The sequence below is a fragment of the Brienomyrus brachyistius genome, chromosome 11 (genome assembly GCF_023856365.1).
Source record: "Brienomyrus brachyistius isolate T26 chromosome 11, BBRACH_0.4, whole genome shotgun sequence".
Taxonomy (NCBI): Eukaryota; Metazoa; Chordata; class Actinopteri; order Osteoglossiformes; family Mormyridae; genus Brienomyrus; species Brienomyrus brachyistius.
Genome location: NC_064543.1, coordinates 417,965 through 485,233, shown reverse-complemented (window position 1 = coordinate 485,233; position 67,269 = coordinate 417,965). Strand labels below are relative to the sequence as shown.

Sequence of the window (67,269 nt, the reverse complement as noted above, 5' to 3'; positions counted from 1 at the left end):
ATCACCATATTTTGGGGAACTTCAAGTAAATTTTATTTTCTTTATTCTGTGAGTTATAGCAAATTGAAACCTCAAGGGAATAAATTGTTCACAGTAGGAAAATATCATTAAATTATAGCCCTCATAACAAACTGTTCATAAATGTAGCACAAAACAATGAACACAGATTGACTGTTCTTTTACTTATAACAACTTTGCCCTCACTTATTCAGGATAAATCCTGAATACATTAAAGATAACTTTGAAATAACATAATTTATACAGGACATTTAAAATAATTGAGGTCGGCCTGGGTCGTTAGCCATTCGGCACTAATGATGAAGGGCTAGGATAGGAGTGACATGGTCGCGCATGTGTGTGCTGATCAGGAGCCAAGCCACAGCCCTCCGGACAAGATGAAGATGCGAGAGAGAATGCTGACTAACACCAATGCAAAGCGAGTCACAATTGTCCAGATAAGAGGCGATAAAAGCATGAATCACCTTCTCAAAATCAGTACATGTAAGAAGAGGCTGTGTCTGACTGAATGAATCTGTTGTTCAAATGTAAAAATACAATCAAATAACACACCTAGGGTCTTAGCCAAGGGCTTGTTGTAAGGTGCAATAGGCTTGGCACGGGACTGTATAATATGTTATTATAAGGTGTCCCTAAAGGGGCCAGTGAGTGCATGATATATTCTTAATCATTCTCAGGTATCTCTGGTTAAGATTTTACTTACGCAGTTACTTTTAGTGAGTATGATAAATATATCCAACAGGACACAGAATGGAGCTTGTCTTTGACAACTATACTGACCAAATAGACAAACATCTCAAAATCTTTCTGCTAGCGTTTCAAGCAGATCAAACGATTTCTTAACTTTGTCTTGAAGACAAAAGGGCATGTCAGTTCAATCAAGGTCCAGGAGGTTCGAAAAAAAGAGTTACGCTCTAGTCATATAGACACTGAGTGGTTATGTTCATGCATCCCAGGGGCTACACAATGCCTGCTGTATCTTTTATACTACAGATCTCCTCACTGAGGGATAACAGGCATCTTGTGTGAAATGCTTGTGATACTTTCTTTCACTGATTGTGTTTTCATTTGGATTTGTGGCTGCGTTCACTAGACTGGGGTGGGAGTGGGCAAGAGGTGGGGGTTGACAAGGGGTAGGGGGGCACCAGTGTAACAAGAGTGGAGATGGAATCCCACTACATCCCAGTGTGTCTTCTACCCAAAGACAATTCACATAGATTATATATATGATAATATATTAATATAGATTATTTATACTAGAGCTATATAGCAGAACATAGGTAAGGACAGTGGTCATGGATAGCACCTCAGAGCCCATGTGTTTGGCAGCCATGTAAACTGCTAGCGTGCAGCTCCATGCTGTGATTATTGCGTTTCTATGTTCTGAAGCCATTTCACAGTGCTCGGTATATACACGTATGTATGCATGTTTGTGAAACAGTTTGTTTCAGATTTTGTGTGTTATTGTTTGTGTTTTCTCTTCAGTTTTTTTTAAGATGTAGAAGTTTACAGTCAATTTATAAGGTTGCTCAGCGAAATGTTACAGTTGATCAGTGAGATAAGGCAATGCTTAGTATCTCTAAGTTCAGCTCCAGTTTTCCCAGGGCACCATTAAAGGCTCTTTCCTGTCAGCAGAGCTAAATGATGCTGTTCCTTATTTGTCTCTCCAAGTGCTTTTGGGCATAGAGCCATGATGACTTAAGGCTGTCTGAAACCCCGCGGAAGATGTCTTGGAGATTACGAGCAAATCAACGTAAGGCTGAAGTCTAGGTGCCGCTGATGGCTACAGTGACACTTTAAGCGGCCAACGCATGTCATGGAGTCTGGATCCATTCTTGGGAAGTTAGCTGGAGAGGATCACAACCTTCTCCATGCAAAATAAATTATTTCATCATGTAGCGTAACCTAATAGACGTGCTGTGTGCTGCTGTCTTGTCACATTCTGTAGGCTAATATTAGGTATAAGACACGTAGTCCTGACTAATGACCTTTCATAATCTGCCTATATTTTAATAGCATGTTTCCTCTTTCGGGAAGACACAGACTTTTCAATAAAATATTATTTTATATGTAATAATAAATCAAACTTGCTGTGACCTTTTACTATTGCTTATTTATTTTTCAAGATGATCTCTGCCCTTCTGGTCACAGACACATTTTTCTCCACCTCTCTGTGTTATTGATTTTTAACATTAGGGCTGGAAATGATAAAGCACCTTGTCAACGGCAGACAGATGATGAGTCATGGGCTCCTAATGTATGCCTATCGATCTGTCCTGACTTCTCTACATTCTCCAACATGTGTACCTGTATGTTGAAAATGTCATGAAAGGCAGATCGAGAGGTGAAGGTCTGGCATCCGGGTGGAACAGAGGAGAACACAACTGTCAAAGAGTAGAAGGTGATTGGTTACGAGCTAAATATAAAAGCGGCGAGGCCCATTTGAACCGAAAACGCAAGAAGTAGACAAATATCTAAATATGACAGCAAATGAAAGCCTCCCAGCTCACGGCATACTGGGGTAGAGCTAAAGAAAACTAGCTTACAGGTCCCTGTGATTGACTGATTTATCCATAACAATGTAATAAATCCAATCAGTAGCATGTTCATCATAATTATCCAATACAAAAGTACAAAACTGTATGTGCAATACTGACATGACTGGCAGCACAGTAGGTTTCTTTATACCTGCATCATCACAAACATGTGATGAGTTGCCCTGTAATGTTACAAGTTATGACATCACTAGGCGATAAGAGTTTTTCACATCAAGTCAAGTAGGTTTATTTGTCAGTTCAGCCACATACACAGTATGCAGTGAAATGAAACATTTGTTCTCCAGGACCAAGATGCAGAAACAGACGACAGAAACAACGCAGGATAACACAAGTGTTACTGGACAAGACAACACAGTGCAGTCGACAGTAGTAACCGTGCTGCTCTGAAATGGATATTTGAATAAATATTGTTATTGTAGTGTTCATAACTTTTACTGTATTTTAGCACCAAGGCGACAATAAATAGTAAATAAAAGTGCAAACAATAGTAGCAGCAGGGCAGAGAGTGTGCAGTATATAATAAATTAAAATGTATATGAAATAGTTCGTAATTCAGTTGTGATTGAAGAGTCTGACAGTGATGGCCCACATGCTACTGAACCTCTTACCAAACAGAAGGAGGGAGAAGAGGATGTGGGAGGGGTGTGTGGTGGCGGCTTTGTGGGTGCAACGTGATGCATAAATGTCTGAGACAGGAGAGAGGCCCCGATGACGCGACAGAGAGGAGAGAGGCCCCGATGATGCGACAGAGGGGAGAGAGGCCCCGATGATACGACAGAGGGGAGAGAGGCCCCGATGATGCGACAGAGGGGAGAGAGGCCCCGATGATGCGACAGAGGGGAGAGAGGCCCCGATGACGCGACAGAGGGGAGAGAGGCCCCGATGATGCGACAGAGGGGAGAGAGGCCCAGATGATGCGACAGAGAGGAGAGAGGCCCCGATGATGCGACAGAGGGGAGAGAGGCCCCGATGATGCGACAGAGGGGAGAGAGGCCCCGATGATGCGACAGAGGGGAGAGAGGCCCCGATGATGCGACAGAGGGGAGAGAGGCCCCGATGATACGACAGAGGGGAGAGAGGCCCCGATGATACGACAGAGGGGAGAGAGGCCCCGATGATGCGACAGAGAGGAGAGAGGCCCCGATGATGCGACAGAGGGGAGAGAGGCCCAGATGATGCGACAGAGGGGAGAGAGGCCCAGATGATGCGACAGAGGGGACAGAGGCCCAGATGATGCGACAGAGGGGAGAGAGGCCCCGATGATGCGACAGAGGGGAGAGAGGCCCCGATGATGCGACAGAGAGGAGAGAGGCCCCGATGATGCGGCAGAGGGGAGAGAGGCCCAGATGATGCGACAGAGGGGAGAGAGGCCCCGATGATGCGACAGAGGGGAGAGAGGCCCCGATGATGCGACAGAGAGGAGAGAGGCCCTAATGATGCAACAGAGGGGAGAGAGGCCCCGATGATGCGACAGAGAGAGGCCCCGATGATGCGACAGAGAGAGGCCCCGATGATGCGACAGAGGGGAGAGAGGCCCCGATGATGCGACAGAGAGAGGCCCCGATGATGCGACAGAAGGGAGAGAGGCCCCGATGATGCGACAGAGAGAGGCCCCGATGATGCGACAGAGGGGAGAGAGGCCCTGATGATGCGACAGAGAGGAGAGAGGCCCTGATGATGTGACAGAGAGAGGCCCCGATGATGCGACAGAGGGGAGAGACCCCAATGATCTTTTTCGCCGTCCTCACTATCCTCTGTAGGGTCTTGCGATTCAAAGCAAAGTGATTCCTGTACCAAGCCGTGATGCAGCTACACAGGCTGCTCTCTATAGTCCCGTACTGCTGGCGATGGAACTGGTGTTGAGGGGCCATGTGAGGTTCTCCGTGATGTGAACACCAAGGAAATAGGTGCTCTGGATGATCTCCACTGGGATCTGTTGATGTTTAGCAGAGACTGGTCATGGTGCCCTCCTGAAGTCAACAACCACCTCTTTTGTCTTGTTCACATTCAGCAACAAGTCCTTGGTTTCGCACCAGTCCGCTAGTCGTTGGTTTCGCACCAGTCCGCTAGTCGTTGGTTTCGCACCAGTCCGCTAGTCGTTGGTTTCGCACCAGTCCGCTAGTCGTTGGTTTCGCACCAGTCCGCTAGTCGTTGCCCCTCCTCTCTACTCTCAGCAGCATTACAATCTTATAGGACCATATGTGGTCCATTTTTTACCAAAACATCGTTATGTGACATATGACTGTGTATCAATATAATTGGCTTGCGAATAAACATACTCTAAACGCTAAAATTTCTCCATTTTTTGCAAAAGCAAAAATCTTCTTAGGATTTATTTTGGTTGGTATAAAAAGAAGGGGGTTACATGTTTTCTGATTTCTTTTACTTGACTGATTCAAAGCACCATACAGAATTAAACATCAGTCAGTCAAATAATGCTCACTCAGTCTATATTAAATTAGAATTTGATGTATAATTTTGAATAACATTTTTAATAATACAGACCATTATCTAGTATTGGGTCACATTATGTAGAGGACATATACTGAAAGGTCTTCAGGGTCCTTTGGCGAGGTTTGGTAAGAATGGAACATTTTCCAGGTAAAATACTGAAAATTCCAGTAACACTTTCTATGAATGCTATGTCAATAGGAATCTATGAACATATTCATAACATATTATAATGCATTCATAAGAATTATTAACATGGCTATAAATATTTATAAAATGACATAATACATTATATCCATGTTTATTATGCATTATGAACACTTTATAAATTCTCATCTATAATGCACTCTAGATACCTTCATAGTACAGTGAAAAGCATCCTAATTTCTATATTATAGACGAGAACTTCATTGGAGCTCATGAAGTAACACTATAATGCCTTATGACTGTCAATTGAAGATGCTGTAATGCTTTATTAATTTTTATACCGACCGTTATAATGCATTATTTAACGTGTTTACAGTACATTATAAATGCCAGATTTAACTAACGTGTTACAGAAAATCCTGACCTCAGTTGACCAGTTGAGTTCTAAAGAAAATTGAAGAATCCTGACTCCCTTCACATTAAGGCAATTAAGTCAATCTGAAATACTTTTAGCTCTGAACTTGCAAGAGGCAAACAGGTGTCAGTCTATTTTCTCTCACTTTGATAATTTCCCCAGAAACTGCAAAATGATGTTTCTGAAGGTGTATGAAATAATGAGCACTCTAAGGAACGCTGGCAGAAAGGATGGAGGTGCTCTCACATCTAAGAAAGAGCTTGACTCATGAATCCCAGAGAGAGGTTAGGGTTTAGGAGCGAGTCTCAGAGTCTCAGAACAGCCTCCCCTCAGATGCACGTTCCATCTCTTGTTGGCATTACAGTGCACTGGCTTCACTTTGCAGCTTTACATCTTTAATGGAATCATTGAACATAATGATGTTTTAAAGGGATTTAATTGCCCTAATGCTGTTACAAATGAAACATTTTCTGCGAGGACCCAGTTTATTTCAAGATAATTATGAATGTGAGTGTTATTATTAATAGGGATATTAATATGGATATGATGGTGTTAAAGGACAAAGTCACATGTGTCTGGGTGATAATTTCCATTTTATTGCTGGTAAAATTTGCAGCTCTTATACAAAATACCACCTTCATTATGAAAAGGTTCAATATCGTATAAAATACTTAAAGACATTCTGTTTAAATGTAGTTCAGAATGACTGCCGCTTTCCTTTTCTCCCTGCTTCTCCCTGCTTGCTGTGTCACCATATGTAAATTCTATAATATTGTATATTTCACTTTGCAGTGTTCTTCGTTATAAAAAAAATCAGTGTTGAATAAAATAATCACTCGAGAAGCTGTTGACTTATTGGGTATGTTTTAGCACATTGCTGTGACAATTTCAGTCCAGCTGATGCCCAGCCGACTCTGTAATCAGACTCAGGGACTCTGTGATGAAACAGCTTTGCCCTGGGGCTGGAAAAACAAAATGAAGGCAGCACCTCTCCCCACTGAAGGCGATGTGGTGAGCTGTCATCCAGCACTGCAAAGTGTAATGTGCAAAATTCCAGGATCATTCTGTGAGCCAAAAATCAAGGGTCAGTTTTTCATTTTTTTCACAAAGCCTTGAGCTACTTAACCTTAGAATCACAAAATATAAAGTTATCCTGATTTCAGACCACAACAGATCCGGCTATGCTATCCGATCCTATTAAGGATTCTGAAGAGAAGGATGACTTCCACTTGCAATTGAATCTGCACTACTACTCTCTCCATTCTCATTTAGCTCCTCCCTATACATTTTGTCTATACATTATGTCATCACAGCTTGCATAAGTTGCATAATTGTCATATTTAGCAGTCTGGAACATTCCAGGACCTACACTGTTTTTAGTGTTTTCTCTATGTTTTCTTGCTGTTATATGCCATATAGCGGAGTTCGGCAGCACCCTGGGAGTCCATATTACTGTACTGTAAATTGAAGAACTGTAGGTATAATCATCCAGATTCCCAAGGTGAGACGTATTCACAGGGGCCCCATCGCAGAAATGTTAAAGGCCCATGAATTGCTCATTGGTTGAAAATCCTTACAGAATTAAATCTCTTCAAGTTATTTTGCTTTTGCGCACCAAAGAAAAAAAGTTTGATTTGTGATTTGTTCTTTTAATAATTTTTCAGTTTGTAAATCATATTCTGTGTAACTTCATCTAAAGTACATTAACTCACAAATCGTTACGTAATTTTCAGTCTTCATCATATAGAGAGCAGCTCTTTAAGTTTATTAATGTCCTGACATCCTAATGGCATTATCGCTCTAATTATATCAGAAATAGTCTACAACTGAGTGAATTTGTGCTATAGTGTTAGCTATGCTGCCTGCGCCCCTTGTTCCCGGGATGGGCTCCGGTCCCCCCCCCCCCCCCAACCCCAGTTGGGATTAAGTGGTTAACGTGATGGATGAATGGATGGATGGATGGATGAATAGATGGATGGATAGAGTGTTAGCTATGCTGCCTGAGCCCCTTGTTCCTGGGATGGGCTCCGGTCCCCCCCTCCCAACTCCAGTTGGGATTAAGTGGTTAATGTGATGGATGGATGGATGGATGGATGGATAGAGTGTTAGCTAAGCTGCCAAGCATGTCGTCTCAGATTCACTTTATCCTTGTTACTGATTTTAATATCAAATCATGAGGTCTAAGGATAAAAAGATAAAAGAGATAAAAAGTGATTTTCCCAATGCAAAGATCTATTTTTATTTATTTATTTTTTATTCCAAAGATTTTTTTTAATTCTGAAGATTTTTTTTTAATTCTGAAGATTTTTTTTTAATTCTGAAGATTTTTTTTTATTCATCATTATGTGAATGAGGTGGGCAGTCTGTGAATGAGGTGGGCAGTCTGTGAATGAGGTGGGCAGTCTGTGCATGAGGTGGGCAGTCCTAACCCTTTTTCTGAAGCACTATTGGCCAGGGGGACTTTGCTGATCTGTGCTCCATTACCTTGGCCTATGTTGGTAATGCTAAGTTTACGCTACACTACTCAGATCACTATTCCGTTTGTATGTAAAGGCTATAGGGCGCATTGCTTATAGTTATCTGTGGCAAACTTTGCATTATTGGGTGAATCTGTCGATCACTCTAAGATGTACTTGCATTGCAGTCGTGCTCTTGCTCTATTTAAGTTCCGCTTACAGAACTTTACAGTAGCGACAGATGACTGTATTTTCATCCACTTTCAAGGTGAAGTGTCCCCCCACCACTGAGGCTTTTGCTCTTTTGCGTCATCTTCCTCCCACCCTACCTCAGAGTAATCAAGAAGGCAAGTTTTAAACATTGCTTTATTAAAATCGAGTAACTGAGTTTCATAGTGTAATTGTGACAACAACAGGCAGAAGTGTTTACCAAATGAAAATAGAAGTGCAACGCAAACAAATACAGTAGAGGAGAGTGAGCTGTAAGAAAGAGTCAGAAGACCACAGACCACCTGGCAAAATTATTGCTTATCTTCTCTGTTCTCACAATATATTGATCCAAGCCTGTTGACAGTTTAATGGAACCGTAGCGAAAGGAAGCAAACAGGAATTACCCCTGTCAGCCTCTGCCCTGCTATTTGACCGATGCTGTCGCATATACCTAGAACCAGCTGCCCGTCACAGGAGCTGTTTTTGAAAAAGGACATGATTGAGGATAATTCAATGACAGAGCTGATAATGAATTGTGGAGAAAATAATGGCTTTATAGTTCCTGAAAGGCATCGTCGTCAAGCCACAGATTGTTTCTGTGGTGCCTCTTGACTTTCATGAACAAACAAACTGCCCCAGTGCCTTAAGTGTAATAAGCATATTTGGCCCAGAAAAGCATCTTTAGAGTGTCTCATTGGCCGCCTCGTATCCCACAGCCCCCATGACAGCGGTCACCCCCCCTCCCCCCCCCACTGTGCACCTCATTAATTCCCTCACACGTCCACTGCAGTGGCCCTGAGACTTGCTCTTCTTCAATGAGCGCTGTGTTTCATAAGACAGGAGTAGCTCTGGGGGCCTTTAATAGCCAAAGGGGGGTCAGGAGTCAGATGCATAAAGATCATTGCGGTGCCTCACTGTAAATATAGATAAGCAGCCACTGCCTCTCTTCCACACTGCAGCCGTCCTGAAGAAATCTGGAAGCTACTTTTCATTTTTATAAGCCTAACCTAAGTTATTCTGGGCAGTACAGACTGTACCGCGTCTCAGTTTCTCCCAAGCCTTCCTGTGCTCTGCACCTTCCTTCTCCCTCCCCTCCCATCTCTCTCTCTCCGTCTCTCTCCTCCTCTCCTCCACACGCCTCTCTCAGCCAGGTGTGGTGCATATACCAGAGCTGCTGGAGTCAGCGCCCAGCACACAGCCCCACATCACGAGGACTCCAGGTGCTCATGGCGTATGCCTGAGACTGCCCCACTGTCCACTCTCTTAGCTTTTCTGTGGTTATTCTCTGCTTTGCGATATCCACTTCCACCCAAACCTCTCTTCAACGGCATGGCCTGCCGTTCTCCAGCACTCAAGGGCATTGGGGATTTAATGTTTGGCCTGCTGGAATGGATCAGTCACTTTCAGGTTCCTCTGTCAGCTCTGGTGAGGATTACTTCTGTTCCATGTTTCCTTCAAGACGTGGTGGCTGGGAGCATTTGAAATAGGGAGGTGGGTGTTTAAAGGTGGGGCATGTTTTGTATTTTTATGATCACGCCATGCTTGCTGTCAACAGTTTAACTGGTTATGCTGTGTTCGTTTGATTGGCCAGCTGCTGTAACTTAATGCCCCTCTGACAAGGGAACTTGTGGGTTAAGTACCCTAAAATGTTAAATAATAACAATCAAAAACCTGCTAACTTCACAGAATAAAAGCAACACATTTCAATGCATGGTGCAGAAATGAAAATGTTACCCGAACAGGAGGAAATCATTATTATGAGAATTACCTGTGTTTTAGCATTACGGACTGTCAAATGAAAACTAATTACCTGACCAGCATATTGTCTTAATGTTAATTTTTCACTTGAAGGCAGAGCTTGGTTTTTTTGCCGAAATATTTTTTGAGCATTCAGATCCCTAAACTACTGCTGGAAAACTACAGTAAATGAGGTGGCAGAAACTCAGGTGTTTATAATTCTGTGGATTTGTGGGATTTTTGCTTCTAGTAATATTTCAATTGAAAAGTTTGAATATTTGTCATTTTTCTGCTGTAAAGGACATAATTTTACTTGATGGCACCATCTGGAAAACAATTTAGTTAAAATGTTGAATTTAAACATTGAACTAAAACAGACAGTAGTCCCTTGATTTAATATGTTAGAACAGTGATTCAAAGGGCTAAAGAGTCAATATTAATACAATGGCTCATATTGTAATGCTGTGTAGATTTAGGATCACATAATACCCCTGGCATGTCCTCTGTTGTGCTGTATTATTCCAGTTACACTTATAAATACCAAATGTATTTTTATTTATTATCTATTGTCTGTTTTGGAAGGTGTAAAATGGGAGACATTGCAGTGTAAAGTAGCCTTTCACATGCAATGTAAAAAATAATGAGTTATAAGTACAGCAAAAGCTCAAGGCAGCTGGCAAAGGGCGGGGGATGATCTAGAAGAAAACACCACCAGGACAGGATGCCCCCCAGCTGTCAGATACAGCGGTGCACGGCTTGCATTTTCCTCTCAGTAATTGTTATTTGTTAGATCAAAGTCCTGACTTAAGCTTTTGTTTTCCATAAGCCTGAGTTTAACTTTGTGGAGAATAGAATTCTGCTTCTGGGAAGCTGGCTGAAGCAGCAGCGCTTTGGCTGAAGCCAGTTCCAGGATTGTCAAAGGTTTAACTTTGAATGTAATCTTTCAGTGTCTGAATGTTTGTTGGCTGGCGTTCCCATGCCTTGCTTCTCATTTGGCAGTGACGGGACGTGGCAGGGTGCGATAGAATGGAGGAGGTTTACCTTGCCGCTAGATTCAGTTCATTCCCATCGCTTGTCAGGTGAAACCCAAGCAGGCGCTAATTAATTTTTACTTGGCTGATTACAAAATCGGTCCTGTTTTGCTATCCATCATTTGGTTATGAAACTGAGCAAAGGATACAGATAGATATGCAGGTGCAGAGATCGGACTCTGGTAATCATTCAGGACAACACTTGGTGGATAAAGGTTAATGAGCTGCTCCATTCAACACACCAAAATAAATATTGTTTTTACAAGTAGTAAAACAATGGCTACTAATTAGTAAGGCAGATATGCTTCTGTTACAGGCAAAAACATTCAGCACTGAAAGCTGTAGTAAAAGTAGTAAAAGTAACTGGGGCTTTTGGTCAAACATTAATACATTAATAGCTACTTTAGTACGTGTTTCTTTATTTTTATTAGTAGTATTATTTTGTACACAAAGGCCAACTCGGATGGATGACAATGGGGGTGGGGCTGTGTTTATAAAGCACAGGGTGGTGGAGTGGAGCAAGTTACTCAGAATTGGCTCTCACCTGTGGTGCAGATCGACATAAAATAACTGAACCAGGTCGTACAAAGCTTTGTTTACCAAAAAAAAAAAAAATGCTAAATTTAGTAAACATAAGGAAATAGAAGCGTCTTCTTTAGAGCTCTAAGCATTAACATTATTGCAATGTTACTGTGTGACTCTGGCATCACAGGTGTGTAGGACTTGCTTAGCAAACCTATGGTAGATGAGTATTACAGTACAGTATTTACATCATTTTAAGTAATGGGCTGATTTTGGCGAGTTCTGCTTGTCACTGAGACTGGTCTCTAAAAGTAGGTCTTGGATTGCAGTACGATGCCAGCAGGTAGTGAAGCAGTTAATTATGGTAATTGTGAGTTGCTTTGGGAGAGAGTGTCAGTTAAGAAACTGAAAGTAAATCTGGGTTATGGGGGAGGGCTGTCTAACAGAGAGGCTTTCTCTGCGAGTCTGTGTTTTTCTGACTGTGTGTGTTTAGAGATTACGGATGCTTTTAGCTCTGCTCAGAATATCACTGCATCAAAGTCAGGAAGTCGCTTCCTCGCCCAGCATCTGACCGTCTCCCTTCTTCGTAACAACAAGCCCGCCTTTCACGCTGCTTTGGGGGCCTCTTGGCAAGGGCAAAAGGCAGAGTGAAAACTCATCTTGAAAATCGTTCTTTTTAGTTCACTTAATGAATCTCATGAATAATTGAACTGGGCAAGACCATGTTGCTGCAGTCTTCAAATGATTCATTGTATGGCTGAGCTATCAAGTATTTGAAATGTCCTACAGAGGAATCCCATTTGTGCAGATTTTTCCATCATTTAAAGCTGTCTTTGCTTGTTAGTATTTAATGTAGCCTCACATATTCCTATACTTCTTTGCATGTCCTTGCAGGATTACTGTAGATTTCTTCCCACAGTCAGAAGATACATTCTCTGAGTGGACTTTCAAAAGTGTGTGATCATCTGTGTGAGTGTGTGCCCTGTGCACTGTGATGGACTGGCATCCCATCCAGGGGGTCCCTGCCCTCTGCACTGTGATGGACTGGCATCCCATCCAGGGGGTCCCTGCCCTGTGCACTGTGATGGACTGGCATCCCATCCAGGGGGTCCCTGCCCTGTGCACTGTGATGGACTGGCATCCCATCCAGGGGGTCCCTGCCCTGTTCCCTGTGATGGACTGGCATCCCATCCAGGGGGTCCCTGCCCTGTGCACTGTGATGGACTGGCATCCCATCCAGGGGGTCCCTGCCCTGTGCCCTCTGCTGCCTGCTCCAGGCTCACCAAGACCCTGTACTGGATAAGTGTTCATAGAAAAAATATTTTTATTTAAAGCTGAATGAGCAAAGATACTTTGCTCTCTGCTTCTAATACACTAGCAGGAAGTGGATCTAAAAAGTTCACAGAATATTGCTCTTGTTTTGAATATCTTCAGTTTTTGACCTAGTGTCCTTGAAGAAGTAATATCAAAGTAGTCTACAGGGTTCAGCAGATCCATGTGCCATGGGGAGATGAATCTGCACAGATATTATTCCCTGAGATGCATTTCTGTGACCAGCATGGTGATCCGTGTCAGCAAGTCAAGAATTTTAAACTAAATGCATAATAATAATTTAATTTGCTACCTGTCCAGTTGAGTGTATCAAAATTCCTGTATTTGTCACATACTGTACATAGTTATACAAGTACAAGATTTAGTGAAATGTACAGTTGGTCACTCAAAAGTGCATAAATATAGAAACTATAGAAGATATAGAAGGTATGCAGTGTGTATATGTTTAAGCAATAATATACCTTACTATCAAGTGAGCATATATTTAAAGCACAGTCATTCTTGTATATTGAAGTGCAGTGTGCTGTTGTGTTATGTGCTGAAGCCCAGTCTAAGGCCTGCTGAGAACCAGCAGATGCTCTATGTTGTGACACAGTGTCAAAGGCTAAATACTGATTAAAGAATGATCAGAGGTATTTCAATGAGAAATCAGGTAACAGGAATTGTCCTGCATGTGCCTTTGCTATTTCCTGCTTTCCTGTCTCTTTGACCTTCCATTGCTGTCCCTCCTGTGCTCAGACCAGGCTAAAACTTTCTAAGGGCTTGGTTTGTTTCCCAAGATTTCCATTGACTCTTCTTTTATCAATAAATCATCATCTCACAACTGTCAAAGGTTCATACATGCTTGGACATATATTTAATTTTACCCCTTTTTGAAGGTTTCTGCCCTATATGTTTGATATTGTTTTAATGCTCCACCTTGGCCTTTCAGTAACAAGCCAACTGATGACAAGCCAGTGGTCATGACATGCAAATTGTGAATGAAACATGGGGGGAATAGAGTAAAAGGCACCTCAAAATGAAATGTCAGTCAAAATGTCAACATTAATTAATTTACAAAGAAGCGATTTGCTTCCTCAGAGCTTCTTCCTTATTATTGAAGTAACTCGGCAGCCACTCAAAAGCCAAGAGGAGTCTCCCCATTGTTTACAGTTAGAGCTATACTGCATGTTGGTCTGAACTTTCCACATACATTCAGGCATCGTAATCCTTAACTACTCATATAGTTAGAATCTTCAGCAGTTTAGCTTTATGTGAAGCTGGTGAAAATGACGTCAATGGTGAGGCAGGGGTTCGGGGGGGTTCTGTTGTTGAATTTCACACTAAGCCAGGGAGATATTGTCCTTCATTTATAAGTGACATATGGGGCTCAGGAGATACATTTTAAGTTACCTAATGCTGCTTCAGGGTGGACTTTAATCACCTGCTACCTGACTCACTGTGTACGATATTCCTTATTAATATATTCTCCAAATATGTTGTTTGTGGAAAATTTGTAAAATCTGCCTGAACTCTCCTAGAGCTCTGATAACCCCAACCAGTGTTTGAAAGTGCTGGTGTAGATGCATTTACTCATATGATGCCATGTTATAATTAAATGACACTTTAATTATAAATGATAATTCTGACACTAACACTGCATTGTTTCTTGGAGTCCACAGCCTTCTGGGGATGCATTTTATATCCATGGCTTCGCTACGGAGGAGATCCAGGCTCAATTTTCACCATGGGCTTGTGCCCAACAGAGCCTCTGTTCCAGTGTCGAAATTGTGTGAAAGGAAACCACAGGTGGCAAGCAACACCAATCAGTCAAGTGAGGAGTCGGCTTCTTTGGGGCTCTTCCTGGCACAGACCTGGAATCAGTCAGCAGGCCTCTTGTATCTCCGGGGGAGACGGGGGCCCCGTGGGGTCCCAAAGAGGCTCGGCTCGCTGCACGTGCTGCACGACGATCCCTCATTTGGGAAGACATGGTTTAAGTCTCACTGAGATGAGGAGCTTCCACATGGTAAGATCACTCAGGGACTACTGGAGGAGCCTTTCGATAAGGTGCTCTGGTAATTCACACCAGGAAACATGTCTGTGTTACTCAAATGCTTTCTTATCAAAAAAAAAGATAAGCACCTAATTAAACTCTGACAAAGATATATTTCAGTCCTCAGTCAACAATCCAGGAAGTAGCTAGATTAGCTGGCAAAAAAATGAAAAAGAGTACAGCTAACCAGGATTAATGTGACGTTGATACTGATGGAACAAAGCAGCCAGCTGCCTTTCGGGCATAACCTTACAATAAAGAAGGCTGTGACAGGTACACCTACAGAATGCTGCAAGTTTGTTAGAGAAAACATGGGGGGGGCAATTAATCAAGACCTATAAGGTTGCGTCACTATGACGATTGCAAAGGCAGAGTGCGGGATTACTGATCAGTCAGAGCAGCTGTTAGCTTCTCTTTCTTTTAAAATAGTTCAATGTATTTCTTCTCTTCTGATGGAAATAAAGAGGAATCCCCCTTTGTTAATGTGAGAGTCATTCTGCCAGAGTGCCTGCTGCTCAGGGTTGGTGTTTGGGGCTCAATAGGCATCGGTGAGGGACAGGAAGCCACCAGAGCTCTATCTGCAGAAGGGAGCTAATCGTGAATCTTGGGGGTCGCGGACACCAGCTGTCAAGCAAGATCCCATGGCAGATCGCAGAACTTATACACACCAGAGGGGCACCCCCCCACCTGCAGTGCTCCCCTCCCTCCTGGACGCGGAGACCTGCTGCGTCATAATCAAAACACACGTTGGTATCTTTGATAACACAGAGAGCCTGTGCAGTGGGTCTGTGCTATCGCTACTGCAGATCACTGCACCGCAACAAGTTCAGGAAGGCTGTGAGCCAAACCCATCCCCCATTGGCACTCCCTCCATTCCTGACCGTGCCAGGAAGTGGGTGAGATGGTGCGCAAGCAAGAACTGCAGTAATCCGAGAGATGTATCTGAGATCAGCACGCCACGACACGCTTTCCCACTGTACTCCAGTGCAGGCAGCAGGACGCAGGCGACACACAGGCCAGCACAGTTGGAGGTTTACGCCTTGTGATATTAACCCTCACACTCTTGGCATGGAAATTGCCATTCGATTACCCATCTTTAATATTGCAGTATGTGCACTTAACTTAAATGAGATCATTTAATATTGAATGCTATGTAAAGCCATGTAAACATAAAAAATATATAGAATTCATAAATGAAAGGTAAATTATGTAAAAACTGCAACCAGACTTGAAGTCTTGAAGCAATTCAAGACTCATTTAGATTAGACTGGTCTTTTGTCTTAAAGTTCTAGTTGTGTTTCCCTTTGCCTCCAGCTCGTGTTTTATTCCTTCCTGGTTGATCTTATTACTGTTTTATTTTTACTGTCTGTCTCATTTTGTTATAACTGCTTTTTACTGTGCAGTGCATTGGGTGTGAGAAATGCATCTTACAAATTCTTATCGTTGTTATTATTTGCAATATGTGCTTTTATTATTTTCAAGTGCCATCTTACATTTTAGTTAGAAAATATATAAACCTTGTCTGTCTGTAGGACGTACTGTGTAATACAGTAATGAATGCTGCAGCAGTGTCTGCCATAACCTTTCATCTGCTTTGAGCGGGAATGTGGCTGCAATAATGAGATAATGTAGACAGACTGGCTCAGCCCATTTATTTGCATATGTGTTTTTTTAATACTGCAAATTGGCAACACGCATATGTAATTATCTGAGCGTTTATGTTCATAGTTACTTAATGTAAATGTGTTCATTTATAAAAGCTGAATACAGGAGGATGAATAGGAGTGCTGTGTGCCGCACTGAAGCTAATCCCACACCCTGTGTTCTGTGCCCAGATTGTTTTGCCTTGCTGCTGTGTCTTAACTGCATCTCATTCATAGCCACTGCTGCTGTTATTATTTGCCTCATAAAACTCAACTCAAGTTCTCATGGCTTTGCTTTCCCGAGAGAGCTGCTGATTTCTGCCCTACAAGTAAAGCCCCCCCCACTAAAACAGAGATTGGGAGGTCGCACCTGTCGTCAACAAACTGACCCTTTTGCAGAATTGATAAGTGACGCCCGATAGGGCACTTTGGTCACTGTCCTGTGGGTTGGTTCTCTGTGTCTGGCGGAAATTGTAAAAAAAGCTCTCAACAGCGATCTTATTTCATCTGAAGCTAAAAACTGATTTTGTGGGGAAAATCTGAGCAGCATAGTATGTTTGTCCTTTTGTATGTTGGGGCAGCGTAGTATGTTTGTCCTTATGTATGTTGGGGCAGCGTAGTATGTTTGTCCTTATGCATGTTGGGGCAGCGTAGTATGTTTGTGCTTTTGTATGTTGAGGCAGCGTAGTATGTTTGTGCTTTTGTATGTTGGGGCAGCGTAGTATGTTTGTGCTTTTGTATGTTGGGGCAGCGTAGTATGTTTCTGCTTTTGTATGTTGAGGTAGCGTAGTATGTTTGTGCTTTTGTATGTTGAGGCAGCGTAGTATGTTTGTGCTTTTGTATGTTGGGGCAGCGTAGTATGTTAGTGCTTTTTGTATGTTGGGGCAGCGTAGTATGTTTGTGCTTTTGTATGTTGGGGCAGCGTAGTATGTTTCTGCTTTTGTATGTTGAGGTAGCGTAGTATGTTTGTGCTTTTGTATGTTGAGGCAGCGTAGTATGTTTGTGCTTTTGTATGTTGGGGCAGCGTAGTATGTTAGTGCTTTTTGTATGTTGGGGCAGCGTAGTATGTTTGTCCTTATGCATGTTGAGGCAGCGTAGTATGTTTGTGCTTTTGTATGTTGAGGCAGCGTAGTATGTTTGTGCTTTTGTATGTTGAGGCAGTGTAGTATGTTTGTCCTTATGTATGTTGAGGCAGCGTAGTATGTTTGTGCTTTTGTATGTTGGGGCAGCGTAGTATATTGGAGCCTGAAATTTCCAGCACCAAATGTATTTGTTGTATGTGTCTCTCCATTGTTAACATACTCTGGCCACTATTGTGCCTCACTTAGGTAGGTTAATCTTTAATTTCCATTGTAGGATAAATCATTTCCATTAAGAATGGGTTAGATAATGTCCCATTTTTAATAAACAGAGAAGGAAGTGGCACACAGGTCATGTGTTTGGATATAAAGTATTCTTAGTGGGCTCACAAAACACTTTTGCACTCGTTAGGGTGGTCTAAGGTCAAAATGAGTTGGTGTTAATTCTCTTTTCTACTATAAATGAACTGATCAGTTCAGCCTTAATCCAGCTACAGGGAATCACATTTGTATTTTTAAAATGTGTGAAATGCAGTGAAGGTCTAACACCTTCTCGTAATGAATACAAACATTTGTGACAATTGTGCTGCAGGCTGGTGTGACACGGGCCCTTGAAACAATGACGGCCAGAGATGAACCAGAGGGACAGTGACGCCTGCACTCTGTTCCAACGCGGCGATGATTCCCAGACAAAGCCTCATTTGCGGAGTGTAAGTGTCGCCCCCTATCCTGCTTACATAGCGCAGCATTGCTGTACTTCACACCCTTTAAGCTAGAGACAAACGTCTGATTCCTGGTGAAACCTGGAGAAAAATGCATTTTCACTAACATACAGTTCAGGAAACAGACTATTTCATAATGTATGTTAGACATGCCTTGTCCCAGTTACTATAATTTTCGAAAACATAATGATTAGGTTGACTCCCTGTATTTAAATACAGACAATTACAGTACAGTTAATTATACTGACTTTTAGTCAATCTAATATTGTTTGGTATTGCGGCCATTAACAATGCAGTTATGAAAGGATGCCTACCAGGCTGTAATCCTAATGAGTAAAATACCGTTGACGAAGCTGTTTTCAGTCCTGCATGGTAACTCTGGAGAACATTTTCGAATGGCAATCGGTAGTGTGAGGACTGTGGAGGGAATGTGACCACAAGCCACGCTGAGCTCCTCAGAAGACCTAAGATGGCTGATCTGTAGGAAAGTGAAATGCATCAAGACACAAAGTTCAGTCTAGTGAAAACTCAGTTCATAGATGGAACAAGATGTAATATTTTTATCAAGTTATTGGATATTATTCACTGCAGGCGATGTAGCAGCTCAAAAAAACAAACAAGCAGACAAATAAACGGATGGATGATTGAATCCTGAGAATTTTAATTAATTGCAATTGAAATATATAAATTGTAATATATTTCATCAATACTTTAATTGCTAACACTTTGCTTGAGGGGCACAAATACTTGGTAATAACTCAGTCACTACTGAAGTACAAATAATGAACAAATATCGTTGTTACTTGAGATACCTGTAACAGATGCGTCACAATTTATTAATGATAAACATGAGATCAGTATTTCACTTGTGTTATTCATTTCTTGTTCCTTCAGTAGTTATTCCAGTGTTTCACAAGGTTCACAGCAGGGCTGCCCAGTCCTGCTCGCAGAGGTCCAGCACCCTGAAGAGCTTGGGGCCACCCTAATTGAACACTCCTGATACAGATAAACAGGTCCCTCTGCTGTATGTCAGTAATAGAGCCAGCTATGTTGAAGCTAAGGTTGATCTCCAGGAGCAGGTTTGGGCAGCATTGGTTTACAGAACTAAGAGATATAGTAACAAATATAGTAACTGTTTGAGATGAAAAGTGAGATGATTCATTAAGTAAGGTGTCACCCTTTAATCTATTCTGTGTGTGTCTGTGTCTGTGTGTTCTGTGTGTCTGTGTCTGTGTGTGTCTGTGTGTTCTTTGTCTGTGTGTTCTGTGTCTGTGTGTTCTGTGTCTGTGTGTTCTGTGTCTGTGTGTTCTGTGTCTGTGTGTGTCTGTGTGTTCTGTGTCTGTGTGTCTGTGTGTTCTGTGTCTGTGTGTTCTCTGTCTGTGTGTTCTGTGTCTGTGTGTTCTGTGTATGCGTGTTCTGTGTCTGCTTCAGTGTCCTTGCATGCTTCTCACCTGCCACTTTCCTTTTGTCCAGACTTTTCCAGTCCAAGGTGGTTCTGCTGAAATCAGTGGGTTTTTAAACTCTAAATGCACACTTGGATCAGAGCAAATCAATATTTTGCCCTTTTCAAGGAAGAAAAGGCCTTTAGTGTAAAACATACCCGCGCACTTCAGTCTGATTATGTGCCAGCTGCCATGAATACTGTGTTTCCTTCTGAAATGTGAGGATAACCTTTCCTGATGCTTATATGACAGCATGTAGCAGAGATTCTGAGATGTTTCTCTTCAAAGAGCAGATGTATTCATAATCTGCGCGAAACACTATACTGCTCAGTGCCACCTATTTGACTTTTATTTTTTGTAACTTAAACACAGACATGGAAAACATGCACGTGTGTCTGTGTTTACAGGAATGTGCACAGACCAAAAGCACATTCCCATCTCCTGACTGATGCCGAACACGAACTGCTGCGGGTGAAGCTTTGCCTCTTCTTCTGCAGAGGCTCCGCTGCACATTCCCATAATGTCTCACTAAAGTCCCCTTTGCCGTCACTTATGCTGTGACACTTTTAGAAACCGAGGTGCAATAAAACTGACAGATGATAGAATAGAAAAGTGATTCATGGTAACAAAGTTAATCAGTTTTAATGTAAATATTAGTAAATAAACACAGTACTTTTCATTACTGGGTCTATCAACTCGTTAATATTATTAGCATATATATAATCTAATGATTAGTTGACTTATATACAATAAATACCATGTATTTTTAAATCTAGGTATCTTTTATGTATATATTGCATATAATTATATAAAATCAGTGAACTGACAGTTTTCTATATGGTCAGATCAAGGCATGAATTAATAGGTTTCTGCATGTCGATAAACTGCATTTTGATTAAAAGGACTATTACATTGCATACTCCTGAGTTTACTTGTGGCTGTATATGTTGTATAGACTGAATTACAGCAGCACAGTATTCGGGCTGTTGGTTCAGCATCGCTACACACTTTGCCTTATCAGCTGACCGCTACAGCCACCACAGGAAGGATCTTGGAAATGCCAAGGATAATGAGGAAACCTCCAACTCAACGTAAAGTAAGATCTTTGTGCTGCTAATAATGACTCATTTATCTTACAGCTGATCTTTGGCCTCAGAAAGGCCATTAATGTTATTTCTGCACCTCGGACCTGCTAGCGCAGCAACAAACGTCTGACTCTGTGACATAAGTATCACATTATTGGCATAACTGTCATATTGTCATAAAAGTAATTACTCTTATTCATCCAATTTGCAGTTATCCTTTTTGAATACAAATTTGTTCTGCAGAGCTGACAAAGCATACTAATAATTTGCTATCCATTCTCCAAATATACTTTGGACAGAGCTTTATCATATTACATTCGTAAGCTGGACATTTATGGAAAAAATGGAGACTGAGTCCTTTTTGCAGTAGCAAAATGAGGCCCCCCATCTCATACTGGGGATTCAAATGTCCTTTAAATAAGTTGAAATTACAATTACAATAAAAACCTTCTAAAAAAACCTTGCATACAGACATCTATATGTATTAACCTTTTTAAACTATAGTTCCCTATATTAAGTTTTTATAACTTATGATACTGTTTCAGGCATGGTGGTGCAGTGGTTAGCACTGTTGCCTCACACCTCTGGGACCCGGGTTCGAATCTCCGCCTGGGTCACATGTGTGTGGAGTTTGCATGTTCTCCCCATGTCGTCGTGGGGTTTCCTCCGGGTACTCCGGTTTCCCCCCACAGTCCAAAAACATGCTGAGGCTAATTGGACTTGCTAAATTGCCCGTAGGAATGCATGTGAGAGTGAATGGTGTGTGAGTGTGCCCTGCGATGGGCTGGCCCCCCATCCTGGGTTGTTCCCAGCCTCGTGCCCATTGCTTCCGGGATAGGCTCCGGACCCCCCGCGACCCAATAGGATAAGCGGTTTGGAAAATGGATGGATGGATGGATACTGTTTCATGCCCTGCGATGGGCTGGCCCCCCATCCTGGGTTGTTCCCTGCCTCGTGCCCATTGCTTCTGGGATAGGCTCTGGACCCCCTGTGATCCAGTAGGATAAGCGGTTTTGAAAATGGATGGATGGATGGATGGATACTGTTTCATGCCCTGCGATGGGCTGGCCCCCCATCCTGGGTTGTTCCCTGCCTCGTGCCCATTGCTTCCGGGATAGGCTCTGGACCCCCTGTGATCCAGTAGGATAAGCGGTTTTGAAAATGGATGGATGGATGGATGGATACTGTTTCATGCCCTGCGATGGGCTGGCCCCCCATCCTGGGTTGTTCCCTGCCTTGTGCCCATTGCTTCCGGGATAGGCTCTGGACCCCCTGTGATCCAGTAGGATAAGCGGTTTTGAAAATGGATGGATGGATGGATGGATGGATGGATGGATACTGTTTCATATGATTTCAATATTTTACTACTTCATTACAGACAGTGAAAGAAACATCGCATGAATTTTATGTGTCAATGGGGATGTACAAAGAATGGAATTCTGTTATTTTCCTGGTCTGGACTTGGAAATTAGGGGAATTGTCACGAGAATTGGCTGTTGGATGTTATTAGCCTGTAACAAGCCAGGATATACATTCTGCTATCATGTAGTTCTATTAAACCCCTGCTTACAGTTTTTCTTTGAATCGCTTGGGATGAATAATTTCACATACAATGTAAATGTACCACAAAGGTGACTGGAAACCAGCAGAACCCATTATTTCTCATAGCTGAGTGAATCTGTACAGATTATTGTGGAATAAACACAATTAAAATTTCATTGCAGACTGATTGTACAGAAGGTTTGAGGCAAAGTGGGTGCAGCAATTATAATTATTATAATGACAATAGGCTAAGTTTCTAAATACATTCTTGTAGTTTTAGTATAAAGACTGCAGATCTAAAGACAGCTGCAGTGGTTTGTTTCCAGACTGAGGTGTGACTGAGTTACATGAAAGGCAGCTGAGAATAGAACTCTGTTTATCAGAATATTTAATTTTTATATAATTCTTCATCCGTATCTGATATGTTTAAAAAAAACAGTCATACGGTGTAACACGGTGAATTGTGTTACTGAAAAGGTGGCCTCTGGTACGACGGGGTCTCCCTGTGGGTGAAAGATGATGTATTACAGAGTCGGAATGTTCTGTGGGGCTGAGTGGTGTGTAATTATTCCTGCCCTACAGTGTGAGGCTTATCCACAGCACAACATATGAAAAATAGTTGGCCTTTCGATAGTGAAAATTAATTTTACATTTATATCATTTTATCATGACATGACTTTTTGTGGAGGAGGTCGTAGAAAGGCATACTTCAAAACAAATTACACAGCCGACCCTAATAGTTAATGCAAAAACACAGCAGTTTTCGCATGCAGAATCCATGCTGGAGGTTAGGACAGATATTATAGTTGCTCATAAAAAAGCATAAACTAAAGCGTATACTAAGCATATACTAAATAAATGAATGTAATGTATAGATTTACATGTGCTACACATACATACTACAAATCACATAGCATCCATCCACTTCCTACTGTATGACCTGCGCAAACAGACCACGCCACAAACACAGATCTAGGAACACGAGTCAAATCCACACCCCCCAGGTGTGTTTTAAGATGATGCGAGGGGGGTAAAGGGCTCTGGAAGGAACAAACAGCCACACTTAGGTTCGCTTCTAAAATCGCTTTATTACAAGCAATACAAAATAACGTTGCATTAAAATCAATACCAAGACATTGGATCAAAGGCAATGCAAAATAATCCCATATCACAGGTGATGTCTAATAATTATAGTTATATACATATATCATTAACAAAAATAAAACTGCCAAAAAAAGAGATTATAGGCGTCAGGATCGCGGTTAGCGACGGGGAAGGCGAGCAGGCAGGAAGCAGGCAAGGAGGCAAAATACGGGGAAAACGGGGATTTAATGAAGGACCAAGAAACATCAGACATAGACTAACATCAATGACGGACAAAAACTAAGGCAAGACATGGACTGAAATAGACAAGACTGGGCAAGATCCGGGAAGCACACGTGGTTAATCAGGGGGTGTGGCACACAGGAGGATCGGACGAGCCGGGCATGACAATAGGTATATATAAAAAAGTGACAATGAAACATGCATAAATAGAAAGTACAAATTGATTGATTATGGTTCATAGCATGGATATTGTGATAATTGATTGAATCAACACATTGACACTGCAAAGCTATTCACACTCAGATGTGCCATCATCACCTACCCTCACTGGGGAGCCCCGTTCAGCCCTGGCAGGAGACCAACATGTAAGTCCTGAGAAAGTGCCTGGCGATGCATGCTCTATCCCACGGCTGAGCTCCAACCAACACTGAGATCTCCCCTTTCAGTTATACTACATCTTGGGCAGTACATGTGGGCAGGGGACGAGCTGGCCAGGCTCACATATAAGTGATAAGAAAGAGAGGAAGAAAAACATGCTGTGGTTTTATCCTTAATACAATAATATTATAGGTGAATCATGGACGACGTATTTGAATCTCAGGATGATCAGCCCACACACGATCAGAATCAATCAATACCTCAATCACCTCATATGTATGACAGTAACAGGAGGACAATGATTAATTCTAGGCAATGTAGTCGTCCGCAGGTTTGTCCTAATACAAGGTGTTTTAGGTATTGTGTGTTTAAATTCAGCTTCGAAAATTGAAAGTAAGTAATTCAGCGGTTGCTGAAAATATATGGTGGAGTGGATAAAAAAAAAATAAAGATTGAAGAGAAGCAAAGAGGAAACTCCATCTCATAACATCAGGTTCAGGTTTGCTGTGCCTGTGAGCTGAACGCAAGGACACATTTCTGAGATTCTTTTTGCGTCACTTGACAATTATTTTATCCTCACCTAAAATGAGGGGTATGATGCTGCCTGGGATTGTGATTCCATGTGTCATATCTGGGCATTTCGAGACCACTGCATGGGTCTGCTGCTCTCTGTGGCCCAGTCACACTGGTGTCACACTGGTGTCACACTGGTATCCTCCCATACTCAGCATCAGGGTTAGCAGTCGATCTTGACAAGAGGCCATGGGGACTGTTCAGTTGCACTCCCTGATCAACATTGTTCCCATTTCCTCCACTTTAAGACAGAATTTGTAGCAGTTTACGTGACGCAGTTCTGCAAGGTACAGATCTCATTCTCATTAATCTGCCCTCTAGATTAATCCAAACTGGCTAAGGTAAAAAATTCTATATTTAAAATCCCTCCTAGATTAGGGTCAGTAGCAGCGGGTGTTCAGTATAAGACGCTTGCATACCTACCATCTGTATTTAAGTAAATGATTTAATTATTTCCTCACATCAGTGGTCTGGAGCATCCCGTACTGTTACAGCATATGAATGTTGAAATATTATGTAATATGATTATATATGTGTGACTTTTAAACTTCCTACCCAAGTATATAAAGAGTACTGAAAAATCCAACTCAACTGAAAGTGAAATGATCTCTGAGTAGAGTAAAAGTAACTACTGAGGTAAAGTGATTAGGCCTACACAATGTGTAGCGTTAATACCAACACTCCATGCTATGTACATCCCAAGATAGGCACCTGGACTGAGACCATCAATCAATTATGCTAAAACATGTTCACTCTGTTATAGGAAATGAAACTTAAGCTTTGCAATTTTAATGGTTATTCCTTTTCAATATTATCTACTAGGCCTGTTTGTTACGGAACAAATTACTCCAAAGCAGGAGTCGCAAACCTTATTTATGGGGACGGTTATGTCAAAAATAATAATCTGGGGAGCCTCGTATTAGACACAGTGAAATGAATGTTTCCATTGAATGAAACAAAGTGAAATTCCTTAGAGTGGCCAAATGTACACATTTATTAGTGTCACGCCCGGCTCGTACGACCCTCGTGTGTGCCACGCCCCCCTGACTATCCACGTGTGCTTCCCTGATTGTACCCAGCTGCACCTATTTCAGTCCACGTCTTGCCCCGGTTTTTCGTCCGTCATTGATGTTAGATGTCTGTATCGTCGACCTATCCTGCCCGTAGCTTCTTTCCCCTAATAAATCCCCAGTTTTTCCCGAATTTCGCCTCCTCGCCTGCTTCCTGCCCGCTTGCCTGCCCGTGCGCTCACCCGCTTTACCCCGCAAATCCTGACAATTAGTATTATAAAAATGGAAAAAAATGATGATTGTGATAGAAAGAAAGAATGAATAAATATAATTGGTCCTATTTTTGCCTAGTGATCTGTGAGCTGCTCACTGAGAGTGCTTTGCTGGCCCTGCTCTACGTGACTGGCACACCTTCAGGCTCTGCGGATCATCATGTCATTTATTTTGGGTACATTTTCAGCTCCTTTTTTATTCATCCATTTCCTGAAACTGCTTGTCCTATTTAAGGTTGTGGGGGGTCTGGAGCCTGTGGGCACAACCCAGGATGGGGGTGCCAACACATTGCAGGGCATGTTCAGACCCCATTCAGTCACATTATGCAGTATTTGTCACAAATTTTTCAAATATCGCAAAGTGATTTTTTTTCCAAAATCAGTCTCCCCTGCTGTTTTTTGAATTTCCCCATTTGTTTTTCCTCCCTTATTGACATTTTTACGTTTATTTAGAGGGAGCCCTTGTTGACGCTGACATTCAGTCCCGAGAGCAGACAGAGTCGGACAGAGTCCCTGCACCAGTTTGGGCTTAAGGGCCTTTGCTCAAAAGGTTGGGAGCCCTGTACTGCATGGGACAAACTGTACAAACTGGACAGACTGTCCACATCTCTGGTCCCTCCCAGCTCCCCGCCAGACAATCCACATCTCTGCTCCCTCCCAGCTCCCCACCAGACAATCCACATCTCTGCTCCCTCCCAGCTCCCCACCAGACAATCCACATCTCTGCTCCCTCCCAGCTCCCCACCAGACAATCCACATCTCTGCTCCCTCCAGGAGTTGGAGGAGAAAATGTGGTTTATGTGGGTGTTTTTGAGAAACAATGGATAGACGATGGACGGATGCATGGATGGATGGATGGATGGATGGTCTTCCAGCAACTTCATTGCACGAGTCATGAAAATTCAGCCTACATTTTAAATTTGTTCATCTGAAAATCAAAGCAAGCACTAAATACATTACAAATCTATTCAAATGTATTTTCCTGCAGGTTCACAAGTACTTGTACCCTTCAAATTACACATAATAATAAAATCTGCACTGTCCAGCCTGCCTCGCTTAGATGTCACCAGCTGTCCAGTGTGGCTGAAAGACCTTCACATGCCGTGTGCAGATACAGGAAGGGCAGTGTTCAGTACAAGAATTCGCCTTTTCATACTGTACATTGATTTTAAACCCACGGGGGTGGTGAGCTTTGCTGGTAAAGCTTGGAGAGATTTTACACTGCAGCACACAAGCTAGCACGGCTGTTATCTCGCACACACAGAACACCATTACAGCGGCCCGGTAATGGAAGTGATAGGCTACAATAAATTACCTAGCTAGCTAGCCAAGCTGGCTAAAAATCAGCTGTAAATAAAATAAATAGTTGAAACTAGTTAAGTGTCAATAGCTAAAAACATTAAGCCAGCCTTGACTGAGAATAAATAGAGTGAAAATACCATTACAGCTCTTCATTTGTACTCAAATAAAAGTGCACCAGTTTTAAAGCTATTGAAAAAAACTATTTAGGTATAGTACCCAGAGTATTTGCTGTTCATTACTGTAAACCCCTTTCCATACTCCACGAAGCACATTCATAATATTTGAAGGTGCAAAACATGCAGTTGAGTACACTGTTTACAATTCTGTAACACAGTTTGAAACTTAATATTTTGAAATTTGAAAGCATGTTTGATCACAAATGCTAATATACAAGAATACCCCACAACTGGCTCTGAAGTTTACCTCAAGCAAAAAAGCTGGAGTGAATTAAATTTCACATTTTCAGTTGTTGCAGACCACATAAATGTGCTAAAATGAAGCAATTTAGTGAAATATTGGCTGTTTTAGGCTCTGCTCAGTCCTAATTGGGTAGCCAGTAGGAGCGATATTGTACTGAAAACTGACAAGTAAGTTTTTAGTGAAAAAGCTTCCAAATGTTTTAAGAATAAATGAATTATTAGATGTGTCAGCCTTCATCGTAAATGTGCAATTATACTGATAATTTGCTTAGGCTACATCTTTTGTGAGGTCGCCTAGCATTTTCATGATTTGCACCTGGTTTGACATGGTTGCACACCTCAGCAAAGCTGACATGTTGCACATTTTGCCGTAATGTCTAAAGAAACATAGTTTCCTAGAGATTATTTCAGGCAGGTTGATTCTCTTTCAGCTGTATTATCAGGGAGTCAAGTATGAGTACAATTGCAATAATTAGAATGTATTTATATGCACTTGGGTTAGAAAAAGCGTTGCAGTTGCCAAAATTTATATATAAACATCCATCCATCCATTTTCCAATCCGCTTATCCTACTGGGTTGCGGGGGGTCCGGAGCCTATCCTGGAAGCAATGGGCACGAGGCAGTATATATAAACATGTTAATTTTTCATTTTAATTACAAAATCATACCGTCAGACTGTATTTTTTTTAAAGTTGGGCTTGGATGTCAGCAGCAATTTCCTAACACGGCTTCTGCTGTCGGATGGCTGTAATCAATGTGACCTTGACATCCTTTCCTTGTTGTGATTATCCCCAAAAGCCCACAGATGGTTACTATTCTCTTGGTGTTTGATGCAGACCTACAAGCAGCTCTCACATCTCCTGCTGGATATTAAAGCATCGAGATCCAGTCTAGGCCATGTACAGTAAGCAGTGTGCTGTAGCTAGCCACATACTTTACACAGAGCCCTGATGTCATAAGGCTACTGCCCCAATGAATTATTTGATGCTTCAACAAATAAAAAAAAAAAATCAAAGCAAGAAGTAGGATTATTATGTGTTGAATGCTTTGTCTGACTGGTGGAGGGCAAAGTATCATCAAGCTGGAGCACAAACACTGCAGGCTGCTTAGGAGAGCATGAGAATAAATGCCCAGTTAAAGGCTGGAAAACCCCCTGAGCGGAAAATCACTGCTGCTGAATGGAGCTCTCCAGTGCCACAACACTCCGACTACAGGACCTCATTTGATATGCAGAACGAAATATTATAGATCCATGCATCCATCTTCCATACTGCATAGCAAGTGCAGGGTATCCGGTGAGGCTGGAGCCTATTCTGGGAAATGGCAGCACACAGGATACCCGGCATGGGATAGCAGGCCTTCACTGCATACACAACCACATAAATGATATGGTCAAGTCATGGATTTCATTCATTAAACAGAGTGGAGGAGGAAGTCTCAGTAAGCAGTGGAAACTAGCACGGGACCAACATGTGAATTGCCAGCACACAGAACTGGGAGGAGATATGAAAGACCAGGTTACCTGCAGAAAGCTGTAGGCCTCCTTACAAAATCCTCTAAACTGCGGCTTTTAAAAAAGTTTTATAGTCCTGTCTTAACGAACTACTAACTTTTCCTTAAAACTTCGTGTGGCTGTGATGGTCAGGTTTTTAAGGTAAAGCATTGAATATGTTGTAGGGAAAGTCAGACATTAGAGCCTTCAAGCACACTGAAGGGTGTTTGTGAACTTTCAGCTGACCTACAGTACTGATGCTGCTAATGCATGGGGGTGGGCTGTACGCATTCAGACTGCCGTCAAATGCTGTCAAAGGCTTAAAAATGCTTTAAAAATTACTTCTGGATTTTTCAGTGAGGCCATTCGCATCCTGCACTTCTATGAAATAAACCGCACCTCAGGACTGTAAGAATTCAGGGAAGCTATCTGCCGCTTCTCCTGACAAGGCTCACAGCACACGAAAACCAAAATATCAATATTTTTATATTTTTGGCGGCATGGCAAGGGTTTCCAGTCCAGCCTCTGTTCTGGGGTGTATACTTTACACGTTCTCCCTGTATGACCTTGGTTTTCTCGGTTCTCTCATTTAGTGTAACCGGTATCGCTAAATTGCTTGTAGAGTGTGATTGTGTGTTCCTGTGCCCTGTAACTGACTGCCATCCTGTCCAGGCTGTATCCCTGTACCCTCTGCTGTCTGTGCCCTGTAACTGACTGCCATCCTCTCCAGGCTGTATCCCTGTACCCTCTGCTGTCTGTGCCCTGTAACTGACTGCCATCCTCTCCAGGCTGTATCCCTGTACCCTCTGCTGTCTGTGCCCTGTAACTGACTGCCATCCTGTCCAGGCTGTATCCCTGTACCCTCTGCTGTCTGTGCCCTGTAACTGACTGCCATCCTGTCCAGGCTGTATCCCTGTACCCTCTGCTGTCTGTGCCCTGTAACTGACTGCCATCCTGTCCAGGCTGTATCCCTGTACCCTCTGCTGTCTGTGCCCTGCAACTGACTGCCATCCTGTCCAGGCTGTATCCCTGTACCCTCTGCTGTCTGTGCCCTGTAACTGACTGCCTTCCTGTCCAGGCTGTATCCCTGTACCCTCTGCTGTCTGTGAAGTTCACATAAAGACTTAGGACGTTTGCTGAATTCTGTAAGAATGTTGCAAACGTGTTGGTTTCATAACAAAAGCCCATTGACAAGCAATGTTTAACATATCTGCACATATCTTTCACACATACATTTTCTTTTTATTAAATGTCATAATCTTCTTAACTGACTCATTCAGTTCTGTTCTTGCCATTTTGCTATTTATTACAACTGTAGTCACTGGCTCCCAAAGGGATACGAAACACAAATGTTTGATGTTTTATATTATTGCAAAGGTGTCACTAACTTAAAAGCACCCAATGAGATTGCTTGCCAATGAACTTTTTAACTCAGAACAGTTCTTATCGAATTATAATTTGAATTTCAGTTTATTCCTAATTGAAATGAGTGCTTTACTTAAAGCTATTAGTTCTTTATAATGCTATATATATATATATATATATATATATATATATATATATATATATATATATATATATATATATTTGTAAATGAATAAAGTATTGAGTTTTGCTATAAAACCAATACATTTCCAAGCAAGTGTCCCAAGACTTTCTGTGAACACTGAATAAACATCGATCAGCCATAACATTAAAACCACTTATCGGTGAAATTAATAACATTGATTATCTTGTTACAATGCCACCTATCAAGAGTGCCATTGTATATTAATTAGGCAAGGGAACAGTTAGTTCTTGAAGTTGTAAAAATGAACAAACACAACGATTTGAGTGACCTTAACAAGAGCCAAATTGTGTCGGCTGTACTACTGTTTCAGAACATGTCCATTATGGCAGGACTTGTGGGGTGTTCCCAATATGTAGTGGTCAGTACCTACCAAAAGTGGTCCAAGGAAGGCCAACCATGAGGTCATGAATGCCCAAGGCTCACTGATGTGTGTGAGGAGCGAAGGCTAGCCTGCCTGATCCGATCCCACAGGAGAGCTACTGTAGGACAAATAGCTGGAAAAGTTAATGCTGGCTGTGATAGATTGGTGTCAGAACACAGTACACCGCAGCTTCCTGCGTTTGGGGCTACGTAGCTGCAGACCGGTCAGAGTGCCCATGCTGACCCCTGTCACCACCGAAAGCACCTGCAATGGGCATGTGAGCGTCAGAACTGGACCATGGAGCATGGAGCTGGACCTGCTCTGATGTACCATGTTTTCTGTTACATCATGTGGGCAGCCAGATGCGTGTGCGTTGTTTACTTGGGGAAGGAATGGCACCAAAATGCATCATGGGAAGAAGGCAAACTGGCGGAGGCAGTGTGATGCTCTGCGCAATGTTCTGCTGGGAAACCTTGGGTTCTGGCATTTATGTGGTTGTTACTTTCACACATACCACCTACCTAAACATTGTTGCAGACCAAGTACATCCCTTCATGGCAACAGTCTTCCCCAATGACAGTGGCCTCTTTCAGCAGGATAATGCACCCTGCCACACTGAAAAAATTATTCAGGAATGGGTTGAGGAACATGAGAAAGAGTTCAAGGTGCTGACGTAGCCTCAATCCAGTTGAGCATTTGTGGGATGTGCTGGATAAACAAGTTCGATCCATAGAGGCCCCACCTGGCAACTTACAGGACGTAAAGGATCTGCTGTCTTGATGTCTTGTTACTGCCAAATACTGCAGGACACCTTCAGAGGTCTTGTAGAGTCCATGACTCTATGGGTCTAAGATGTTTAGGTGTTATGAGGGGGACCTACACAATATTAGGCAGGTAGTTTAAATGGTATGGCTGATCGGTGTATACTATGTATATTGTACCAACACACACACACACACACACACACACACACACACACGTATCAACAAATTTCTGATTGCTTACCCAAAATAAGGATGGAGGGGGCCATGTTAGGTAGGGACATGTGGCAAGGGAACACACTACAAGCAACTTAAAAAAACAAATGTGAGTATCCAGCAGACCTGGGATCAGAAATGGGAGCAGAAACGGGAGCAGACCTGGGATCAGAAATGGGAGCAGAAACGGGAGCAGACCTGGGATCAGAAATGGGAGCAGGAACGGGAGCAGACCTGGGATCAGAAATGGGAGCAGAAACGGGAGCAGACCTGGGATCAGAAATGGGAGCAGGAACGGGAGCAGACCTGGGATCAGAAATGGGAGCAGAAACGGGAGCAGACCTGGGATCAGAAATGGGAGCAGAAACGGGAGCAGACCTGGGATCAGAAATGGGAGCAGGAACGGGAGCAGACCTGGGATCAGAAATGGGAGCAGGAACGGGAGCACTGGGAGAACATGCAGAGACAGCAGAGGTTAAGCCCATTAACCTTAGAGGTGTCCGAGCAGTACGGCTGAAAGCTGAGCCACTGTGTGACAGAATATTAATAGACATGAAACAGGTAAAACACATCAGTTTAATTCCAAAATAAATTGCAGCTAAAGGTTTAACATCAAAAAAGATTAATTTCTGTTATTATGAAGGAGTTTTCTCCTTAGCAATTGCAAAGCACCACCACATCACAGGATGCGACATACTTTCCAAACAGCCAGCTGCTTCTTTCAATATAACTGATTTGCCATACATAATTTTACTTGATTGGCCAAATCAAGCTTAACAAACGAAGGAAATCAGAATTTGGCTGAATGTGAAGGGAAGGCCTTTAGATAGGTGCTCATAGTGCCGACAACATCTCCCGTCATCCCCTCCTCAGTAGCTCTCAGTCTGGCCCATATGGCACATAGCTTGAGAATCTGATCATTACTGTGAACAGGGAACTGAAACAGCACAATTCCCTTGAAGCACAATTCCCTATTCACACTATAGCTGATGGAATTTCAGGAATATAACACATGCTATAGACGCTGGACGAACATGAGCTAAAAAGAGGCTCTTTTATGTACGACATACATGTCACTCAGGAACAGACTTAGGAACATCTATCATAGTAAAATGCAGTGCGCACAGAAAGTCTTGGTATGTTTGCTTAATACAGTAATAATATATTACAAATTTATTGGTTTTATTTAAAAAAAAAAAATCATTATTCATTTGTTTACAAAAAAGTATATATTACATTCGAAACAACCAGAAGTTTTAAGTACAACATTCATTTCAAAGAGCAATAAACTGAAACCCAAATTCCAGCTCTAAAGGGCTGATCTGAGGTAAAAAGTTCACCGACAAGCAGGCCACATTGGGTGATTTTTAATTAATAACACCTTTGCAGTAGAATAAAACACCAAACATTTCTGTTTAGTGTCCCTTCGGGAGCTGCTATTATTTATGATATATCTTTATATTATTAATTTTGAATGTCAAATAAAATCTCATATTTTACATTCACTGAAGTAGCCTTGCCTCAGTGCCAGTGTTGTACACTCATCTCTCAACCAGCTTCATGAAGTATCTACCTGGAATGCTTTTGTAACAGTCCTGAAAGAGTCTGCCCATATGCTGAGTACTTGTTGGATGCTTTTGTAACAGTCCTGAAAGAGTCTGCCCATATGCTGAGTACTTGTTGGATGCTTTTGTAACAGTCCTGAAAGATTTTACCCATATGCTGAGTACTTGTTGGATGTTTTTCTAACAGTCCTGAAAGAGTCTGTCCATATGCTGAGTACTTGTTGGATGCTTTTCTAACAGTCCTGAAAGAGTCTGCCCATATTCCGAGTACTTGTTGGATGCTTTTGTAACAGTCCTGAAAGAGTCTGCCCATATGCTGAGTACTTGTTGGATGCTTTTGTAACAGTCCTGAAAGATTTTACCCATATGCTGAGTACTTGTTGGATGCTTTTGTAACAGTCCTGAAAGAGTCTGCCCATATGCTGAGTACTTGTTGGATGCTTTTGTAACAGTCCTGAAAGATTTTACCCATATTCCGAGTACTTGTTGGATGCTTTTGTAACAGTCCTGAAAGAGTCTGCCCATATGCTGAGTACTTGTCCAATGCTTTTGTAACAGTCCTGAAAGATTTTACCCATATGCTGAGTACTTGTTGGATGCTTTTGTAACAGTCTTGAAAGAGTCTGCCCATATTCCGAGTACTTGTTGGATGCTTTTCTAACAGTCCTGAAAGAGTCTGCCCATATGCTGAGTACTTGTTGGATGCTTTTCTAACAGTCCTGAAAGAGTCTGCCCATATGCCGAGTACTTTTGCTTTTCCTTCACTATTTGGTCCATCTTATCATTCTTGTAGGTTTAGGTCAGGTTATCGTGGTGACCAGGTCATCTAGTGCAGCAGTTCATTACTCTTCAGCTCAGTCACATAGCTCTTAGGCTGCTGGTGTGGTTTTGGCCATTGTCCTACTGAAAAAGAAATTAGATACTTAGATACTTCTGACTGGTGTCGTACATATTACAAGATAAATCTTACATACAGGTCCTTCCTATGTTGTGTGTGTTTCCTCTGGAAACTCTGCTTTAACCCCACAGTATGAAGACTGACTGCGGTATGCACAGTTTTCTGTGGCCCCCATAATGTGATAAAAATCTTATTTTGATGTTGTGGGGCCCATTTTTTCAGTCCCCACAAGGGGAAATTCAGTTGTATAAAAATGTGTGACTGCAATCATGAATCCAATATCGCCAGACGTCTTGTATATTGTTTGGTTACTTACGGTGAAGGTTAAGGCTGGGTGGAGATTAAGGCTGCCATACTTGGGATGAGGGTTTTCACACTTAAATGAATGGACGGTGTGTGTTTTTGCCCTGTTATCATCCGGCATCCTGACAAGGGTATCGCCCCCCCACTGTACCCCCCACTATCGTAAATATGTCAAAGTTATGCCGGAAGACAATTTTACGGACAAGTCGAAAAGGAAGCTTCCTTTGTGTCTAGGCAAAAATAACAATTCTTATGAAATTTGTCTTCTTATATTCAGACGAGAACGTAATATTATATTTTATTGATAATGACATTTATCCGTGTCCTTAAGTCACATGCATAGACACCCACCCGACGTTAATTGTTCCAGACAACATCGATTGGCACACCTCTACATTTTTGGCAGCTTATTTCTCCTGCTCGCGTTGCTGCATGGTGCTAAGTAAAAAGAGGCTGACCATAAGCCTCGGTGAACGATGCTTTACCTATAAAGTCCGTCACAGGGTGCTTTAGGCGGGTGTGCGGTCTTCTCTTTCTCCTTCCCGTCAAAGGGAGGTAGGTACCCGCGCCCTACGAAACTCTCAGCACACCGCGGAGCGCACATGGGCGCATCGACAGCTAGACTACAATGACTGGACATATTTCTCCTATCCCTTCATGTTTACGTGCAATAAAGGTTTTGCATCTTGCAGTGGACAGTTGATGCCTCTAAGACCAACCATTTAATTCGATGGATCTGAATGGATCGCTGATTATTTCGACTCTGGGAATTAATGCTGGGCGTTTTGCGTGAGGATGCTTGGTAGCTCTTGTAGGTGAGTAAAATGATCATGGCTTGGTTGCGACAGCAGTCCAAAAATGCAGCGTAGGCAATTATAAATTCGCAATTGAGATTTGCCCTGTAAATTTACGCTTGTAATTTGCCGAACAAAAAAATCGTTGCCCTCGCTTTAGCGGGATAAAATCATCGCAGAAAAGCTGTAATAGACCGAGGGTTATCGTCTTTCTCTTCGGAAATAAAATCAGACACCCCCAAAAGGTCTTTAAATATTTAAAAAACGGGGCACGATTGTGTTTTGCTTTAATTCTGGTAAAGGAATTATTTATTCGTTCAGATAGCAAAATGGGTGTTGTGTGCCCAGATCTAATATGGCAAAAAAAAAACACACACGTATAACTGCAATGCAATAGATTTTGAAGGTACATGAACAGGCACATGCTTGAGAGATCGTATGGAACATGATTCGAGACACATTTGAATTTGATTTAACATATGTCTGTCTTTACCGTTGAGGTAGGATACCCAAATGGTCGTATTTTAATACACACATATCTTGTCGGCCATATTTACTGTCATGAATTAAGTTGCGACCAAACGCATAATAATAGATTGTAAAACAGAAAGCAATAGAATAAGTGTACATTTTACTGGGTGGGCATACATACTGCTTACCTTCTCATTTAAACATTTTATTTTGTTGTTAATGTACAATGCACCGGCGACGTCTAAAAACTGTCCTCATGCAGTGCACAATAATATCTGTTTTGCTTGCCCGTATAATCGTGTATGTGCGTGTGTTTATGGCGGGGTACTAGCTCCGAAAAGTGTTATTTAACATCCTCGATTAATTGTCGCCTGTCGGAAAGTAAAACGTTAAAAAAAGGAAATGCATGTATACAAGCAGCTTTGCCTGCTATTATGTATATAGTGTATCTTTTGATATTATTTATTTTGAATGCCGTGTCTGATGGTGCAGTGGTAACACGCAGACGTACCCGTGCAATCCCCATCACAGCACCTCCTCATGCTGCGGGCCGGGCTGGATCAGATATGATTGATGTATGTTTGCACCGATAATAGAGGGCTATCGACCGATCTATACCTGGTTACAGGTTAAAATAAAGTAATTCCTGAATTACTAGTTTTAAATTGTATCGTTTTAATACACGAACCATAATAGCGCGATTTATTACTCGTGATTTTCCGCTACCGGATTTTGTCGTTGGTTTTGCAGTCGGTGTTTTTTCATTTCTGCTATATTGGCGACCTTTGATAATAAATGAATGAACAAATGAATAAACACACAAATAAAAGTAATAGAAACCCTTGGCTATGTGTTTCAGCCCCGCAGGTCTTTAAATCTATCTGTGCTGTCCTGTACAAGTCGAATAGACCTTAGTGTAGCTGCTCTCAGAGTCAGTTCACATTGTAATAAAATGAGCTTACCAATCAGACTGGCCAAATGAAACATAACAAGCATGTACAGTACATGGTATTTGCTTGTGGCCTTTGATTCATTAACAAGGATGCAATTTTTCCAGAAGCAGTACAGGTTTGGTCCCCTCCGAGATCTGAACCTCCCACCTTCTGGTTAATATTAAGTTTAATACCAAAAGCCATCTGCTGCCTCACACTGTCTACTGTGTCCAGAACCAAGCACTCCTGCCATACAGCCACTGCACAACACCATGAGGGACCCACCGTGGCATGTGGATCACAGAGGTATTCATTATTACAGCACATCAACTGGGTAGCAGGAAATGGAATAGGGATACATTTTACAAAGCAGATTTAGCCACAGCACTGAGCTGCAGTGTGCTGGAGATGTGAGGCTTAGGTTAACCTGAAGTACTCAACTGCATTTCCAGTGCTATATCTGTGTATTTATAAATGGAATAAAAATATTAAATGCAGATTTAGATTATTATATGTTCCACTTTAAATAGATCTTATTATGCACAATGGAGACTGAACATGGAAATATAATATGAGGCTCATTCCACAGGAAGAAAAGACATTTAAAAAAATCACAATGGATGGAACAAAAATTGGATCTTTCTGAGAAAGCGAAATAATAATGTCATTTCCCTGTAGAGGAATGCTTTGGAATATTCTATTCATCCGTAACAGATACATGCAGAAAATGATCCCTCTTAGTCTTTTTCACTCTTGCAAATAAGCGTGAGCAAGATCCTGTAGTACTAATGTTTCACATTAGGCTATTTTTTTGTATATGTGTTACATTTTCCAGAACACACATTTCACTGTTATATTCTTGTCCATATATATATATATATAGCTCCTACATCAACGTATCTTTTGTTGTGTTACAATATTCTTCTTAAATGCATTTTAACATAATATATATACAACATACAGATTATTTGTATAGTAAAAGACCTGAATGTCCTTTATTTGTCAAATATTGGCAACAGTGATGGTGCTGAAGAAACACTGGTGTTACCCGCAGCTTTCAAAATTCATGCAATAATTTGAATAACGTCCATTTGTGTTCAGTAAATTTAGTTTATATGATTTGGATGAAATACATCTGTGTCTGTGTGGTCCAGCTGGGAGGTAGTGCATTTAAAACAATGGTTCAACTTGGAATTTCAGTGAGGTTTCAGAGCAGCCTGTCGTGGTAATTCACAGATCAAGGTGGTGGAACAAAAAAGATTTTAAAGGCATTGGAAACTCCCTTGGGCAGTCAGCTGATCATTTGAGTGGAAAGGTTTACAGCAGCACGTGGAACCTGCTTCGGGTGAGCCTTCATCCCAACTGCAGTATGGTGAGGTCACTGATAGGAGAAGCTACAAGGAGGCCAGCTGTAATATGTAACGCGCTCTGAGACAATGAAATGTTGTGTTAATGCGCTGTCAAAGTAAAATTGCATTGAACTGAATATTTAAAGACCTGTAGTACTGGCCTCGGCTTGGTTTCTTTAGCACTTTAGACTGCACTAATTATTGTTAATACTATCCATCCATCCATTTTCCAAACCGCTTATCCTACTGGGTCGCGGGGGGTCCGGAGCCTATTCCGGAAGCAATGGGCATGAGGCAGGGAACAACCCAGGATGGGGGGCAGCCCATCGCAGGGCACACTCACACATCATTCACGCACACATGCACACCTACGGGCAATTTAGCAACTCCAATTAGCCTCAGCATGTTTTTGGATTGTGGGGGGAAACCGGAGTACCCGGAGGAAACCCCACGACGACATGGGGAGAACATGCACACTCCGCACACATGTGACCCAGGCGGAGACTCGAACCCGGGTTCCAGAGGTGTGAGGCAACAGTGCTAACCACTGCACCACCATGCCACCCCCTTGTTAATACTAATTGAACTAATTTAACATTAGGATTAACATCCTCATTTTTGGTGCGGATGCTAGGGACCCGTCCCTACCGAACTTGTGGGAGTACTGTGTGTGTTTCTGGGGTCGGGGGGTTATGGGCTGATATGGTCCCTGCCAGTGCTGAAACAAAACTCACGTGCTTGAGTAACACCCCCCTTACCATGAGTTTTAGAGGTGACAGCACCTTGTCATGCTTATTTTTCATATTGGCAGGAGTAAGGAGGGCTGCCAGGGTGGGGGGCATCATTTATGTAGCTAAATACAGGCAAATACTGGAGAAAAAAGACGACTGAAATTGGCAAAATGATCTGACATAGATTTATGTTTTCGGCGGAACAATAAATGGAAGCACACAGTTCCAGGGTTTAATCAAAGAATGCAGACTTAATGCTAATGATGAATCTGGGATGGGAAGCAAAACGATTGTTTGCTAATGATCCAGGAGCAACAACCCCACAGAGCTCAAACAATTTTACTAGTAAGATAATGGCAAATAATTCAAAATTGAAATAGGCTTACCCTTAAAGAGTTAGCGCAGCATTGCTGGCACTCATTTATGAGTAAGTATTTATATGGAATGTTGTTTTCCTGCTATTAACTATGGTTTCACAATAAAAAAATCTAAATACCTCCATGTTAGGTCATGGCGTTTGAATTACGTGACAATACTGTTTTCAGGGCTGCCCAGGTACAAGGCAGTGATGCTGCAGTGATGATGTGTGTTTCAGTGTTTTAATCGATCTGAAACAAAACCTCTGTCCTTCTACTGCTCGACGAAAATGAGAAGAGATGGAGAGCTCTGTAAACCAAGGAGCCAATTTTGTAATTCATGTTTAGTATTGGGATGTAATGGTACACAAAATTCACAGTTAAGTACAAACTTCAGTTTTGGCTCACAGTTTGGTGCAAATTTGGTGTAGCAGGGAAAACAGAATTTATTCTGAGATTATTTATTATTAAAACCTCAAATACAATTAGGAAAAGCAGTAAACCAAAGGCATTGCATTTGTCGACGTGTCTCAATGAGAAGACACACTTACTTGCACATGGTAATAAATACATATTTAAAATTTGCAAATATAACATCAAAAATCATCATGAACTAAATCCCATACCCTCTACTACAGAGGATGGTTGTCTGTCTGTAACTGAATTTGCATAAATGCTGTAAAACCTGCAGAGGCTGCTTCTGCTGAGCTGTAGTCGTACAGACACTCAGAAGATGTCATTTGATGTGTTTTCAGAAACATTCACATTTGGTGTAACACCGATGGACAGTCTTTGTAAACTACTCTCCTCCAGTGTTGGTGTAATTTATCAGGACACCAAAATGTTCCCAGACCGCCCATTATGACTGACTGTGACCAACACAGCTTGTAACAAACCCACAGCCACAAGTAGCAAAATGTTTCTATGGTGAACATCTATTTGTGAATGTAGGTTCCATCCGTGTCAAGAAATGTGTCCTTTCATTTCATTGTGTGTACAGAACCAAAAATGATGTACCGAACGGGGACTGGTAATTCCTCTTGGAAGAACAGCTACACTATTCACTCTGTTTGAAATGAAGGAATTTAGCCCCTTTTCTGAAGAAAGAAGGTATGGTGAATAATGTCTCCTGTTCCATCACTGTGGTTTGTTAGGACTGTCAGGCCCCGGAAGCAGTTTTTACGTTATGTATCTGTCAGGTACATAATCACGCATCTTTGTATCTGTCAGGTACATAATCATGCATCTTTGTATCTGTCAGGTACATGATCACGCACCCTTGTATCCGTCAGGTACATGATCACGCACCTTTGTATCTGTCAGGTACATGATCACGCACCTTTGTATCTGTCAGGTACATGATCACGCATCTTTGTATCTGTCAGGTACATGATCACGCATCTTTGTATCTGTCAGGTACATGATCACGCATCTTTGTATCTGTCAGGTACATGATCACGCACCTTTGTATCTGTCAGGTACATGATCACGCACCTTTGTATCTGTCAGGTATATGATCACACACCTTTGTATCTATCAGGTATATGACCACACACCTTTGTATCTGTCAGGTATATGACCACGCATCTTTGTGTCTGTCAGATATATGATCACGCATCTTTAAATCTGTCAGGTATATGATCACACATCTTTATATCTATCAGGTATACGACCATGCACCTTTGTATCTGTCAGGTATATGATCACACACCTTTGTACCTGTCAGGTATATAACCACGCACCTTTGTATCTGTCAGGTATATAACCACGCACCTTTGTACCTGTCAGGTATATAACCACGCACCTTTGTATCTATCAGGTATATGACCACACACCTTTGTATCTGTCAGGTATATAACCACGCACCTTTGTACCTGTCAGGTATATAACCACACACCTTTGTATCTGTCAGGTATACGCCTGACCCAATGACCACATTATGCCTGAAGTGTCTGGTTGCCCACGGGAGAATGGCACCAATTTGTGAATGTGCATTGCTGAGAGCCAAAGGCTCCAAAATTACTGGATTGTACCGCAAAAGCAGCACTCATGTAAATGCCGATGGCCACTAGTCACTCACTTCTGCAATTTTAGTAAAACTTCAGTTGGTTCATGCCTCTTTCCCTGATCTGTGTCCCTCATACTCGATTCTCATGTACTTAAGGTTTCAGTCACTAGGGCAACATCAAGGAAGAGAAAATAGGCCTCTTGGTCTTTCTGGTAAACAGAAGTATGTTGCACTTAAAAGTAAAGCGACGCTGGCAGACTTTCTTTTAACTGCAGTATCATAATAATTTATTTTCCTGCACAGTCTGGCATCATTTTTCTGAATATTATTTCCTTGGACTTCAGGATTAATATGGTTATTACTCACAAGGCAGTGGATCAGTTTCTCTCTTCCTCCTCTGTTGCTGGGATAGATGTATAGACATGAAGCTTCATTGGATGAATATAAGATGGCAGCCTTGTCTCTGGTAGTGGACGGAAATAGCTGGAATTGGGATGGAGAAGGTGTAAAACGGACGAGGAAGAGTTACCATCCAAGCTTCCCAAGATTTCCATTACCAATCCTTCACATTGTACATATTAAAGTAAGGTGCCCTTACTGAGATGTAGGCTGGTGGCCCCCAGTAAATATAGTTGTTGCAGGGATTCATGCTGGTGGCCCCCAGTAAATATAGTTGTTGCAGGGATTCATGCTAGTGGCCCCCAGTAAATATAGTTATTGCAGGGATTCATGCTGGTGGCCCCCAGTAAATATAGTTGTTGCAGGGATTCATGCTGGTGGCCCCCAGTAAATATAGTTGTTGCAGGGATTCATGCTGGTGGCCCCCAGTAAATATAGTTGTTGCAGGGATTCATGCTGGTGGCCCCCAGTAAATATAGTTGTTGCAGGGATTCATTTTTCATTTTGCTGTCATTTGCTCCCAGCCTGTTTTGCAAATCAAATTCATGACTTATAATCACATGGAACAGATTTTTGATTTATAAACTAAAAGGATGAACCTTTTTCTCATTTTGCATCTAATAAAAGCTGGATTTGAATTTTTTTGTATGTTTAAATCCCTGATTTTTTTAAAAATTCTTTTTCCCTTGGGGTGGCAGGAGGTCACTCATCAGGCAAGGGAGCTGGACAGTGTAGCGAGTGCAGCTCAGCTGTCTGGGCAGATATGAGGAAATAATACCTAGAGAAATGACGATAGAGATTTGTATAAGCTGTATAAACGTCTAGAAGTAGTTCCTGTCCAATTCTGTTGCATTGGATTGCAAAGGACAAGCACTGATTTCCGAATGAAACCTGACCTCGATATCTGATTTCGAAAAGCTGGAGTGTTTCAATGTGTTGTATATGGCCTGCCGATTATAGGGAGAAAAACGCCTAAACATTAAATTATTTGTGAAATAACAATGACTAAGATATAAATAATGGGTTGTCTAAGCTGCCAAAGCGTATGTTTCCCTTGCAGAAAACAAGTGAGACGCCTTTAAAAAGCAGCCTCCTTTAGCTTTCTCCTCATTTGCATATGCTTCTGCCTGTCGCCATTAGTGGGAAGCGAGGATGCCGTGTGAGGAGAGCGAGCTCACAGCAGGCATTCTGTGAGCCCCAAGTGTCAGGTGAAAGTGCAGTTAGATTCCAGTGCCTGATGCAGGTCATCGCAGGTTGCACTCAGCATGCCTCTCATTTAACCGTACGACGCTTTATAGAATTTAGAATAAATGCTTTGAGGGTGTATAGAAAAGAAACCTCAAAATGTACTACCCCAGGAAGAAGAGGGCAGAATGCAGGGCTGCCTTGGAGAGAATGGCAGCCCGTTGAATGGCACTGCACACTATGGGCAATTTAGAGACATCAATTTGCATAACTGCAGGATCACATGTTTCTTAAAACTGTGTTTATGACCAACCCTGGGTGCCAAGTGATGCTTCCAAGAGCTGGAACTGAACTGAAGAACCATGAATATTAATACGGAGCTGTGAGCTAACCAATATATGCCTATTTTGTGTAAACCTGTATTCTTTAGTTTTTATTTCTGGTGAATTGGACATAAAAAGTTCTGAGTGAAACCAAGCTGTCATTATGCTGTGGTACCGCTGATTGTCTTGATCTTATTTAACTCAAAAGCTTTGCCTTTCCAAAGCTGCCACATTTCACGCTGACTGTTCCTCATGAAATATATAGTATGGTGTAATAAACGTTTCACTATGGTGACATACAGTATGGTGTAATAAACGTTTCACTATGGTGACAGAGGCACCCAGAATCTCAGGAGCCAGGATATTCAGCCACATAGAACAAAAATGCCATGATTTATTCCCATCAAAATAATTTTAATCTGTCTTCAGTTTATATAATCATTATTAACAGCCAAAGCAAGTGGGCTTATCGGGATAATTAAGTGCAGATTTTTTTTACTCCCAGAGATCCCTCTGAGGGCAAGAACAAAGGCTGCTTCCTCAGACAGAGAGATGCAGCACTTTACTGGTTAAAGGTTATTGGCAGAGAGCAGCGAGAACACAAGCCACTTAAACTCAGGAGGATTTCAAACGAAAACTGTGGCCTAAAGTCATTACTTAGGACTTGTGATTCACATTTGGCTGACATTTGTGAAGCGGCCCATCAGGCATTTCTTAAAATGCATACTCCGGCGTGCTTTTCCCACAACAGCATCCTTAAATAAATCTTTACGTAATTAGTGTGATTGCTTGCTACTGCCCTGTGACTCTCCGATCCATTGTCCAGCATAAAGTGGCAGATTTCCATGAAAATCAGCTGTCGGATTCTCATTCGTTCATCTTTTTCACACGGGATATGGAGAGTCACATGACAGGAATATGTACATAACTGAAGACGCGAAGCTTTGCGCAGTCTTTGGTAACTTTAGGGTTAGCAGCATCTGAAGTGAATAACCAGGCATGGAGACGGCTGGGGGGGGGGGGGGGGGGGGGCACAGCACAGTGGGTTGGGAACATGTATTTACTTCTTAGACACTCATTATTAATTATATTGTATTATTCAGTCAAACCTTGAATATTTTGACATTTCCAGTGGTCTTATTAGGAAGGATTCAGCATGAGAACTTGATTTATCTATTCCTGAGAATGTGAAGCAGTGGTCAGTCCTGAAGCATTTGGATGTATTTGCAGCTGTATAAGGAGGGGGGGCCGATTCCCAGCTTAATTAAGTCACAGACACCTCCCAGCATCTCCTGCTCACAGTCATTATAATGCAGCATATTTTATTTCTCTGGGGCTGTTTCATATGATTTAAAAAAACTGTTAATTGCCAGCATAAGGGACTGCAGGGTTGATGTTAGGGCTACAAATACTGGCTAAAGTTGACTGAGATAGTTAGGGATTTTGTCTTATACCTTAAGAAAATCGTGCTTATTGTTGGGTATTTAAATATGATTTAAATATGATTTCACCAATAATGATCGGTGAAATAATAATATTGACTTGGTTTTGGAGAATCCTTGTTTTACAAGCGCTCCAGTATTATATCACTTCAGAATGATAAGATTTTTAACCGATATGTCTATCAGTTGGGTGCTAATAACAGATTTTAAACCTTATTTTATTTCTTTCCAATGCTGAAATAGAGACCCGTCCCTGATCATACTCATTGTTTGTGTACAACAGCGTCAACAATACTAATAATACTATTGAGTAATACTCGGTGAGAATATACCAAGACAGAAGACTGAAGCTATTTAAATTGGAAATAGGAGAAGTTTCAAGAGATAAATGTTAAGAGTTACAGCTTTGAGTTAAGTCTAGCAGAAATGACTCCCATGCAGTGTGTTTTTATAAAATGTGTTAAGTGGCATGAGGGAAAAAGCAGAAAGATTGCAATTTAATATCCACTGTTCAAAGGGAAGTCTAGCAGGTGAGGAAAATGTGCGATGCTGGTTTTACTACAAGTGTGTTGCTGTTTTGCTTTGTGTATAAGCTGCTATGCAGCTGTCTTTCAGACGTCTTCTTCTTGTCCGATGGGGTTGGGCCGGTCTGCCACTGCCTGGTCAGGGAACTCCAGGCTGGGCGCCCGTCCTGCTGAGGTGGCTGTGGTGGGAAATGAACGGGCACCGTGAGGAACTGCAGCCGCAGCAATGCTGCGTGTGCGCGATGCGCGCTGGCCAGGCTTCCATTCTGTTATTTGGGCCACATTTGACAGAAGGGGGGTGATAAGAGGGGTGATAAGAGGGGAGCAGACAGCCCAGCAAGGCACCATGCAGGAGGGAGGCTTATATATGCTCTGAATGTCTGGAAAATTCTCCCGGACACCTATACATGAGTGGAGAGGGTAGAGAGTAGAGCAAACCTGTAAATGCCGACCATTTAACTAAAGGCCATTTTGTCACACCCGGAACCACATGCTAGCAGGCTTGAGAACTGGTCCTAATGGCAGTGATGCAGTGTGCACAGGGAGGCAGAGGCCCACAGGCACCTCCGCGTGCTGGAAAAGACTGACTGAGGATTGCCCTGTAAGGGTGGGAGCTGCGCTGCCTTATGGCGCAGTGATACGTATGAAATCCACTGCTGTAGACTCCCAGGTGCCAGTGTCCCAGGTCGGAGGTGAAACAGGAAGAGCACCTCCCCTGAGCAGACCTCTTAGCAGACCCAGCTGCCAGTGGGTCATCTGAAGCCATCTGAAGCTGCCAGTGGTTCACAATTTTTTTTTTAAGTCAGCTTTCAATAATGAACTTGAAAAAATATGCCTACAGAAGTTTGTATGTGACAAAATGTTTCCACAAGAAAGTTCCTTCACAAAAATCCATGAGACAGATGATAAAATGAGTCTTATGCAGTGCAAGTAAATATCAGATTATTTATTCAGGTGCATGAGTAACTAAAACACTGCAAATGTGCTCTACTAACTGATATTGAAATATGGAATCAGACAGCTTACAGATGGCAAATATATATTTTGCACAACATAAATAAAAAAAAAAGATCATTTGCAGTATATACCTCATTAAAAATGTAAGCCGTAAAATACAACCTGTCAAATATGTGTTGTGGGCCCTTTAATGGAACAATGAATGATGTCTGTTATGTACACTAGGAGTAAATGAAATATGAGAATTCCGAGGCTCACTTACATCGCAGGGCAGCAATGCCTGTACGAGTGCGATGGACTTCCTTATTCCTTAGCTTATTTCAGCATGCTGGCTGTATATTTCATGAAAGTCAGCTGTAACACAGTCAGTATCTATTTACATTACATTTAAACTGTAATTTATATGGCATTTATACCGCTTCTCATGGGGGGGGGGGGGGGGGGTAATGTGACTCGCTGGTCAATAGGACATTGAGATTGAGCTAATTCTCACATTTAAAGATGAGTTTCGGAGGGATCAGGCTATAGTTAACCTGCGGAAGGGTGCAGGTCTGTCTCACAGGCAAGGGCAAAGCAGGCAGCAGTGCCAAAATCCAGCATGATTAATCTAAACCAGCAAATACAAAACACTGCCAAAGCCTCCTTAGATGGTAACTGCAGAAATGAGTAGAAAGAGAATGAAATCCCTCATCTGGGAAACACCAAATCCTGAAGAGAGGCAGGACGATGAGAGCTCACCTCTCTGCCACTCCGCTTTCACCTTTAATAATAATAATAATAATAATAGTTTTTTCATTGGATAATGCCTTTATGAAGACGGAACAAACAGTAAGTATAGATGCCCGATATATCAGTTAATGTATCGGTATGTAGCAGTCATTAGGGGTGTCGGACCGTTGGTAATGGGGGGCCTGACTAACCAGGGTTCGGCCTGCATGGGGGGCCCTCCCAAAACCTCGGAGATAATGTGGCGCAGGATCATGCTTGGAAAATGTAAATAGCCCCTTGTGTGTCTTATTGTGTGTCTCACTTGTGCCCTTGTCTGTGTCTTGCATGAACTCTGTCTGATCCTCGCGAGTCTTTAACCGTTGTATAAATGACCCATCGTGTCTGTACCTTACTGCCCCTGTGTTTCTGTTATGTTTCTTCAGTGGTTGTTTAATGTCTGTATTAGTCCCTCGAAGGGTTAGCTAAAAGGGAATTGTTCTCCCTTATAAGTGAGCATCCTCATCTCCTGCTACTGCTGCAATAGCTTGGTCTTCCAGACGCAGCGCTGGTATCAGAAATGGGATATCAATAGCGGCCCAACTGGAATGGGTCCTTCTGGTCATTGCCCTGATAGCCCTCTCCAGCCTAGCAGACCTGTGAGGCTATGGAGCGGCAAGACGGATGGAGCAGTGGCCGATTAGCGTGAAGGCTGGCTCGGGACCATGGCCATGGAGATGGGAGGCTCATTTTCTGGTGCTGCGGGGAGGGGGGACACTGTGCCTGGTGTTGCCCCGCCAGGAGATGAGCAGGGGGGTGACCCACTGGTAGATGCGCCGCTCTGTTCTGAGAAGACATAGACTGGTGCAGCATGCCCTCAAGCCGTCCCTGCCAGCTCACTGGACATCCGTCCTGTTGCAGCGGACCTTTAAGCCACCCCTGCCAGTTCACCAGACCCCGTTTTGACGCAGTGGCCCTTTAAGCTGCCCCTGCCAGCTCACTGGACCCCTGTCCTGTCGCAGCGGGCCCTTAAGCCACTCCTGCCAGCTCACCAGACCCCCATCCTGTTGCAGTGGGCCCTTAAACCACCCCTGCCAGCTCACTGGACCCCTGTCCTGTCATAGCGGGCCCTCAAGCCATTCCTGCCAGCTCACTGGACCCCTGTCCTGATGCAGTGGGCCCTTAAGCCACCCCTGCCAGCTCACCAGACCCCGTTTTGACGCAGTGGCCCTTAAGCCACTCCTGTCAGCTCACCAGACCCCCGTCCTGTCGCAGTGGGCCCTCAAGCCACCCCTGCCAGCTCACTGGACCCCCATCCTGCTGCAGCACGCCCTCATCCTGCTCATAATTCTAATACTTTACATTATTATACAAATAAATAATAACTTCTGATAAGTTCTGTTTCCTGCCCTGCACCACCTGGTTTGATTCTGAATCCAAAGTGGGATGTTGGGGGGCCCAGAATTTGGTGCAACACCCCCGGCAGTCATTCCACAGAATAAAAAACAATGTATCTTCATTTTATTAGTCTGAACCGGCATATCCAATGACAAATGCTAAACATGAACTTAAAGCTTGTATTGTAACATCTGTTTTTCTGCCCCTCTTCCTGTCACGTGGTGTTGGTAATGCGGATTAATTATGCACGCCAAAGCTCCCAATTTGCTGGATAATTATGGAGAAAAAGGGAGCGCTGGGTATGATCTGACAGATCTCCCTGCCTGTGCACACACTGCACAATCCATGCCATGTAAGAATGAGATTGCATAGGGGTGTGAACTGAGATCACAGTTCAAAAACAATCAATTGTGCAGCCCCAGGGCAAAGGGCTAATTTAGTCACTATAACCCAGTTTGTACTGTTAGCTTGTGTGTGTGTGTGTGGGGTTATGTATATATTGTATTGTGGGGACCAAATGTCCTGTCCCGACAAAGGGAATCTCAGCGTTATAAAAACTGCAACTGCAATCAAAAACTTTGCAATGACAGAAGTCTTGTATTTTGTTTGTTACTTATGGTTAACACTGGGGTGGGGTTAGGTTTAGGGTTTTTCCCATAAGAAGTAAGTACCGGAGGTGTGGTGGTGTGTATGCCTCTTAAATAAAAGATTTACTGTGAAGCCACCAAAAGTGGTGAGAAGAGACCTGCTTATAGGCTTTATATGGTATGACAGTGTATCCACCTCCCCAGGACACCACTGCACCAATAAACGTCGAAGAAGCTTCATTCCAGTATGTGTGGGAGGTTTGGTGTGCAAATGTGTATTTGGGTTATCGAATGAGTAATGAAGAGTCTAAGTAGGCAGTAACGAGAATGAATGGCATGGAACAAAAGGAAAGTAGGAAAGGTCTTGTGTTCTGTTCACTTCAGCATAGTCCAAACTAAGCTAGACCATACTAGTAAATCAGTGGATACAACATACCGCCTCCTATAGCCAGCAAATGAAATGTATCCATTATTATTGTCCTTTCTAACAACATTTGTGTTCACGTAATTTGTGTTCTGCCAGCCTACAACTAAATTATACTGTCATTTGCTTGAATAGAGACCATTAATTGAGTGCAGTTGGAAGCTTAACCAGATGGAAAGCTCATTAGTTCTTCCTGATTCGAGAAGATACGTTCAATTACATATATTAAATCTGCACCACAATATTTATCATTTGAAAGATAACATTGATCTTGGAATTGGTACCGAAGGTAGATTTAGTGACTCCTCACTGGAGTTACAAAGGAAGGAACTCCGAAAACAACTGCAGGAAAGAGACTCGACGCATCGCCAGTACTTTTGCCGATATCAGGGCTACTCAGGGTTTCTTAAGGGCTGTTTGTATATCTACTAAAGCTGATAAATGGAATGAATGTTTAGATTTTGAGATTGCAGTGGTTGTAAATGATTTCTGGTTTCACTCGCTTCTCCTTTTCTGTCTCCCCAGGTAAGAGCTAGGATGGTGGGGGGGGAGGTGAACGGGCACAGCTACCTAGTGGCCTGCTGGCAGCCCATCCTAATCTTGATGCTTGGCACTGTGCTGTCAGGCTCCACCACTGGCTGCCCGTCACGTTGTGAGTGCAGTGCCCAGGAGCGTTCAGTGGTGTGCCACCGCAAGAAGCTGACAGCCATCCCAGACGGCATCCCCACTGAGACACGGCTGCTTGACTTGAGCAAGAATCGGCTCAAGGTTGTCAATCCGGAGGAGTTTGCTGGCTACCCACACCTGGAGGAGCTGGAGCTCAATGAGAACAACATCTCAAGCATTGAGCCGGGAGCCTTTAGCAACCTTTATGGCTTACGGACGTTGGGGCTACGCAATAATAATCTGAAGCTCATTCAACTGGGTGTTTTCATGGGCCTCAACAACCTCACTAAACTGGACATCAGTGAGAATAAAATTGTCATTTTACTGGATTACATGTTCCAAGACCTATTCAATTTAAAGTCTCTAGAAGTGGGTGACAATGACCTTGTCTTTATTTCCAACAGAGCGTTTCATGGTCTTAGCAGCCTGGAGCACCTCACGCTAGACAAGTGCAACCTGACGTCCATACCCACAGAGGCATTTGCTCAGCTGCACAACCTCATCACACTCAAGATTAGGTACCTCAACATTAATATAATCAGGGATTATTCTTTCAAGCGGCTCTACCGGCTAAAAATTCTCGAGATCGATAACTGGCCATACCTGGATACTATGACTTCCAACTGCCTCTATGGACTCAACCTCACCTCCTTGACCATCACTAACTGCAATTTGACTGTTGTTCCTTATTTGGCTATACGGCATCTTGTGTACTTACATTTCCTGAACCTGTCTTTTAACCCCATTCATATCATCGAAGGGAATAAGCTGAACGACTTGCTCCGCATCAAGGAGTTTCATCTGGTTGGTGGAAGGCTAATGGCTATCGAGCCCTACTCTTTCCGAGGACTTAACTACTTGCGAATTCTCAATGTCTCAAGCAACTCCCTGTCGACTCTGGAGGAGTCAGCTTTCCACTCAGTGGGTAACTTGGAGACTCTGGCTCTGCATGACAACCCCTTGGCCTGTGACTGTCGGCTGCTCTGGGTCTTCCGTCGTCGCTGGAGGCTTAATTTCAATCGGCAGCAGCCCACATGCTCGTCCCCTGATTTTGTGCGGGGGAAAGAGTTTAAAGATTTCCCGGATGTTCTGCCATCAAATTACTTCACCTGCAGCAAGTCGAAGATTCTTGACCACACTGCCCAGCAGAAGTTTGTCGATGAAGGAACGACCATCCACTTCACATGTCAGGCAGATGGCGATCCTGCCCCTGTGATCATGTGGCTGTCCCCTCGGAAGCAACTGATTACCAGCAAAACAACTGGGAGGAGGTCTGTTCTTCCGGATGGCAGCTTGGAGGTGAGATATGCGCAGATCCAAGATAATGGCACATACACATGCATCGCCAGCAACGCGGGGGGCAACGACTCTGCTCTTGCCCAGCTGTTTGTGCGCAGTTACTCCCCAGGATGGCCGCACCAGCCCAACAAGACATTTGCCTTCATCTCCAACCAGCCCAATGACATGAATGGCAATGAGACAAAGGCCACAGTCCCTTTCCCCTTTGACATGAAGACCTTGATTATTGCCACCACCATGGGCTTTATTTCCTTCCTTGGCGTCGTCCTGTTTTGTCTCGTGCTCCTTTTCCTCTGGAGCAGGGGCAAAGGCAACACAAAGCCAAATATCGAGATTGAGTTTGTGCCCCGCCGGTCGGACACTGACACAGGCAGCAGCATAGATGCCCCTCGTAGGATCAACATGAAAATGATCTGAGTGGATCCCCAGATTGAAATCTGTCAAATTCCATGCACATTTAGTCATTAATGACTATTTTCATGGCAGTTCACTTTGTTGTAATGCATTAAGTTTCCTTCCTTGAACTTGGGGTTGATGAGCATATTAATTATTTAACAACAGTGAACCATATGATGCTATAGCACTTTTTGCTCACTCACTTTTCACATGCAGATTTCACTCTTAGAGTCTCCATATTTTATTTGTCAATGGCGACTGTTTATTTGAATAAGAAAGTGGGCTGACCTGATGGTAATGTGATATGATGCCAGTGCACCTGCTTTCAGGTAATGATTTTTAATTATTAAATAGAGATTAATGTATATTTTTAATTTTGTCCTAAAACTGCCACAAATACTTGTATCTGTGGCACACAGATGAAGGCCTTTGATGAACTTTAAGTTCAGTGGGCATATGTGCGTGTACAAGTCCCTTTGTTGTACGAACAAGCCTAATAATTATACCGTTATACAGAAAATGAAACTTAAAAATGATATATAGCAGGCACCCAATAGCTGTCTGTAGAGAGAGACAGACAACTATATATATAAAACACATATCTGCATTCGAGTTGATGTTACATGACTGTATAGTAATTGTGTATGCTAAAATACTGTATATAGATTGGATACAAATGAGTGTATGTGTAATCTCCAAGAATTGCATTTCATGATGTTTCCTCACAGAAGAACATGAATATTGCTAGAAACCCCACTAAAATGCATCACATTGCCTGACTGTAATGGGTTTAGGCTGTACAGCAGATATCCCATCCTACTGACGCTATTGTGGTCTCAATATATGATGTTTCTAGTCTTTATATATATATACAGTATATATATATATATATATATATATATATATATATATATATATATATATATATACATACATATATATATACATATATATATATATATATGCACACGTATACATATATAATATATATATGTATGTATATATTTGTATATGTATATATATATGAGATGTGTTTGTGTTTGTCACATGTATGACGAATAATGTATTTCACCATATGATGTAATGTGTTCATCAACCCTTCGCTTCACATCATTTAGTGTCAAGTGAATGGTGTTTCTCCTCTGTTTCTTTGTCTCCCCCCATTAATTGAGTATTGCTTCACGATCACCACTGTCTGTGCAGCGCCATCACCACTTCCAGCACTCACTATTGGCAGCAGAGTTTGGGTCGGGGATAACTTACTGCTGATACGTCTAAGGGGCATTTCTGATGGGTGGCATTGAACAAGACAGATTTCATTAATTAGTTGTGAGGAATGGGGAATGAAGGCAACAGAAATGGTTTACATCATTATGGGCAGTATAGAGAGGTGACTAGAGTAATTTATTTCTGTTGTGTGACTGTTGTATTGCTAATTATTACTGGTATAATCAGCTCACAAACACTTTTGCGTTGAGAACAATACACTTTCTCTTTGCTATTCTTTCCTCTATTATTGTTAACCTTAATAAAAGTTATCTTGTATGTAAAAATGTAACCACAGTGAGAAACTGTTCTGTGAAATAAGGGAAGATGTTGATTTGTTTTTAAATGAATACTTTTCTTGATGGTGAACTAGTTTATAATAGTAGATTTAAAATGGATTTTTTAGGACTTTCATCTATATATGATTTGGGTTTGGAACATGGGATGATCTAGCAGGTCTAGTTGATGGAACTGGGACATGTCTGTATATAATGTCTGCAGAACCTGTTTTCAGCTGCCATTCAACACTGGACCGTGGGCAGCAGTCAGAGACTGGTTAGTAAACATTGGGGAGCGCCGGGCTTTTTCTGTTCTGTTCTGTTTCGCTGGATCATATGTACTTCAAAGGATTTCATCGCCTGCAGTTGTTGAAAAGGCATCTGACTGCTAAGATGAGCTGCACTCGGATGGAAAGACCATGGAGAGAAATTAGCCTGAAGCAATAAGTTTTATGTAAAGGACAAAGAGTGAGTGTGTGTAAACCCCTACAGTGTGACCCCACTGATACAAAATTACAATACCTACAAAATCAATGATTCACAAAAAGGTATAAAGGATATCAGAGTGATACCTCTACTGAAGCCATCACATTTTAATATTGGCCATGGTTAAACATTCCAAAGTTGGCTGACTATTTTCCAATGCATCATTTTTTGTAAATTCAATCATTCACATAACACAGCATTGTATTCTCTTTTTTCAGGCCATATTTCCATCTCTTACGGTCAAAGTATTTCATTATTTTATGTCCGATTGACCTGGGTCATATACTCACTATTACGTGTTTAAGGGGTTGTTCATATGTAACATGTGCTTGTGCATGTGCAGTTTTGCAAGATATCACTATTAAACTCTTTGGTTGCGGGATCAACTTCAAAAACTAGTGTAATAATTCATGTTTCATACAAAATGAATGGCATTAAAAAAGGGGGATGTCAGCTATGAAATCTTTCAGTATATAAAAAAGCAAAGAGCTGGACAAAGTTCTGTGAGGACTGTGTAAGTAATTGTGCTCGATTTCAGGGGCGGCATTAACCAACACTGGCGTCATCGCCCAGGTGTTGTTCCTGTGTGCTTATCCTGTGTTTATATGAGGGAAATTCCTTCCACCTGGCATCCTGTCATACCAGTGCCATGTCTGCCTGTCCCCAGTGAGCTGCAGGGACACAGTCTGTATTGGTACTGGTCCGCAGGTGGTTGTCATGACATGCTTTTGTTGACTGGAAGGTTGCAGTTGGTTTATGAGTGAAGGGAGATGTACAGTCTGTGAATACACACTCATATCTCATCTCCATAAGCTTTCTTTTTTTAGAAAGAAAATGCTTTGTATGGAAATAATTAAATAAAGAAATATATAATCTCTGTATTGGACCAAATGTGATACTTTCTGTGTCGATTTCATTTATTATTTATTTATTTTCTGTTAGGTTGTTGATTGTATTATTACGTTGTGGGTCCGCAGTTCACAACAGATCAAAAAGGCAAAAGACGAAGTTCGAAATGCTGTATATTAATTAAGTCTTTCAAGGGCCCCGTGGGCAAGCATGGGAAATCAGTGTGTTGTTAAGAAATGTCTCATATGCATCGTCTTACACTGGATATTCTGTCTTCCCAGTCGTCTCTCCTATTCTTGTGAGAATTACTTTAATGTTTACCAATTTACCATCTCAAAGTCAGTAATTATATGCATGACTATATAGGCATATGGCTGAAATAACACACCCATCCCCTGTCTGTTATAAACAACAAACAACATGCCTGTGACACGACTGCCTTTGTTTCTGTGGCTCCGTTTGCATTCGTTTCCAGTCCAAACTTTCCATGTCACTGAGGGCACATACTGTATGAGACATTCTGCCTGCCCTCAGAGGAGGCCAGGAGCACTTTTGATAGGGTTCTCACAGTAAATACTGTTAAACGCAAAAGCAAACACACAAAATATTGTTAATGAATGTGTTTTCCTGGCAGTGACAGTAACTTTTATGCAAAGTTAATAGAGGCCCAGAAAGACCTTAACTGCTGTTCCGGCTTTTTCTGCGATATGCATCATTCCGGGTTGAAAGGGTCCATTCTGAGACTCGGGGGGCTGTACATGCAATCACCCTTAATTTACTGCGACTAAATATAGCAAAATTGATAGTTCATCATAGCATATATATAATGTTCTCCAGAATTATTGGCACTCTTGGAGAAAATGAATGAAACGGCTGTCCTGTAGTGGCCATTTCTCATCAGCTTCATGTTACATTCCAAAACGAGAGCAATATGACCAATAACTATTCGGAGGGAACAGTCCCTCGCTCCCCTGATCTGCTTTAAGCTCGTGCTCGTGATGTACCTGGGATTTTTGCATTTTTACGCTTGTATCCATGAAATCTGGGGAGAACATCTGCCTTCCAGTGTCACGTGGGTATAACTGAGTCGTTCCCTCCGACTGCACCCAGAAATGGCTCCATGACAACAGAACCAAACATTAGGAATAGCCATCACAGTGCCCTGAGCTAAAACCCATTGAACACAGAGCTGAGTCCACAAGTACTAGGCATAGAATTTGCTGCAATTTGCATGGAGGAACAGCCTTGGACCTGATGCTTCATGTTCTCCCACCTCACCAAGCATTACAGGACAGTCTTCAGCGCTGTTATCTTGGCAAACAGGGGATGCATCCAACCTTCCATCTGTCCATTTTCTGCCACTTATCTGGGGTTGCATCACAGGGGCAGCAGTCTAAGCAGGAATGCCCAGACCTCCCTCTCACCAGCCACCTCCTCCTCTGAACCACCTCGACTGACTCCTTTCGATGCAGAGGAGCAGTGGCCCTATTTTGAGCCCCTCCTGAATGTCTAAGTTCCTCAACCTCTCTCTAAGCCTGAGCCCAGACACCCTGCTTGGGAAACTCATTTCTGCCACTAGTACCTGTGATCTCATTCTTTTGGTTACTACTCAAAGCTTGTAAGTATAGGTGTAAGTAGGAACATAGATTGACTGGTAAGTCAAAGGCTTCCCTTCCAGCTCAGCTTTCTCTTCACCATGACAGAACGGAGCAGTGTCCACATTACTGCCGACTACACAGACCGACCTGTCAATCTCCTGCTTCCTTCTTCCCTCACCCATGAACATGACCCTGAGATACTTAAACTCCTCCATTTGAGACAGTACCTCATCTCCTACCAGGAGAGGACAATCCACCATTTTCCAGTTGAGTACCATGGCCTCTGACTTGGAGATGCTGATCCTCATCCCAGCCGCCTCACACTCCAACCTGCAAACCACCCAGCATTCTTCAGATCACAGCCCGATGAAGCCAACAGGACCATATCATCTGCAAAAAGCAAAGACACAATCTTGAGGTCACCAGACTGGAACCTCTGCCCCCCTTGGCTATGCCTAGATATTATGTCCATAAATGTTATGAACAGAATTGGTGACAAAGGGCAGCCCTAGCAGAGCCCAACACGCCCTGGGAATGAGTCTGACTTACTGCTGGAAATGCGAACCAAGCTCTCACTCCGTTTCTACAGCGACCTGAAGGTCCGCAACAATGGACCCTGTACCCCATATGCCTGAAACACCCCCCCACAGGACCCCCCGAGGGACATGATCATATGCCTCTTCCAAGTCCATTAATCACATATAGACTGGTTGGTCAAACTCCCATGAACCCTCCATTACGCTTGAGACGGTTAAGAGCTGGTTCAGCATTCCACGACCAGTACAAAATCCGCATTGTTCCTCCTGGATGCGATGTTTGACCAACCGGTGGACCCTCCTCTCCAGTACCCTGTCATAGACCTTACTAGTAAGGCTGAGGATTGTGACCCCCTTGTAGCTGGGATACATCCTCCAGTCCCCTGTATTAACCACCACCCCAGTCTGCCAATCCAAAGGCACTGTCCTCAACCTCCACTTAATGTTGAAGAGGCGTGTCAGTCAAGACAGACCCACAACATCAAGAGCCTTCTGGAACTCAGGGCGAATCTCATCCACCCCCAAAGCCACTGACGAGTTTTTTAGCTACTTGATCACCATGATGGATGAGTCTTGCTCTGAGTCTTCCAGCTCTACTTCCTCCAAGGGAGGCATATCAGCGGGATTCAGGAGGTCCTTGAGATATTTCTTCCACTGCCAGACTAAATGCCCATTTCAGGTCAACAGTTCTCCATCCTTGCTATAAACAGCACGGGAAAAGCCTTGCTTCCCTCTCCTGAGCTGCTTGGCAGTTTCCCAGAATCTATTTGAGGTCCTTCTCCATGGCCTCACCAAACTCCTCCTACATCCAAGTTACATTACCTGTTGGTTCCTGTCAGCTGCTTCAGGAGTCCCACAAACTAACTCAGCTCAGAAGGCCTGCTTCATCAGTCTGACAGCCCTCTTTACAGCTGGTGTCCACCACTGGGTTCGGGGATTACCACTGTGCCAGTGTACATCCTCACTGTACGTTTGGGTCTACCAGGTGTATCCGGCATCTTACCCTGCCATCGGATCCAACTCACCTCCAGGTAGTGATCAGTTGACAGTTCAGCTCCTCTCTTCACCCAAGTGTCCAAAACATACAGACCCAATGGTATGATTACAAAATCGATCAAAATTAAATTGCAGCCTAAGGTTCTCTGGTGCCAGGAATACTTATGAACACCCTTCTGTTCGAACATGGGATTTGTTATGGACAATCTGTGGTTAGCACAGAAATCCAATAACAGAGCAGCACTCGAGTGCAGATTGGGAAGATAGCTAGACAATAACAGTGATACCTGGAATGGTGTGATTGGGAGGAACTGAGTGTTAAAGTCTCCCAGCAGAACTATGGGCAGAGGGAGCACCTTCCAGCACCTCTTACAGGGCCTCCAAGAAGGTCATATACTCTGAGCTGATGTTTGATTCATATGCACAGATAACAGATAGGGCCCGTCCACTAACAGTCAAAGGAAGGCGACCCTCTCCTTCACTCATTCAGTCATACTGCTGAGCACAGGAAGCATTGAATGAAGAATGAATGTAATTTTATTGTTCAGCATTTTTTACTCATATTGTTAGAGGGTGTCAGTTACTTATTATTAATATTGTTTCATATGTTTATTAAGTACTTACTTATGCCTTTGGAATTGAAGCCATCTGGTATAGCTGAAAAACGTCTTCTAACCAAATACGTTTGGGATTCTTATACTGAGTGGAGAATTAGGAGGAAGATGCTTAAATTGTAAAAGCCTGTTGTAAAGTATCCCCTGCCTATTGATCAGATCGTAACAGCAACGAATGGATTCCTCCCTAGAACATTATACTGCGTATTTTTGTTATTACTGGAAAAAATGAGAAACTGAAGCAATGCCAAACAAATGACCAAATTCTGAGTCAGTCTACCTTTCTGCAGAAGCACAGAATGGATCAGAGGCATCGAACACGGGAACCGCGAGCTGCTTGTAGGCACCACATGATTAATATACAAACCTAGTCTGGTGCTAATCCTGCATTTACATAAAAGACTCCCATCTGGTGCTGTCTGGCTTGTATAAGTGAAACTCAATAAGAAATGACAGGCGCTTATAAATTGAAAATGATTAGTCATAAGTGGAAAAAATGGGAAAATCTAGTTCCTTTAATCGCAAAGGACTAAAGAGGTGTATTGTGCATCGCTCAGCCACACCACTGATTTGCGATTTTAGACTTACACCAATAGGCAGCATCTTCCAAAAATGTCTATACAGCCGTAGCATAAGAAGAACGTAATTAATGAAAGCGCAATAAAAATAACTATGTTAAATAACCTTGCTGGCAGAAGGACTGAAGGGGAGCAGCATGCATGAAACATGGATCTGGGTAACATATACTGTATGGTGCAAAAGTGAAATAACAGGGAACTGACTGTGTTGGCAAGTATTTTAAAAAGCTGCGATTAACTGGGTTAATTTGGTCTTAATATGTTTGCCCATCTAAAATAGCTTTCACCTGTGTCCCTGTACACTGAAATATTAAACACCCCCATGCCAGCTGCTTAAAGATATTCAGAGGTGCCAGAGTTAATTAGGCAGAGTACAGTACGGATGGTAACTGTATGAGTAACGTGCGGTTAGCGGTATGAATAAAGCTGCGAGCATTTAAGGTTAATGTATCTTTAGTTCTGTTTATACTGGATACACTAAGAGTGTCTTAAAGTTACAGTTTTGATTTTTCACTATTTCACTAACTAAAGAAATTTCAGTAGCTGTGTTTGAAATTGGAGCCGTCTTTTCCCCGCAACTGCACATTCACATGTCATAAAGCTACACATATGTAATGTAAAATAAGCCAGAAGTTTTGAGAATGACAGAAGTGTTGGTTTTCACAAAGTTTGCTACTTCCATGTTTGTAGATCCTTTTGTCAGATGTTTCTATGGTATACTGAAGTATAATAACCAGCATTTCATAAGTGTCAAAGGCTTTTATTGACAAATACATTAAGCTTATGCAAAGAGTCAATATTCGCAATGCTGGCCCTTCTTTTTCAAGACCTCTGCAATTCATCCTGACTGCTGTCAATCAACTTCTGGGCCAAATCCTGACTGATGGCAACCCATTCTTGCATAATCAATGCTTGGAATTTGTCAGAATTTGTGGGATTTTGTTTGTCCACCTTCCTCTTGAGGGTTGACCATTAGTTCTCAATGGGATTGAGGTCTGGGGAGTTTCCTGGCCATGGACCCAAAATGTCGATGCCTTGTTCCCCGAGCCACTTGGTTATCACTTTTGCCTTGAGGCACGGTGCTCCATCATGCTGGAAAAGGCATTGCTTGTCACCAAACAGTTCTCTTGGATGGTTGGGAGACGTTGTTCTTGGAGGATGTTTTGGTACCATTCTTTATTCATGGCTGTGTTCTTAGGAAAAATTGTGAGTGAGCCACTCCCTTGGCTGACAAACCCACACATGAATGGTCTCAGGATGCTTTACTGTTGGCATGACACAGGACTGACGGTAGCGCTCACCTTTTCCTCTCCTGGCAATATTTTTTATGGATGACCCAAACAATTGGAAAGGGGATTCATCAGCGAAAATGACTTTACTCCAGTCCTCAGCAGTCCAATCCCTGTACCTTTTGCAGAATATCAGTCTGTCCCTGATGCTTTTCTTGGAGAGAAGTGGTCTGACTGCTACTACACTCCCTTCTCGGGAAACGTCGAGGGTGTGAAGGAGAAGCCCTGTGTTATGTCAAAGGGGCTTCCTCAGAGCGGTCATGACACTGGCCATTACACCTTCAAGAAATTTTATGACATCCAATACTCAGTCCATAAGGATCAATATGGAGTTGGCTCCCCCTTTACAGCTATAGCATCTGCCACTCTTCTGGGAAGGTATTTCACAGGATTTTGGAGTGTCACTGTAGGAATTATTGCCTATTCATCCCGAAGAGCCTTTGTCAGGTCAGGCACTGATGCTGAACATGAAGGTCTGGCTTGCAGTCGCATCTCAAAGGTGTTCGATGGTTGAGGTCAGGGATCTAGTCAAGTTCTTCCACACTTAACTCACCCAACCATATCTTTATGGACTTTGCTTTGTGCAGGGGCACAGTCATGCTGGAACGGGGGGGGGCGGCTTTCCCAAACCTGTTCTCAGAAAGTTGGAAGCATAGAATTGTCAAAAATGTCTTGGTATGCTGATGCATTAAGAGTTCCCTTCACTGGAACTAAGGGGACTAGCTCAGACCCTGAAAAACAACCACATACCATTATACCTCTGCTACCAAACTTTACAGTTTGCATAATGCAATCAGTCAGGTAGCCAGGTCAATGACCCTGCTGTGACACTTTACATGGTCTGTCACTTTCTGGCTGAGTTTCTGTTGTTCCCAAATCTTTCACTTTGCAATAATACCACTTACAGTTGACTGTAGAATATCAAGCAGAGAGGAAATTTCACAAACTGACTTATTGCAAGGGTGGCATCCTATGACAGTCCCACACTTGAATTCAATGAGCTCTACAGAACAACCCTTTCTTTCACAAATGTTTATAAACCTGACTGCATGGCTTGGTCTGAACTAAACACCTAAATTCAATGATTAAGAGGTGTGTTCCAAAACTTTTGTCCATATAGTGTATGATGTTTTTTTTTTGAAGCAGCAATAAGATCCATGTAAAACTTTTTGAGTTATCACATTCACAAGATCAAGTGTTGCTGTAGTTACCCTTCTCTTTGCTGTGACTAAGTGGCATTGCTTAAGTTTTGTTGCACTTTGTTTCTAAATTTGACCATTTCTGGATTTTCACCCATAAAATGTATCTGCAAATTTTGAAAACAATCTATCAATTATGTTTTAGTTACCACAAAACCATGTTATTACATTGTGGAATTGCTTCAGTTTTGATGTGATTTGTGTCTAAATTAGTTCAGTTCCAGAACTTTACCCATACAATGTGTCTGCAAAGTTTGAAAATGATCTGTCAAATACTTTTTCAGTTATTGCACTAGCAAGTGTCAATGATAGCAACAGACCAAGACCATACATTCCCCGTCCTAAGAATACAATAATACAATAACTCTTTGTACTGTTTCTGTCAATGAACATTTTTCTTTTCGGATGTTTAAATGATCAAAATATGAAGCCCCTTCTCTCATAACCATATGGAGTTACTTACATTCATTGCTATTTTGATGTCATAGTCATAGCTGTTAAGTATGTATTGATTCGAATAAAATTATAAAGAAAACAGAATTGCCTTTTAGTAAAATATATGATGATTTTGATTTATTTAACAGTTTGTTGCTTGGCTGTAGGTTCCCCTTTTAAAGTAATACAGGTTTTAAAAGTGAGGTTTTTATGGCTGTGCTTTCTACAAAGGAATAATTTTTCATTTGCTTATCTTGCCAGCAGACCAATTTCACGTTATTGTGCATAATGGCCTATGAATGTAAAACCTTTCATTCTTTTTTTCTTTGTGCTTTTCCAGTTCTTCTGGAAAATAGAGTTATAATGCAAACATTACAATTTATTACATTAAGGTTAAGGGTACATAAAGGGTCACTTGTATATTTGTTTTACTAACTGATAAATATGATGAATAGCTGCCTGTTTGTATATTTTCCAGCATTATTCATTCATAAATTCAATCTGTCTCGCTTATTCATATCCATTGGTACATTTTTCAGATGCCAAAAAACATCACTGGTCTATTCTGGGTCTTTGTTAATGTTCAAAACATTTGTACAGTATGTATGTTGCTGAAATTGTACGATATGGAATGAACCGTACCGTGTTCCTCCTGTGTTTCCTATGCTGTTCCTAGCAGTGTGGTTTAGTAGTGGTACTTTTAGAACAGTAACCTGCACCAAACCTGCAGCAGAGGAGAAAGCAGAGGAGTGCAACTGAGCGAACAAGCCGCAAATGCAGAAAGGTGTCTGTAAGCTTTGACACACCTTTTGATCTCAGATGTACTTGGTTTACTCAGAGCACAGTAGATGTGGTAATGATTGCACGCTTGTCATTCTCCTGGCCATGCTCCACAATCCTAGTACCTACACCTGAGCAAGGAAGGGAGAGGAACCTTTCAAAATAATGGTAGTGAAATAAGGACATAGGAATAATTTTACTTATAATGATTTCTCAACAGGTTTTCAGCAACTTTCTATAATGACATTGAATCAGACTGTAACATCTGTTATACGCTAAATGAGCAATTCCTGCTCAAACAAGAAGCATATTAAGTCGGCCAGAGTTCACACGGTAAAGACTGAGAAATCTGTTTTGCACTGCAAGTGGAATCTATGAATCATTGTTATGAATTATAATTTCTTACTTCGGTTTCTTCCATCCTAATCTCAGAAAATGGCAGAAGACAATAAAAATACTCTGTACTTTGGGCCACATTATCTAACCTGAATAGAGACAGATGAATACAAATAATATTTTGCTTGTAATTGTCAACTTAATCCATTTTATTGATTTTTAAAACATTCACTGTCTACAAAGAAGACCCCTTGCCAGCTATTTTCCAGTTATTGGTCAGACATAATATCCCAGTGTCAAGGGGACGTGCAAGAACTTTTACTGCTTCATCTATTTATATATAAATGTGTAATAGCCTTTGCTGCCAGTGGCCCTTTTTAGCATGATGTCAGGAAAAAGCTACATAGAACTGGTGACAGTAAAAGTAAAAAGCAGTGGGTGAGGCTGACAGGAAATGGTAAAACGTTCACTGTCGTGATTTAGCCTGCCCCCCTTTGCTTTCATCCAAGCTAGCTAGGTAATTAACCAGCATTTCCTTGCCAACATTCAACCTGCATCCATCCAGCTGACCCTAGCCAGGCTAAGTTAGCTGAGATAAGGAGATTAAACGTGTGGCTAAAAGGGTGGTGTAGGAAAGAGGGGTTTAGGTTTATGGGGCACTGGAAGACCTTCTGGGACATGTGGGACCTGTTCAAGCTAGATGGGCTGCATCTGAACCAGAGGGAACCAGTGTATTGAGTAGGTGTATGTGTAGAGTAGGTGTATGTGTAGAGTAGGTGTATGTGTAGAGTAGTTGAGGAATGTTTAAACTAGGGACAGGGGGGTGGAGAGGTCAGTTAAGAATATAGATGGGGGGGCACGGAAAGTCCCAAATAATAACATAAGTGGGCCCTGTAAAAGGCCTACACTATGCCGTCTGTACTTATACACTAGGAGAATTAGAAACAAATTTCATGATTTAGAGGCTTTAATTTCATCTGACTCTTATGACATTATAGGAATAACTGAAACATGGATGAGTGACAATGATGGAGAAAAATATTATATAGATGGTTACATGTTGTTCCACAGAGACCAGATAGGCAAGAAGGGAGGTGGTGTTGCAGTTTACGTAAAAGAAAACTTGCAGGCAAGGGAGCTCACTGATAAAAATAAAAGTACAGAAGCTGTATGGATAAAAACTCAAATGGCCTAATTGTTGGTGTTTGTTATAGAGCAGAATATTATATGACGATATCAGGATTTTGAGTAATAAAAATTATGTGGTGGTTATGGGTGATTTTAATTTACCTGGGATACAGTGGGACAGAGTCTCTGGCTCTTTTGTAAATGAACTTGAGATGGTGGAATTATACAGGATTGTTTTTTTACTCAGTTTGTTAAAACCCCAACTAGGGGAGAAGCCCTTCTTGATCTTGTTTTCTCTAATAACCAGGATAGGATTAGAAAATTTGAGGTTTTAGATCCAGACAGTAGTGATCATAACATGGTTAAATCTGAGATAAATTTTAGGGTCCGAAGTCCAAAAACAAAAATCTTCAGTGTTAGGAGGGTTAACTTGGTATGAGACTGAAACTAGAAACTGCAAACTGGATGGAGTTAAATAGCAAAACTGTTGAAGAGGCATGTGAATTTTTTAAAAGCACGTTATTGCAAACTTGGTTGCAGTTTCCAGCAAAACTAAATCTAGGAAACTGTAACCAAGGTGATTTACTAGTGAAATTATGAATAAAGCAAAGAGGAGAAGAACTTGGTGCCACAAATGGAAAGTAACTGGTGATGTCAGGATACAGCAGGAGTATCTCAGTCTACAGGTGAGTTAATAATTGTCTTGCACAGGTATTCACTGTAGAGGGCATGAGTAACATACCAACTTTTATTACTAATCCAGCATCATCTATGACTGATGTATGTATAACTGAAGCTGACGTGCTACAAAGCCTAGCTAAGCTCAAAATAAATAAATCACAGGGCCCTGATGACATCTTACTTATAGTTTTAAAACAAATGAGGGATATAATTTGCTGACCTTTAAACTATTCAAAAAAGGGGATAGAAATAATCCATCAAACTATAGGCCAATTAGTTTAACTTGCATAACTGGAAAAGTAATGGAAGCTATAATCCAAGATTACCTGGATTCAAATAACATTCTGAGGGACAGCCAACATGGATTTAGTGGGGGTAGATCTTGATTAACTAATCTACTACCAGAGGGATTGATCACAAAAAGTTCTAAGATGTGATCTACTTAGATTTCCAGAAGGCTTTTGATGTTGTCCCCCTCAAACGATTCTCGTTTAAGCTCAAAGCTGCAGGGGTTTTAGGAACTGTAGCAGCTTGGATCGAAAATTGGTTTACAGACAAGAAGCAGCAGGTAGTTATTAGAGGCACAATGTCACAGTGGGCCTGGTTTCATAGTGGGGTACCGGAGGGTTCAATTTTAGGACCACTATTATTCCTGCTTTACATCAACAATACTGACACCAATGCATAGAGTAAACTGGTTAAATTTGCAGACAACACCAAGGTAGGTGGCGTAGCAGATACTAAACTAGCAGCACAGATACTACAGCGGGATCTTGATTTAATTAGCGACTGGGCTGATACCTGGCAGATGAAATTTAACATTGATAAATGTAAGGTAATCCATGCAGAGAGCAGAAATATAAAGTACAGATATTTTATGGGTTACACTGAAATAAAGGTAGCTGATTATGAGAAAGACCTTGTTGTGTATGTTAATGCTACTATGTCCCACTCTGGCCAGTGGCCAGTGTGGGGAAGCAATAAAAATGGCCAATAGGATGTTAGGTTACATCTCTTGGTGTGTGGAGTTTAAGTCAAGGGAAGTGATGCTACGATTATACAATTCCTTGATAAGACCCAACCTAGAATATTGTGCGCAGCTTTGGTCACCTTATATTAAAAAGGACATTGCTGCCTTAAAAATGGGTTCAGCGTAGGGCTACAAGAATGATTCCTGGTCTTAGAGGAATGTCTTATGAGGAGACATTAGTTGAGCTAAATCTGTTCAGCTTCTAACAAAGAAGACTAAGGGGGGGGACATGATCCAGGTATATAAGATACTAATAGGTATCGAAGCTGTTCAGCCAAATGGCTACTTCAATATTAGTTGAAATACAAGAGCTCATGGTCATAGGTGGAAATAAGTAGGAGAACATTTTTAGCCAGATTTGAGGAAGCACTTCTTTACACAGCGTGTAGTTAGAGTATGGAATAGTCTTCCTGTTAGTGTAGCGCAAGCTAAAACTCTGCGTTCCTTTAAATCAGAGCAAGATAATATTTTAACAACTCTGAGCTGTTACTTGAGTTCTCCCAAAACGAGTTTGTGAGAGACTTTGCAGGGCAGCCACTGTATAGAGCCCTCAAGATTTTTGGAATTACAGATCTGTGCAGTAGGAAAGCCATGGAGGACATTGTGGAGGCTGCAGAAATAGTCTCAAGATGGTTGTGGATCAAGAGGGGATCCCTGTGGACAACAGCTGCCACTTGGGCGCAAGCTGGGGTCTGTTCAACCCTGACTGGGTTTTTCATTATTTAATGGACTCGAAACACCCCATAACCCTGACTGCATCACTAGCTATATGTCAACCAATGGGCATAATGACCAGTGACAGTAAAACTCCTGCTGTGACTTTTAAGACTACTGAAGAATCAATGATCTGAATCATTTTTACTGTTATTTACTGAAATTGTAAACACTCTTACAGAACTTACGAAACGATAAGGAGGTTAGGATTTTGACTGCTACTGACACTGTTCTCATAGCTGAGTTTCTGAAGAATAGAGCCAATTTGTAGTCCTCACACTAAGAGAGTTTCGGACCATGAAGCTCACTCAAGCTTCTCGCCTGGCTGTATAAATACAGCAGCAGTAACAAAAACGACACCCTCAGGGGATGCAGATTTCTGTTTTCTTAAAGCCTTCTTACTTTTTCAATACTTGCTTCAATGGGAAATAACTGCTCTCACTTAACGCTTGCATGGTGCTCTGTCCTGGCACTGTCCGTGAGTATAATCCACAAAGACAGCAGGAATTAGAGAACTGTGGCAACTCCGTCTTGAGAAATCATTCTTCACTGGCAACCAGCCCCCTGTGTCAGGGTTCAGCCAGTGGATATGTCATTTACCCTTTGAGATTCTGAACAACACGCCCTTGTGTGTTTCCATCAGCCACTTCTTGAAACAAAC

General features: G+C 42.1%; 1 protein-coding gene across 2 annotated transcripts; it reads left to right on the top strand.

Annotated features, from left to right (window-relative positions):
* Window positions 1–35,244: 35,244 nt before the first annotated feature.
* On the top strand, window positions 35,245–52,683 carry LOC125704182 (leucine-rich repeat and immunoglobulin-like domain-containing nogo receptor-interacting protein 1-B). 2 transcript variants are annotated; one of them, XM_048969538.1, is made up of 2 exons: window positions 35,245–35,424; window positions 49,980–52,683. In XM_048969538.1, exon 2 carries the CDS (start codon window positions 49,992–49,994, stop codon window positions 51,834–51,836), a length of 1,845 nt encoding a protein of 614 aa, XP_048825495.1. In that variant the 5' UTR covers window positions 35,245–35,424; window positions 49,980–49,991; the 3' UTR covers window positions 51,837–52,683. The 2 variants fall into 2 exon arrangements, with proteins under 2 accessions (XP_048825495.1, XP_048825494.1); XM_048969537.1 differs by having other exon boundaries at window positions 35,245–35,684.
* Window positions 52,684–67,269: the final 14,586 nt, after the last annotated feature.

Bases quoted from the DNA above. Each gene is read 5' to 3' on its own strand.
- LOC125704182 (XM_048969538.1), top strand. From the start codon at position 49,992: ATGGTGGGGGGGGAGGTGAACGGGCACAGCTACCTAGTGGCCTGCTGG.